This window comes from Cryptomeria japonica, chromosome 3 (genome assembly GCF_030272615.1).
Source record: "Cryptomeria japonica chromosome 3, Sugi_1.0, whole genome shotgun sequence".
NCBI lineage: Eukaryota > Viridiplantae > Streptophyta > Pinopsida > Cupressales > Cupressaceae > Cryptomeria > Cryptomeria japonica.
In genome coordinates this window covers 493250619-493322707 of record NC_081407.1, presented here as the reverse complement: position 1 = coordinate 493322707, position 72089 = coordinate 493250619, and the positions used below count along the sequence as shown (strand labels likewise).

Here is a 72089-nt window from a genome sequence, read left to right as displayed (position 1 = left end):
AATTTGACATATCTTTTATTTGGTTTGAAATTCACAAACGGTTGTTGAGCACTATCACCCTTATCACTTAGAGCCATGGAAGGAATGATTGTTCCAATTGACTCACAATCAGTTGATAATTGTGAAGTACTGCGCACAACTATGGAAAGGAAGTAAAATATGTTAAGAGAAGTTTAGCCCTAATGTCTTTTTGTAAATTAGCTATAAAAATCTTTTGAATACCTTGATCAGGCACATGAAAATAAATATGAGAATACAAATGCTTATATCTACCAATAAAATCAGTCACTTTTTCTTTAACTCCTTGTTTACAATGCATCAAATCAATCAAAGTAAGTTTAGGACCAATGTTATTGTGAAATTGTTGAATAAAATCATTAGTCAGTTGTTGAAAAGAAGTGATAGAATAAGGAGACAAAGAACAATACCATTGCTAAGCTCTATCCTTTAATGTTCTAGTAAACAATTTCACTAAAAATATTTGATCATGAGCAAAATCACTACACAAAGTTTGGAATATTTTAACATGATTTAAGGGATCACCTTTTCCATTATAAAGTTCCAATTGAGGGACTTCTACATGTTTAGGAGGGACGACTCTAACAATGTCAGTGGATAATGGGCACGCTACATCAAATGTGGGCACATTATACTTGGATTGATTCATAGAAGCTATTTGTTGTTGTGAGGAAGACATTGTTTGGGCTAGACTATTGATTGTAGCTTTGGTAGAAGGATTGAAATTAGACATGTTGGATTGAGAGGGAGGAGTAACATTGTTGAATGAAGGAAGAGATTGGGAATAAGGAGGTGGGACATTATGATAAGTAGGTAATGGAGAAGGTTGGGTAACACATGGAAGACTCATAGGAGGAATGAAGGAACTCTGATTAAAGGAGTTGCCCCCTTGACTAACATTTATAGGTGATGAGTGTGGTTGGGTAACAAGGGGAACACTCATGGTAGGAGGAATGAAAGAAGAGGTATTGCCCCCATGACTAACATTTGTAGGTATGACATTTTGTGTAGAGGTAGCCATGATGTTTGATGTGAATGTAGGAACACTAGTCATAAGAGTTGTCAAATGAATGAAATGGTTAACTTGACTAGGAGGTTGTGTATAACCTAGGTTTTCAACACAACTCTTCATAGGCATGATATTAGAATCAACAATATGAGCAATATCACACAATATAGATCAACACCATGTTTATCACTTTGAGTCATTCTTTTTAATCCTTAAATCAATGGGAGAGCTTCACTTTCTGAGTATTCTTGACTCATCCATTGTTGAAGATTGTCAAATTGATTGTCCATCTTCGCCAATTGGTCAACATATACCCTAGTTAGTGACTCCTCATAATGAGAATTATCAAGAGGATAAACAAGAATATCTATAGGATTGGAAGAACCACCAATATGCTCACTGAAAAATCTAGCCAAATTAGGCTCCATCTCCTCGGTAATTAAACCTTGGGCAGCCTTAATTCTACAACTTCTCCTAACGAGGATATTATAGGTAGGACTAATAGTAGTAAAACTCATGCACTAAGGGAGGGAAATTGGAAATTTGAATTTTAGAATGCAAAATGATTGAAAGAATAATGCAATCTCCTAGGAATTAAAAATTAAAAATTAGGGCTTTGCCAAAATAACCTCTTAATTTAAATTTGAAATTATCCCTTAGAAGATAGAAAGTGAAATTTAAAATTAGGGCAAAAAATGACCTCTTAATTTTTTTAAAAAATTGAAAATTGAAAGGAGGGAAGATTAAATTTAAAATTAGGGTTGTCCAAATCTAACCTCTTAATTTTAAAATTTGAAATTTTGGAATGTTGAAAAATTGGAGAAATCAATATAATTTTAAAAATTAGGGTATATGTAATTAACCACTTAATTTTAAAATTTAAATTAAAAATTGAAATGTTGAAATTCAGATTTGTTTTCGACCTTAGGGCAGCCTAAAATCAATAAAATTTCACAAATCTTTGGAATTGAGCAATAAAATACAGTCAAAACAGGCTCCCAAAATTTGAGGAGAAAAAGTCGAGACCAAGTAGGTACTTATTTGGTCCGACCAACTTTTTACCAAATTTTTAGGGAAGCAAGATATTGTGATTCTAATGCAAATTCTAGAAAGATATGGGAATTGGAGATGTCTAGATATGCAAAAATAAGCCTTGAAGGTCGAAATAGGACACACTTAGGATGCTCGAGAAGATGATTAATTGAAATAATTAAAAAAAGGGCACACTTAAGGGCCAAATTTTATGATGTTTAGAATTAAAACAAGAGGCTTTAGATCTACTTGAGTCAATAAAATGCTTAAAGAAATTTTTTAAAATGCACAAGCTTAATTTAATTTTAAAAATTAGGGTTTGTTGCATAAACCACTTAATTTTAAAAATTTAAATTTGAAAATTTGAATGTTGTAAGGAGGGAAAGTGAATTTTGAAATTGAAGCAAGGACCTAAATTTGAAAATTAATTCAAGATCTACACAATCCAACAAGTTCAATTTTAAAATTAAAAATTAGGGTTTTTTTTATTTAACCACTTAATTTTGATTTTTTTTGGAAAATTGAACATATAAATGAAAACTTGAATTGTAAAATTGAAGAGTTCTTAGATCTGAAACAAATAATCCAATTTAGACAAATCACAACCTCAATTTTGAATCTAAAAATTAGGGATTTTTGTAAATTTAACCTCTAAATTATTAAAAATTGCAAGGAAATTAAACTTGTAATTGAAAGTTGCATACAGTCAAATCTAAAAACAAAAAATCAGAATTAAGGGTGTTCACGTCGGGTTCACCAAAATGTAAAGTGGAAAATTGAGAGCTTAGTAAATTCACCATGGGGAAAGGAGAATCCACTAATCTCAATTTTCACTTGGGGAAACTTCACATTCAAAAGAGGGGGATGAATCCACTAGATCCAATCATAAATCATGAAAGGACTGAATATTAAGTAGATTGGTTCTGTTTGGAATGTAATTTACCATCTTTTGTAAGTTGACAAGTTGTATTAAGACTAAGTGATGGAAATAAAGACAAAGTATGAGAAAACAATGAGCTACAGATTCAGGATTCAGTCGTGCACATGGATTTGAGAAGTTTGAGATGATTTAGAGCTGCTATGCAAAATCTGCCAAAAGTTGCAGGGACCGTGTGTCCGGACTAGTTCGCCCTCCTATCAATCCTTTGAACCTTTTGTGCGTCGAAAAGGGTTTTTCCGTCTTTGCAAATAAAGCTTAACTCCAGAAGAACAGTTGCGCACTTGCTTTTTGCACACAAAAGGAAAGGAAAAAGTGTTAGGAATAGGGGTTTGCCTTTAGGTCAAACCCCGATTTTGGAATTAACCAAGTGGTTGAAATAATGTAATTGAAATGACTGAAAATAGAAATCCTCCTCTTTGAGGGGATCTTGAATTGATTGAAAATGAAATACTTATACCTCCTTGTGAAGTTTTTCTCGCCTCCACATAGAATTATGATTTCATGGATTAGAATGATGATATCCTCTTCAATGCTTGAAATATTGACTCTATTGCTGCTCCAAAGCTTGAAGGAAGACTAAAAATGCTCAATTGCTCTTGAATGCTTGATCTCTTGAATGCTCAGATGCTTGATTGAGTTTCATGATATATGATCAAATGAGAGGGGAAATCCCTCTTATATACTTGCTTGTAGGATTAATTGATTGGTTTTCCAACATGAGTCGACATAAGGGGGATTTTCCTTCTTCAAATTTGAGTTAGGTTAGGGAGAGGGGTCCAAGATAGGTCCCCATTAAGGGGGACTAGGGCGCCACACCCTGGCCCTACCCTAATTTGTGGCAGGATCAAGGTGCAGGAAGGGTGCATCATTAAGTTGCATGGAGTTTTTGATATGTGTGAGCATAATCAGGTCTCCGATTAGGTCGAGGGGCGCAAACACTAAGGCGAAGACCCAAATGCAGTCGAAAATTGCAAGGGGTGCAATTTTAGGACGTTACAGTTGTATATGGTGAAAATGGATAACAATAATAACAACATTGAAAGGCTAAATGAATTCAACCACAAAATCCTAGCCTAACAATCAACAAAGATCCACCATAACATATGAAGATTACCTAAGACAATGCAAATCACATGAAATCACAAAGATTATACCATCACATGTCCAATAGGGTTTTGATCTCCATTCTTCCTATCTCCATTGATCTTGCTTGATATATTTGCTCTCAGATTTTATATGCACAAGAGCTCAACAAAGAACGGAATGTGGTTGCAAGTAGGATTGTAGTGTAGTCAATTGATCAAGTAGTTAGCTCATTAGGTCATTAGGGTTTGATAATGAAGGAAGCATCTCCTTATATATAAGACACAATATGAAATGGAGGGATAAGATTGAGAGGTGTAAAAGGAGGTCGGCTATGATTAGAGGGTAGGTAAAAGAAATAATAAAATAATGAAAGGGGTAGGTAGTGTATGAATTAAAAGATGAATGACATGTGTCATGGGTAGAAAAGGTTAATGAATTAATTAAATAAATAAAGATTTATTTAATTAATATAAGAAGTGGGATAATTAAATAAATAAGAATATTTATTTAATTTAGGAAAAGGATAATTTAAATAAATAAATGTATTTATTTAAATGAGAAATAAGGCTAGAAGAGGATAAATGAATTAATTAAATAAATAAAGATTTATTTAATTAATAGAAGAATTAAGCTTAGATAATTAAATAAATAATATTTATTTAATTAGACTGGACAATTTTAGGTGTCTACATTTTGCCCCTCTTTGAGACAATGCGGCTTGTCGCGTTGTTTCAAAGAAGATAAGATGAACTGATACAGAGTTGCCCCAGAATGGGAATGATTGCCCCAGAATGGGAATGATATGCCCCCTCGAGAGATTAGATGAAAATGTCTGAAAAGATTGCAGACAATCTCTCGATAAGAAAGAAAGGCTAGAATGGATTGACCGGATAAAGTGACAAAGTCACGGGATAACGAAGACTGACTCGGGAAATGAAGGCGAGGGCTAGGGTAGGCTATAAGATAAACCACGGGGGAAAATACATCCTCATTGTCATCTACACATCCACGAGAGCAGATTGTAGAGCGAAAATAGAGCAGTAGCAGTCAGCAGCGATGACTTTCACTCACAGATTCGACCGCGTTCGCCGATTTCAGAGGCCAGCAGAGGCAGGAGAGCCAGTAAGTACCACCAAACCTCCTCGTACTTTGACGCATTTAATTTTGTCATTAATGCATGTCGAATAGGGTAATAAATGCGCTTAGACTAGGGTCCAAAAAAATGTCAAAAAATGTTTAGGCGCGTCTGCATTGGTGCCAGGGGCGTCTGTGTTCGCTAGGCGCGTCTGTGTTTGTGCCAGGCGCGTCTATGTCTGGACCCGCGTTTGCATCAATTGTGGCCGCGTCTGTGCTGTTCAGGCGCGTTTGTGCCAAGAAGGCACGTTTATGTCAAATAAGCGCGTCTATGCAGAGCATAGGCACGTCTGTGTCGAGAAGGCGTGTCTGTGTTTTTCAGGCGCGTCTATGCAGTCTTTGAGCGCGTTTTTGTCATGTAAGCGCGTTTGCGTTTGAAAAGTATGAATTTGCATCTTCTAGGTCAAATCGGCAGTTCTGTGATGAACATACGCTGTCGATTGGATAAGCTGCTGAGAGGATACACTCAAGCAGGTCCTCTAGGAAGACTAGGATAGATCAAGGCACTTTGTGATGAATAGTGAGTACCAAGATAAAGTACTTTGTGATGAACAGGGAGTACTAGAGTATGAGTAGCACTTTGTGATGAACAGGGAGTGCAAATGTGAGTAACACTTTGTGATGAACAGAGAATGTCACACACGTAGTACTTTGTGACGAACAGGGAGTACTACTAGGATAAATAGCAACACTTTGTGATGAACAGTGAGTGTCACTAGGGTAGATAGCCATATGCATTTAGATAGCGAGTAGCATTTTGTGATAAACAGTGAATGCCACTATAACTGACATGATTGAGTTGTTTGACTATAGGAGTATTTGTCAATGCTAGAGTCACGGGAGAGATTCCCGTCGACGCAGAGGTTGCGACCTGAGTTGTCGCTCGAGGACAGAGCTGCGATTGAGGAGATGGGTTTGAGACATGTGCTGTATGTGCCTGAGTTTTGGGCAAACATGGGTTTGCTGACTGTGCTGGCTGAGAGATGGCACTCTGAGACGTGCACGTTTCATCTGTCGATGGGTGAGATGACAGTCACCCTGGAGGATGTACATAGGATTATGCAGATACCGATTGATGGGGAGCTGCTCCCATACGATCGAGATGGCGACAGAGAGGCCCTGAGACGAGTATTCCAGGACCCTGGATTGGAGATGAGGGCAGGACACGTGGCATGGGACACCATGACAACCACTGGGTTAGCATTGCTGACAGTGATCGGAGGAGCTATCAGTGGTTTCCTGTGTCCAGACAGGGCGACACGAGGTTTGGCTGTGGGCTGGGGAGGAGCACTGGAGACGCTGGTGACACAGCATACCAGATATGCCTGGGGACCATGTGTGTTGGCCCACTTGTATTATGAGCTTCATCAGTTTGTTTATCATGGGTCAGTGGGATTGGGTTGCGGAGTTACCTTGCTGCAGGTATGGGCTTACGAGCATCTGTCGGTTACTCGACCGATACACTTCAAGGGCAGAGGTTATGGATGCAGCTTCGTGCATTTATATGATATGATCACATCGCAGCCACGGATTGGCAGGCTAGAGCATTGGCGGCGGGTGATTGATGACATTGATGAGGTCATATGGCGACCCTATCTAGGCTGCGAGCAGTGGGAGGATGACGCAGTTGAGCTTCCTTACACCTTCCGGAGCAGGTATTTGATTGGGCGGACGCCCTATGTGCTGGAGAGGCAGCTGGTAGACAGGATTGGCCGACAATTTGGCCAGATTCAGAGGATGCCGCGGGGCTCAAGCATGTATGCCCGCACAGTGAGAGATCAGGCACAGTTTGGGCCATTGCTGTCGTATGATCGGGCAGTGACACAGCTGGTGGAGATGATACCTCTACCCTGGGACATGTGGCCAGAGATCGAGGACGCCGGCATGGATGCCGAGTATACAGCTTATTGGGCAGAGCATCCGTTCCCACGGTTGACAGATCCAGGAGAGGCACTGGAGGGAGATGGTGGGGGAGATGATGATGATGGTGGAGGTGATGGGGGCCGAGGCCGACGAAGGAGGAGGGGAGTAGTTGGAGAGAGGAGGGTTGCACCTCAGAGGGAGGGTGGTGAGGAGAGGCCGACTTGGGTGGTGAGAGGTCGCGGTGGATTGCCGCTACAGGTACCAGCAGCACAGGGTCTTGGATAGGTACAGGCACAGGGACAGGGACAAAGACAGGGACCAGTATAGGTACCAGTACAGGTACAGGTATAGGTACAGGCACAAGGGGAGCCACAAGCAGAGGTAGAGGGGGATGACTTGGTGGAGGCCGAGTTGCTAGATCTGAGGGAGATCTGTCAGGGCCAGGCAGATGAGATCTAGGAGTTGGAGAGGGAGAGGGATCGGCTCAGGACGAGGCTCAGGGATACTGAGCAAGAGCGGGATCAGGCTATCCAGCGCTACACAGAGGCTGAGGCAGCACTGAGGGCAGGGAGACAGGTAGCTGAGGACACAGGGGCAGGATATGCTTATGTGCTGCGGGCAGGAGAGGAGATAGCCTACTGGAGAGACCTCTACTATGGTGCAGTGCTAGCAGATCAGCGGGCGAGGAGCTTCCATAGACCGTCACGTACAACGACAGCTACGGGAGGAAGCCGGAGGAGACAGGCATTGAGTGGTGGGGCTATGGGTCCTCCACCACCACCAGATAGAGGAGACAGGAGGGACGATCCTGGGGCAGGTCCTTCAGGGGCTCAGATTCCACCGAGGCCAGGCAGCTCCGAGGGAGGGAGTTCATCATAGCCTTAGAGGGCTCCCTATGTATCAGTTTTGTACCATTTTTGTATTGTAGACACCTGTGGGTGCTTTTGTAGCCATATGATTTTGACATCATTGTATCATGACACTTTTGATTATATATATGAGATTATTCATCTTTGCGGCAGCTATATGCATGTGTACCTATGTGATGAGATGTTCTTATAATGTATGTTTTATGCTATGGATGCAAATATGTATGTAATGCAATATCTTTGTTCTTTTATGTTTTAAAATGTTATGCCAATGCAAATGTAAATGTATGAAGTGCAGATGAATATGATAATGCAAATGTAAATTGTGCTAACAGGTGTTGTGTGCAGGATGTGATGCAGTTGTGATATCTATATGTATGTATGAAATGCTTATATGTGGTAATGTAGGTGCAACTACATGAAATGCAAATGTTTTTGGTGTGTCATTATACTCAGTCATGTGATAGCAGGCTATGCGGATTCGAGAAGGATGATGGAAGTCAATCAAGAAAGGGGGATGGAAGACAGAAGATATGAAAGTGAAAGAGCTTCTTGTGCGTTATCATCATTGAGCTTTATTATGGCAAGTAGGTTATGACAATCGAGGCATATGTTCGACCCAGAAAGTCATTGTACCTGTTTGCATGGAGATAAGACAGTCACAAACAAGGAATGCCCTAGTTCACACTAGACTCACAGTGTCCTCATATCCTTGGACAAGTCATAGCATTACTAAGAGACAATCCACAGACAACAAATACAAATAGGTGACGATACCCCATCATCGCCTTTCTAGTCAAAGACATCTTGGATATAGAATCTCTAGTCAAAGACATCCCGGAAAAGCTAAAAGACATGTCACCAAAAAAGATGAAATCAAAAAAAAACCAAGACTCGACACCAACATCTACTGTAGTCCTCAAGTTTAGTGTCTCTTGTCACTTGTATTTGTTGAAGCCCATTGTTTTTGCTGTCTCATCTGAAATTGACTGAATCCATGAAACTGATACTTTATTGCGGAGAAGATGAAACTTTATTGTGGATCTGCGATGCAAATGTTGCTTTATTGCGGATTGTGCGCGGATAGACTGAAGGAAGCTGGAAGAAACTGTACTCCTCGAAACATGTGATGTTCTCAGTTCCACACCCATTACTAGACGTAGGATTTGCCTTAGCCACAGATAGGATCTGATTTATTATGGATGAAAAGGGATGAAAAGGGAGGTTTATTATGAATGGCTAACCAATCTTAGGGAGATCAATAACAAGCCATGATGGGAATGGGTAAGTTTATTATGGACGAATAGGTTGTGAGTGTGTGCAAAGTGAAAAGATGAAAGAGAATCCTGAAGGAGGGAGGAGCAATGTCTCTACGCATGGCGCTGGTGACCCAGTTTTCACCATGGTACTTGCCCAGGGCGCCACCGAAGTGGTTTTCACCGTTAGACGAAATTATTTCTCTTTACTTTTTTCGATTTTTCAATGTTTTTTTTGTGTCACAAGGCGCCTGTTTGCCAGGTTTTCACCAAGTAACGATTTTTTTGTTTTATAATTTTTTTTTTTTTGTATTTTTGAAATTTTTGATTTTTTTGTATTTTTGAAATTTTTAATTTTTTTTGTATTTTTGAAATTTTTGATTTTTTTTGTATTTTTTGAATTAGGATATTCCGAAGAGCTATGTGTAAAACCTGCGAAGGTGAATGTTGTTGATAGGATCCTCCAAAGGTTCACCTTCTGTAGTTGAGAGCTGATATGCACCAGATCTATATGCTGCTGTAATAATGTAGGGACCAAGCCAGTTTGGTTCGAACTTGCCCTTCTCTTTGTCTTGCTGATTTTTAGGATTTTCTCTGAGAACCAAGTCACCTACCTCAAATGTGCGAGGCTTGACCTTGTGATTGTAACTGCATTGTTCCTTGATTGAATGATGTGTAGCTTGAGTGTCTGTCTTCTTTGATGAAGGAACTGAGATAGAATTATTGGTGTGTGGACTACACAAGCCCGTATGCGTGTCACCTAAAGAAGTTTGGGCATCCCTAATAACAAAGTCCTTCAAGGAAGCTCCATTAAAGGTCCATGATGTATCGCCAAAAGGGGATGGATGTGTGGAACAAGTGGATGAGTTATGAAGGCTTATGACTGTGAAAAGAAGTGAAAGTAGGATAGCATGATGGAGACTTAGGATCAACAAGTATGCTTTTTGACTTGAAATTTTATAACTTTTGCCCCCAGTTATTTTGATATTAGGGGAGATCAACTCTTGCTCTTTTTCTTTTATAGGATTTTTATCCTTGAATTTGATTTTTGTAGAGTCCAATAGCTTTTGATTTTGATTTGGACTAAAGGAATTTTCTTTAGTTTTGACTTTTAGATTTTTCTTTTCAAAGCTTGATTTGTGATCCTCAATGAGTAAGGGCTTTTGTAATTCTTGTTGATCCAAGTTTGGAAGTGGAGTGAAAATGGAATGAGTGGATGAAATGGTAAAGCTATGTGAGTTCTCAAGAGGGATGGCAATACGCTCAATAGATTCTTCGCTGGAACCACTCTTAGGACTATTGATATCAAGAGATGCTTGCACCACTAGAGGAGATTTGCATTCAGACTTAGTAGCCACAACACTAGGTGGTTCACACCCAATTCCTTGGCATTGCAAATTGTTTGTAGATTGTTCTTGTCGACTAAATGTCTTAGGAGATAGTGGGAGTTGATCAACATGAAAGATATACTCACCACATCCCATGTCTTTAATCTTGAATTTTTCTTTTAGCTCTGTTTGTTTTGACGTAGAAGCTTTTAATGATTCTGGATCCACATATGCTGAAGATGGAACAACTTCTCGATTGGCTGGAATTGTTATTTCTGATCTAGGTCGCAGATTATTGCAATTTATAAATGGATTTGGATCCGCTTTGACGGTCACTTCAACTCCATTGTGTGGAAACTTGATACATCGATGATATGTAGATGGTATTGTGCTCATCTCATGAATCCAAGGATGTCCTAGCAATATGTTGTATGTGAGATCCAGATCAAGTACTTGACAAACCACATCCTTTGTAACTGGCCCAACTCTGAGAGGTAAGGTGACTGTGCCCTTGGATGAACGCTCTTCATCGTCATATGCCTTGATGGTGATTTTGTTTGTAGAATTTACAACTTTATCAGAATATCCCAATTGTGTGATAGTGCTTAATGTGCAAATGTTTAGACCTGCTCCTCCATCTATCAGGACTCATTTTATTCGATGTTTGTGTATGAAGGCTTCAATGTGTAATGGTGCATTATGTGGCTGACTTACAGAGGCGTCATCAGCTTCCGTGAAAGTAAGTGAATGTGGAATGGAAAGGTATCCCACCATGGCTTGAAACTGGTCCACGTTTAGATCAGTAGGAACAACAGTATCTCTCAAGATTTTGTCAAGAATGGCTTTATGTGCGGGAGATATGCGTAATAGTTCAAGGATTGAAATGAGTGCGGGTGTCTTCCCTAACTGTTCTACAAGGTCATACTCAGGTTTGGTTGATGAGGAGGCTGTGCTTTTAGTTGGAGCACCTTGCAAAGTGATTTTGCCTCGACGAGTTGTAACATGACATTCAGAGGTAGGTTCGGAAGAAGATCCAACACCTTTTAGGACAATCCTGGGTCTCTGAGTAGAATTCTCGGACGCTTTGTCCTTAATGATAATGGTAGAGACATAATTGTCCATTGAAATGTGATTAATAGTTGAATCATAATTGTAAGATGCTCTGGTATAGTTGGTTTGATCCTCTGTGACTTTAGCTTTTCCCTTGTCATGTTTTGGGAATGGTTCCTTAAACATCTCATGTTCTTGATTAGACGAATGTCCCTCAATCTCAATGTCACCTCTATCAATGAGATCCTGTATGATGTTCTTCAGTCTATGACAATTTCCTGTCTTATGACCCTTGCTCTTATGAAATTCACAATATTCATCATCATTCCACCAATTTGGTTTGACCTTTGGTTCATATGGCGAGAAATCTGGAATTGTGATCACCTTGTTTGCCACTAACTTCTTGAAAACTGACTCAAGTGGTTCTCCCAAAGGGGTATACTTCCTTCGTGATCTAGAAGTTGTTTGAGTATTCACTTGATTGTTTGTAGAACTTGATCCTGAAAAGATGACTTTGGGTCGCACTGTGTTGGCATTGACAACACCATCATTGACCGTGTTCTTATTTTTATTCCAAAATCTTGGCTTGTCTTTTCCTTTAAAGTCATCTTTGTTTTCCTTGAATATTTTAATGACTCCTTGTTCAATTAGGACCTTTTTTGTTGCTAAGCCTTTTTCAATGACGTCCTTGAAGGTGGACAAACAAGCTTTCCTTAAGTCATAACCAATCTCTTTGTTAACATTTTGGGTGAACATTTCTACCATTTGTTTTTGTGGAATTTCGCAAGAGCATCTGCTGGCTAGATTTCTCCATCTTTGTAAAAATGATGCAAAAGATTCTCCCTCTTTTTTCTTAGTATTGCACAAAGTAGTGACTGATATGTCTGTCTCTATGTTGTAGGAGAAATGTTGAATAAATGCCTCTGCTAAGTCACCCCATGACTTAATTCCAGGTGGAAGTTGGGAGAACCATTCCATAGCTTGATCAACTAAGCTTTGTGGGAATAATCTCATCAAATATGTCTCTTCTGCTGCTACCTCAATGCAAGCTATGAAAAACTGTCTTATGTGTGCCTTAGGATCCCCTTTTCCTCTATACTTATCAAATTTAGGCGTCACAAAGTGTGTAGGAAAAGGAGGCATTGGAATGCTCTTGTTAAATGGATAAGGACATATGTCTCTCATTGTGTATGTTGGCTTCGGTGTATTTATGTCCTCCATTTTCTTTTGTAAGCCCCTGATTTGTTGCTCCAAATTGCTCTTAGGTGGAGATCGACTTCTTGGACCATATCCTATGTTTGAGGTACCCATTGGAGGAAGAGCATGTTGCATATATGGATGGTATTGATCATACACATGTTCATATGGAGGAGCTCTGTAATGATGCTGCATATGTGGACCACTTGGTAGAGATTCATGTTGAGGAACACCATATCTATTTTGTGCATGTATACCATATTCTACAGGCATGTCATGTTCCATTGTGTTGCCCCCAAATTTGACATGAGGTTTCCTTGTGTCCAAATTTTGAGCATGCCTTTGAAGATCCCATTGCTTTGTTGGTTGATCCTTAGCATTGATATGTGATTGAGCATATTTTTCTCCATAAGATTTCCATAATGGTCTACAAAGGTGAGTATCATATGTTTGACCATGTGTATGTGGGACCTCTGGTTTTTGAAGCAAAGCTGATGGTGATTCAGGTACCATATGTGGTCCTCTATTTCCTCCACTATTAGGTCTCCTTTGATCCATATTGGAGTGAGGTTGTTGAAAAGGTCTATGTTCCATTATTTGAGACATGTCAAAATCATGAGGTATCTTGGCTCCACTTTGTGCCATCATTTGTAAGAAGTTGTAAAGCGGAAAAATCGAACCCTAGTTGTTCTCCCCTCCCCAACTCCAAGGAGAGAGAAGGGAGGTCACTAGGGTTGATGGTTTTCACTTAGGAGGGACTTTACATTCAAAAGAGGGGTTGAAACCCACAAGATCCAATCCCACACAATGCAGGATTGGATTCTAAATGAGTTTCAAGGGTTGTGACATCAAGGATACCCTCTTTTGTAAAGAATGTAGATAGAATGATTGAACTAGGAATGCATGTAAAGTAAGAAAGATTCACTTATAAACAGAGATAGGGATACGGGACGAAGCTGCAGACCTGGAATTAACAGTAAAATGTCAAGACAGTGCTGCTCTGCAAATTTGAGCGAAAGTCGACGGGATGATGGCGCCTGACGTGCACACGGTCTTCCGAAAAATCCGAGAAATGAAGGTGGATCTGTTTGTCTCTGCACAAGGATTCCAGATCTTCAATTACAGCCGCGTACCTGCAACCTTGTTGTAAGAATGTTTGTATTCTTACATGCGAAGGTGTAATGTATGTGGTATGTTGTATGTTGTATGTGATCTCCTCTTCAATGGTTGAATCCTTGTCTTGAATGCAACACTTAGCCTTGAATGGAGACTTAGAATGCTCAATTGCTTGAAGGAATGCTTGAATGCTTGAATGTTTGAATGTTTGAATGTTTGAATATTGCTTCTGCGTCTTTGCACACATATGTCCTCCTCCTTTTTGAGAGGGGAAATGTAGTTTATATACTTGTCAATTAGGGTTGATAGATTGATTTTTCCGACCTTAGGCCGACCAGGAAACATTATTTCCTGAATTGCAAACTTAAAGACCCGATGCCCAAAAGAGACCGGGCCCAAAATAGGGCCAGGGACCAGGGCGCTGGGTGCCATGGTCCCACCTCCTGGGACAGCAGGGTGCAAGGAGGGATCATGCCAAGGTGCAAAAAAATGCAGTTTTTGGTGTCACAAGCAGGTTTCGGGGTCTCCATTCAGGTTCAATGTTGCGCCGCCATCGTGAAGACCCAAATGCAGTCGAAATTGCAAGTGTCGCAATTTTAGGACGCTACAGAAGTATTGTCTATCCCTCCTCATTATTTCTTCAACCAATCGATTGAAATGGGGATTCATAATGGATTCTTCCACATCTGCTGAATGTACTGAAAAGTTGTCCACATTGTCATTGTGTGTAGCATTGTTGTTTATAGTGTCCATGTTCTCAACATTTGGAATGTTTCTATAGGCATCCATGTCAGGTAATGTGGTATGATCAGAATTGAAAAAGATATCATTGTCATACTCATAAGAACTCATGTTTGCGGACTCTTGAGCCTCTTTAGTTTCTCTCCTAGATTTTTGAAGACGGGTTTCAACCATGAACTAGGTATTGACCAAGATGTGAGAGACTAGATGAAAAATGGAAAGAGTATGGAAGACCAAGAGTTGAATGGAATGTAAATGAATCTAAAGTGTACTTGCAATGTCCAAAGTGTAAGACCAAGTATGTATGTAGTAGAGTAGGTGTGACTTCCAAAGAGAGGATAGTTTCTCTTGATGAGGTAAGTTGACCTTGACTCTAAGTAAAACCAAATGAGACCCAAAGGTAAGAAACCTTGATGAGGGACCACTTAGCAAAGTGTTGTTGTATGTAGTGTGTTGATAAAGTATGATGAGGACAAGCAAGTGACCTTTTGACTCAAGTTTAGACAATTGTGAATGTAATGTAAGGTGTAAAGCAATGATGGACTTTGTGAGACCCAAAGACAGGTTGAATGCTAAATGAAACCCTGGAGAAATGACCTAGGAAGCTCAAGAATTCTGAAACTGACTGTGTTTGTTTGCTGGATTGTAACAGTTTTTCAATTCTGGACACAGACGTGCCTGTATACTTCACAGACGCGGTTTCCCGACACAGACGCTGCTCTGTTTAACACAGACGCACTTCCGAGATTTTTTATTTATGTTTGCTGGACTATAACAGTTTTTCAATTCTGGACACAGACGTGCCTGTATACTTCACAGACGCGGTTTCCCGACACAGGCGCTGCTCTATTTAACACAGACGCGCTTCTGAGATTTTTTTTGTTTGCCAAATGCAATGTTGACTGTTGGAACACAGATGCGATTCTGTCCTTCATAGACGTGGCTAGACAACACAGACGCTATTATGCCCGACACAGACGCGTTTCTGCAAATTTTGTGCAATTTTTCCAATCTGTGAAGTTGTTTTGTTGTGACCAAATCTGACTGCTTGATTGTTTTTCGTGACAAGAGGACACAGTGTTGATGAAGACCCAATGTTTGCAAGTGTTTAGACTCAAAATGACTCCAAGAAAAGTGTGTTGTTTGATGTAAAAATGTTTTGCATACACTTGAAGACACAAAAGACACAATGTTTTGCTGTTTGGTCTTGAATGTTTTGAATGTTTAACATAAGTCAAGCACAATTCTTATGGCTGGCCAAGACAATAGTTGTTGATCCCACATGGGGTTTTACCCCCGAGGCTATGCTATTCAGAGCGGATACTTAGATGCTTGACCTCACTGGCTCCACCCTCGGCACTCACTTCTCGGGTCAGCCAAGCATCAGTCCCCATGAAAACTCCCCATGGCGAACTTTGTATCTCTACTAAGAACCGTATGTATGTGGGCCGCTACCAGAGGTCCGACCTCCTGCCCCAACAACTAGAAGGATTTGGACTTCTAAAACAAAAAGGTGCTAGTAAAGGCATCCGCTCGTGTGGTCATACATGCGACACTTTCAGCTCTGTAAATACAGAAGGCTCCCAACCGGTAGGGGTTATGCCCTACAAATGATCAAATAAATTTGATCAAACGGGTTTATGGGGAGACATAGTGTCGGTATGAACTAATCAGCACACGTTATTCATAGTTTTCACCATGAATACATTTATTTATAGTGGTTCGGAAGAAGATGGCTTTTCTTTTGCTACCACTTGGGTCGTTCTCTTCTCACTAGTAGTCCTAATGACCACACGGGAAGACAGGCCCTCTAAAGATTAAACAAAAAGAGCCTATTGCTCAAGACACAAAAGACAATGATTCAATTTTAGTGCACCAATGGAAGTGTTTGCTAGTCTATGAAAACAAGGCACACAATAAAAATAAAAATAAAAACCTTGCCAAGGACCTGCACCAAAGATTTGTTAGTAGTTTGGGTTGTTTTCAAATGATCACCCCTTCTTGCAAGCACACAAGTTAGGTAAATTTTTAAAACCCAAAAGACTTTGTGAAAATAGGGGCCTTCAACCAAACGATTTTGCTTCCAAGACAAGCTGCACTAATTTTGTTAGCTAGATCTGAAAATGTTAGTCCAAAAATAAACCAGATCTGAAACCCTAAATGCAAAATCCGAAAACTGAATCAATAAAACTTCCAAAATTTTGAAACAGATGATACACAGACGTGATTACCCTCGACACAGACGTGACTCTGTGACACAAACGCGGTTCTGTGAGGCATAGACGCGGATAAAAACCACAGACGCGTTTCCCAGACATAGACGCGGATAAAAATGACACAGACGCGTTTCCTTAACACAGACGCGCCTTTCGGAAACCTGCAAAATAAAAATTTGTCAAAAACACGGACGCGATTACCGATGTCGCAGACGCGCCATAAAATCAAAAACACGATCCGAAAGTATGCAGACGCGAAAATGTCGAAAATGTTGTCGGAAATGCCAGATCTGCAACTTCAAACACAAAATCTGCAACAAAAGGTTAAATGCAAAAGGGACAAGAGTCCCACCGGGCGTGCCAAAATGTATATGGTGAAAATGGATAACAATAATAACAACATTGAAAGGCTAAATGAATTCAACCACAAAACCCTAGCCTAACAATCAACAAAGATCCACCATAACATATGAAGATTACCTAAGACAATGCAAATCACATGAAATCACAAAGATTATACCATCACATGTCCAATAGGGTTTTGATCTCCATTCTTCCTATCTCCATTGATCTTGCTTGATATATTTGCTCTCAGATTTTATATGCACAAGAGCTCAACAAAGAACGGAATGTGGTTGCAAGTAGGATCATAGTGTAGTCAATTGATCAAGTAGTTAGCTCATTAGGTCATTAGGGTTTGATAATGAAGGAAGCATCTCCTTATATAGAAGACACAATATGAAATGGAGGGATAAGATTGAGAGGTGTAAAAGGAGGTCGGCTATGATTAGAGGGTAGGTAAAAGAAATAATAAAATAATGAAAGGGGTAGGTAGTGTATGAATTAAGAGATGAATGACATGTGTCATGGGTAGAAAAGGTTAATGAATTAATTAAATAAATAAAGATTTATTTAATTAATAGAAGAAGTGGGATAATTAAATAAATAAGAATATTTATTTAATTTAGGAAAAGGATAATTTAAATAAATAAATGTATTTATTTAAATGAGAAATAAGGCTAGAAGAGGATAAATGAATTAATTAAATAAATAAGGATTTATTTAATTAATAGAAGAATTAAGCTTAGATAATTAAATAAATAAAATATTTATTTAATTAGACTGGACAATTTTAGGTGTTTACAACAGTAATAAAAATTATCCTTCCCTAATATATGTGTGGGTAGTATTTATGTTGTGAGGAAATAGGTGATGAGTTTATGGATGTTCCTACTCCAACTAGGAAAATAAAATGTGTGAAACATATGAAGGTGAGTGAGAACAAAGTGGGGCCTACATAATTTTTGGTACCCGTTACCATCATTTATGCAATTTACAATGATGAACTAATAAGTCTTTATATATAAGCTACTCAAACTTTAGAGATGGGTTGATTTAATTTTCCCTTCCATCCTTTAGGATTTAGATTGTGATAAAGCATGGTCAATAAGAGATCACTCATGTAATGGTTAAAGAAAATTTATTTTTTCTATATGTGAATAAACACATGTAGGAATACAAATACATGATATGGTTTTAGTGTATGCTTATCCTATTATATTTTCAAGGGTATTCAAAAAGGTATAGGGTCATTGCCTATAGTGTAGATTTTTATGCTTTTATTTGTGAATTTCTCAAATGTGTTATATGGATGGGCATCATTGTCTTGATTTTGTGAAGATTATTTGGTCTAAATTGCTCTCTATGTTAGTGGGTTGAAAGTTTTTGGTGAGAAATATTTTATTTTAGCTCGAGATAGTGTATCAATGAATGGCCTATTTTTAAGGCTTACACATGAACTTGGAAAATATTATGTCACAAATTTATTAGAGCATAAGTGAAGAATAGTTGAAGGGTAAGAGGGAATGTTGATTACCATAATACATTTGGAATGTGATTTAAAAAGTTGACGGATCTTGAATATGGAAGATGTTTTTTTTAATCAATAAAGTTATATATTTGTATTAATAGTGATAAAAGGTACATACTTCAGATACCAAAATTTTGGAATTAATGTCAATACAATTCATGAAATTAAAAACTATCAACTGTCAACTATACTCTAGCTACCCATCCTATAAAAACTACTATTTCATCCCTAAAACCATGACATGTAACTGTCCCTCACTAAGCCTAAATATAAACATTACAAAAAATAGATAAACATTTCAACTTTCAAAGTTTCATTTTTTCTTGCTCGGGCCATTGATCCAGTAGTCCTCGGGAACAAATTTCATCCTCTTGGCGGCATCCTTTTTCTTGGCTTCCTTGGCTACCCACAACTCCACCTATTTCTCCCAGATTTAATATTTTAAGTTCTCCCAACCTAGTCGGGCTTCCTTAGTCCTCACCTCTCTTTCTACACCATCCCACCACAACATAAAAGGCCTAAATTCCACATCATTTCCGTCTGGCATTATCCCTTCACCAAAAGGGCATTGTAAGCCACAACCCACCATATCTTGAGCTATCAAAGAAGTTAAACCACATAGAGAATGGTCAGGTTCACATGCCTTAGCAACCACACCACCTCCTCCTTCGTCCCAAACGTCAATCCCCACGCCACCAACATTGAGATGATTTCCATGTTGGTGTAATATCAAAACTCAGAGAATAGATATTCTTCTCCCAACAAGGTTTCAATAATCTGATGGAACAAGTCATCATCAAACTTAAAAATTCCTCCAAGTCTCTTCTTAGAGACCTTCCCCAAAAATGCCAACTGTTGCTTTATTCAATGAAGCAAAAAGTTCACTTCCATGAGTACCACTTGTAATATAAAACTCTTGCCTTAAGGTCACTCTCTAGATTCTTCCTCTCAAATTTTATGATTAAATTCTAGCTTTCCCTCCATCTTGATTTAAAAATCCACGTCTTGTAGTCCCATCAAAGGTTGCTGTTAATGCACCCTCATTTCAAGGACATCCACTTCAGCCCTTGTAATAACCATGAATGCAAATCTCGTGTCACCTTCTGAACATCCCATGACCATGTGCCATGCCAATGAGAGGACAAAGAATGGTGACGTACAAAGTATAACGCATTAAACACATGAAGGAAGCCAACCCAACATCGTCCCAAGGTAAAGCAAATTACATGTCATCTCACGTACCAAATTTTAAAAAATAATCTTTAGCCTCAAACGGTACAATCCATGTGTACCCCATCTCCCTCCCACCACTTCACTGCTTGGGAATCCAACTCACATCCCACATTGGACAACACATTAGCCTTTGTGTTTCCCTCTCCATGTACATGTGATACTTTAAAGTCTTGAATATTTTTTATTTTGTCACCAATTATTTGAATTATTTTGTTAATTCTTTAACATTGCAAGGCCTTTTTCGCAATGACATCTGCGACAATTTTCAAATCCCCTTCCAACTATAATCTTGTCACCAAAAGATTTTCTGCTAATGTGATGGCCAATAATGCCACTCTTGCCTCTGCTACATTGTCTATTCCATCTAGAAGTTGTTGTGCGCCTCTAGCCAAGACTTTGCCATCCTCATTCCTTGCAATACACCCTGCTCTTGAAATCCCTGGATTCCCTCTTGATGCCCCATAAAAGTTAATCTTTATCCATCCTGGCTCTAGTTTACTCCACTTTGTCCCTTGCTGCAGAACGCTTATAGGATTTACCCTACCAAGCCCATTATCGAGCCTTGATTATGGAAGATGTTAGCTAGGAGACTTCTTTTTAATATGGTAAATTAGGAATATGTTTAAATAAATAAATAAGGGTGGTATTTTTTTGTTTGAGTATGGTAGGATTTGGTTTGATAAATACAATAATATGGATATGGTGAACTCATTATCACTAGAGTTTGAGCATCAATAGATTTTGTGGCAATTAGGTATTTAATATTTATTTATTAACAAATAAGTCTCCAAAAGAATTATGAATGACATCAACCATACTTTAAAAGGTATCCGCTTCTTGTAAATTCCATAGAAAAAATATTCAAACAAATATTTATTCAATAATAAATTATATTTATACTATTAAGATTACAAAATATGATAGATCAAAATTTAATGCATGTTTGTAAGTCTAAATCTAAATTAATATGCCCTTCTATCATGTAATCCATCTCGTTAAATGGTCTACTAAATTGAATACGAAGTATTCTATAAAATATAGAGCTAAATATAGATACTTATATCTCTCAAGAAATACATTTACACAATAGCTTCATTAGGTTTTCATGAAATGACCTCCATGGTTCATAGTTGTGTCTCATGAGGCTTTCTCCTAGTTGTTGGCTTGATATGAATTTATTTATTATGATTAATACTTTTTTTCTACTATTAGTTTTTAGCTCTAAAGAAATATCAAGTTCCATTAAATAAAAATATCTACCAATATGAGAAAATAAGATGAATTGTGTAAGTTGATGATAAACCTATTAAATAGATCAAGAGGACGAATTTAAGTTGGACAAGAGAGTTTTACTTGGGACAAGGTTGTTTGATGTCTTTTGAAAATAATGATAGTAAAGAGACCAAATTTCAATATATATATATAAGCATTCAAAAGTGATGAGAGAAGGTTGTCTCAAGAGGCAAGGTAGGATGGGTAGGCATATACATATATTTCTTTAAAAAAATGATATGTAAAAGAAAACATGTCTTATTTTATCACCTTTAATAAATTAAGAAAATAAAAATAAATAAACATCTTATTTAATTTTGGATAAAAATATTTTAAAAACCATTTTATTAATAAACATTAATTGCAAGAAGACACGAAGCTAATATATGTGAGGGTAGCCGAAAAATCGACAAAGTTTCACCAATGAAAGAAATGAAAATAAGTTTCACCAATGGAAGGAACAAAAATAAGTAAAGGAAGTGAGAATACAAAAAATTCAACAAAAGAAATGATTCAACTAAAAGACTAGAGATAGGAACTAGAGCAAAAAAAGGTAAATTCTTGGAACAAAGATTAAGTGGAGTTGAAAAGCGAGATCAAAAGTGATTTTGTGGAGGAACAAATGAAATATGTTGAAGCTGATAGAGCACTGGTTGAGGGATCTAGAGAAGAATTCGATCCCTGAGGATGCATTAATAGCAACAAGAGCAAACAAAATCCACTTACTATCAAAATTACAGGCAAGTTGTAAATCTCTTTTTTGAATTCAAATGAATTATCTAAATTGGTAAATAAATATAAGGAATGTGCTTTCTTCATGAAGTGGGTAAGAAAATGGCTTGCTAAGAACTAAAATACAAAAATGGTGAATCTAATAATGGAAATGAAGTGAAGATCAAAGCACTTCTTGTGGAATTTTTCATCCTACGATGTTCATCTAATGACAAATAAAAGATTTTTTTAATCAAAGAAATTTGATAATGAATGATTTGGGCTTCTACAATATAGATTGAGTTCCTAATTTTAATCCAATAACTCGCAAAATTATAGACACCTCAATGTGGTTTCATCTCTACAACCTCTCAATGAAATATTAGAATGTAGAAACCCTACAAATGATAAGGGAGAAAATCACATCTTTCATTAAAATCGATGATACGACAAGGAATGGATATTTTAGAATGTACACAAGAATTTGTTTCAATAAACTTGGAGATGCTCCTAATGGAAGAATTGGAGATGCCCGTAATGGAAGTATTATTTCATTTATGACATTATTGATTTTCTATCAACTTTGCAAATTCCCATGTGTCAATTATAATTACCGAATCTCAAGATACGACGAGGAATGGATATTTTAGAATGTACACAAGAATTTATGTTTCAATAAACTTGGAGATGCTCCTAATGGAAGAATTGGAGATGCCGTAATGGAAGTATTATTTCATTTATGACATTATTGATTTTCTATCAACTTTGCAAATTCCCATGTGTCAATTATAATTATCGAATCTCAAGTTCCAATCTTTCGTACCCCCTTATCACCCTTCAATTAATTTAAGGACAAATTATAGGTTTAAGTTGGGGGGAAGGTAGTCGTCATGATTAATTTTGTCTTTTAATTTTCCATTATTTTCATGATTATTTGGTGAGTCTAAATCATCCTGGTTAAGTTGTATTACACAAGCAACTAATTACATACATCATAATCATATGATTGCCTCACGATCCGCAAGTAGTGAAGAAGTTGAAATAGTAATGGAAAAATAATCTAGATATATTAGTTGCAAAATTTGGTAATTTGGAACAACTGAGCTAAGAACAGACTATAGCTAAGTTAAATAATTTTATCTCAATTGCAGTTAGACGAGAAGAAAGAACATAAGAAAAGAGTAAAGAAAAAAAATGGGAACCCATAGATCATACTTTTTTCTTTTAGATGGATACATTATTGACGAAGTATGATGATGAAATGGAAACAATTTGCAGAAACCTTTCATCAAGGGATTACGAGTAGATCCATTTCAGAGGTTTTTGGTTTTCCATGCATCGAAGAGGAATACCCAACATCTTTAGATGAACATAATGTGCTAGACCATGTGAAAGACTCGACTTGTCTCCTTATGCCATGGAAATTGGAAGGATGTAACATCTTTGAATAATAAGGTACATGGATGCCACTCTTGCCTTTTATACTCTTCATTTTAAGCTCATCATAATAGTTTAGTGAATGTTCCCAATTCTTTTCATCACATGTTCACAATAATGGTTGAAGAAATATGGCATCATTGTTTAGTTGTTATTCTTGTTAAAATAATTCCAATTTTCCAATTTCCAAATATTAGATGAGAAGAATTTAAGGAATGGGACAATATCTAGAATAGGCTCCTAAGAAATATTCTAGAAAACACTAATGGTAGGGCTAAAGAAGAACCTAGTAGGGTTGAGGCATAAATGGAGAAAATAATAGATGTTAAAGAAGTTGAAACCCTTGCAAAAAATATGCCAATAAATAATGAGGGCAACTTGTCACCACCTACTTTGCCTACCCTAAGCCCTAAGGAGCTTGAAAAGGAAGAATTGTAATGAGAAAATAATAGTGAAAATGTGCCACAAATCTCATTGGCAACATCAAAGAGATTGTAGCTTCTAACAAAACCCTTGTTTCATCTTCGCCATAAAGCCCTACATCACCAACTCTACCAAAAACAAGAAAAAGGAAAGATTCTGCCTCCTCCTCTTCATTGAAAAAACATAAGAAATATAGGACTAGAGAAAAGACTAAAAAACATGTATGAAAGAGGGAATTAAAAAAAATAAAAATTTGTGAAGAAATCTAGGAGAACACCAGGGAGTCCGAAAAATAAAAACCTAGATGAAAATCTGAGACCCCCAGGGCTGAATAAAAATCCTAACAAAAAAAGAAAAAGAAAAGGAGCATCAAAATCCAGAGAGGTGCTCTCACTACCTTTCAGGAAAGAGGATTGCAAGCAAACAAGATAATGTTTAAATTATTGAGACTAACTTTGAGAGAGAATATCTGTTTAGGAGACGAGAAAGTACAACAAAAGGGGCAAATTTGTCAAAAGAAGAAACCATTGAAGAAAACATATAAGGGGGCCATGAATAATACAATTCAAATCATTCAATATAGATGATAATGACCCCTTTGTGGCTAAGAAAAGGGTTGATGAAACATTGAGCCTAGAGAAGCAAGAGATACTTGTTAGAATTTAAAGTAGAATAGAGCAATAAATAATATTAAATATAATTTCGAATAAGAGACAAAAATAACAAAGCATAATAACACAAAGATTTAATGTGGTTCACGCAATGTAGGCTACATCCACTAGGGAAATAGTTGTCCACTTCTTTTCTATTATCTGACAAAGAGAAAATTACAATATGATGATATTTCACATTACACAACCACTTATTTATCAAGCCTTTTGGTAGTTTACAAAGGTTAATTTATATGCCAAAATAATAGTCGACTCCTTTATTAAATAATAGGCAATTTTTGCTTTGGCGGTGCTACCCTTGAAGCCCTAGGCTGGGGGCACTGCCCCTAGTAGCCTACAAGGGGCATTACTCCTAGACTCATATCATGAGCTCCACCCCCGAGCCTCGTAGGAGGGGATCTGCCCCCTACGTTCCCTCGTTAATTGATTTGGGGGAAAAACGCGGCTATCAAAGTCATCAAATTTAAGCCCAACAACATGATCAATCACCACATACGAACAATAATACCTCCAATGGGGAACTACAATGATAGTGATGAGATTGACATAGGGGCTAACATTTTCATTGGGTCAAAATATGTCCCTGAAGGGAAAGAAAAAGATGATGAGTTGCATGTAGTTCTTAATAAAATCAAGGACTTGGAAGAACAATTGGTAGGTTATAAAGAAAGAGAAAGCGGGTTGAAGGGCAGAGTAAAGGAGTTGGAAACACAATTAATACTTCACTAGAAGAAAGGGAAATATTTAGAAAATTTGGCCAACTTGGCTATAATGAAATTTGAAAAGAAGGAAACCCAAGTTGCTGAGGAGATGAATACTCTAGCACCTCTTGCCACACTTACCCTTGGAATTTCTTAAGGAGGGCACATTTAAAATTTCAATGGCACAAGAAATAGTGGGAAAGTGACAAGAAAACACTCAGGGCTAGATATGAGGCCAAGTATAAGAAGGTCAAGAAGTTGACAATCAATCTTGAAAAGATGGTTGACTTAGCCAACTAGCTCAAAAGTTGTTAACCTCCTACCATGGTGTATGCATTATATTTGTAGGAAAAATTCCTATGTTTCCAGATCAATCAACTACTAAGCAACACACTGATTTCCATCTTCACATTTAGTTCATTTGTAATTACATACCCAAGAGCAACACTCGAGACACAAGACCAGATGTTTGAATTCTATCTCTATAACTTGGTTGTACCCTTTAACACAAATTGGAATCCTTTAATGTATGTAGGAAACATTCAGTTAAAAGCACTGACATCTTACCTAAGAAATGCCCAAGAAAGAAGGGAATTATACCAAGGATATTGGGAGAGCATAAAGAAACATCCTTTGTGGATCAAAGTTGAGTCAGCTGAACTTGAGAAAATTGTAATTGAATGGGTTAGGTTAATCAATAAACTAGAGGTGGATGCAAAGGTTCATGAGTGTAGAGATCATGACTATAATAGATGTAAAATTTTAATGGCTGAATCAGGTAAGGGAACACAAATGGTGCACTGTCAGAATTGATGGGCAGAGTTGACCCCAAAGCTTAAGAGAAGGGAACCACACTCCATTTACAACTATTTATCCTTGGAGTTGGGAGAAAACAGTTACATCAAATCCTCATAAGACACTGAAGGATCTTGACTTCCACTTATATTTCATTCTCCTCTCCTCCTTTACCCAGTTCCACACTGTCAGGGAAGAAGGTGATAAACTTGGTTAAGGAAAGAGAGTGATATGAGCGAATTATAGAAGATTAAAGTTTTTATCTGCACCAGGTTGCAGATGTTACTGAGTCAATATATTATAGGCTTGATGTCTTAGGGTGAAATATTAGGCCCTAGTGATGAGAGTTCATCATGACATTCTAAATCATACTATGTTTTAAAACTTTTAATTATCTGTGAACTAATATGCTTGACGACGTCCTTATTACTTGCATATTTATCCATTTTTGCTATTATACTCTGCATATAAGAAGTAATATTAGAAATAGTATCTTATGGTTAAATATTTCACTTTTTGATTAAAATTGCAAATATGGATGCCATGTTAATCATAAATATGTTGCTTTGTTATGTTTTGTTGTCATAAATATATTTTTGAATATATTTTGTGGGGCAAGCAAGCCAAATCAGTTAACTCCAGTTCAACGACCACCTGTTTGATTATGTATTTTGGAATGCTTTAGATTGAAGATCCTCTTGATCTTCCTTGCGTTTATTCCATCAACTGTCTTTGAGGCATTAACTTCATTCTGAAGTTTATTTGTAGTTGTTACTCTGTTTTAAGCGGATAACATGATTTGAATTTGAATAAATGGATATCTATAAATATCCTGTCGAGTCCTATAATAGGTAATAGGAAAATCAGTTAGTAAGTTATTCAGGTAGTAGAGCTTCACATTGTAACCAACAAGTTTGTTTCCACTTCCTGTTGGAAGTAAATTTCAATGAAAATCAACAAGTTGATCTAAGAATTTGTGTATTAAGGATACCACCAAAGGGAGAGAAGGGTCCGCTCAATCGAATAGAGGTGATCCTTGTGTTGTTTCTCTTTTATGTTTGATTTCGTTCATTGGAATTTATTTCACGTTATTCAAAATCTTTGTTAAATTGTCTTGATTAGAATAAAGTGTTAAGTCATAGTCGTTTCATTTTCACTAAGATCTCAACTTGATAAATGCATATAGATTTTAATCTTTAGTTGTTAGTTAGTTTGTTTACAGTAAGTGAATGCAATTTCTCATTTTTAGTAAGATGAAGAATTTGGTACTAACAAAAGAACAAAAACATTGTTGGGACTAAATCATGGAATTAGTTACTTTCTTGTTGTTTAAATTAGATTTCAATTCTGCACTATAATTTAGGTTTATTTTCCGCAAACATAAATTAGATTTCCTTTTCAGCAAACGTACATTAGGCTTATTTTTAAGCACTTAATGATAGATTCGATTTTGTAGAAAGATAAAAGATTTTTAAGCTTAAGATTAGGAAATTCCAAGGTTAAGATCTTTAATTTTGTGATGTTCAGATCATTGGTATCAGACTCGTATTCTTTTAAGATCCATTAAATTTGTAGTTTCATTCGTAGAAAAGTCTTTAAGTTCTCCACTCGTAGTCTCAAGAATACCTCTAGATAGATCCTGAGCATGATCCAACCTCAGTCACTGTTCTATAGTGCACAACCCCCACAATTGAGACTATCCTTATCGCAGACAGCTTCCAGACACACCCCGAGTTGATGATAAGAGAATTAAAATGATGCAAGTGGTGAAATCAATGACCTTTCCCATCACCTAGGTTGCTTGAAGTCAAGCATAGGCGTAGTTGGGGGTGGGTGGGTGGGGGGGGTTATTGAGTCCTAGAATTGTCACTATTTCACTTGTTTTATTGCTACTTTTATCAGACTATTATATGCTTTAAACTATATCTTGAACTATACAAGTCTATCCAATTAATGATATATTTATGACATGTGAATATATGCATATTCTATGAGAATTTATATGGTTGATATATCGTCAATGTGTTATAAATGATGATTAATTAGAATATATGCTTGTTTTAAGAAACTAACATGCAACTTTTAAGGAATTGCAACTAGCCAACCAAAAGAGATCTTGCCTTGCTACTCGCAAGGAATAATTCAAAGGGTCATCAACCCAAATGTGGTTGTAATGAAGTTGTGATGACTTTGTCTTGCCAAATAAATGCAAAGAATGATTGTAGGAGTCTGCGAAATGATGGAGTTATGATTCATAAATCCACATGAATGATTCTTGCACATTCTTGATTTGATGTTGTCATTTGAATAAAGAGTCCAATTTAGATTGAGACTCAAGTTAGAGTTAGTTGTTATTTTAGTTTCTCTTTGGAATAAATTGTTCTTAGTATTTGTGAGGTTCAACACATGTTTTAGTTGGTTTGGAGGAGTAATTGCTCCACTCTCACAAATTGTTTATAAAAGTACAATTATGCTTGAGTTAATTCTTCTTCAATTTTGCATTTTGTCGTTGAACATACATATGTAACACAAATTAGATTCTTACTTCAAGTTTTTAGTAGTTAAGAATATTATTGTTATTTTTGTTATGCATTTATCAATATGAAAAAATAAAATAATTAGTAGTACATTCTAAGTTAAAAGATTGTTGTAATACGAGGTTACATCTCTTCAAGCAAGGGCCACTTGAGGCAGTGTAACTCTCTCTTTCTTAGTTATTTACATTTAAATGTAAAGCATTAATTAGATTGTTGTTACTTTGATAGAATTGTTGTTATGGTTTATTCAATTCATGCAATCTTTTAACATAGTTGATAGTTAGAGTCTAGGTTGTAGCCGAGTTGTTAAGTTGTTTATGAGCAACCACTATTGAGTCATTAGGTTGTTTATTAGCAATAAAGTATCAATTCATGGATAAGTCAGTTTCAAATGAGACACAAGCAACACTGAGATTTCAACAAATCAATCTTTTGGAAAACTTTGACTACAATAGGTTCTTCAACATTATCTGTCCTTTATCAGGATGACAACATTGTGATCAGATCAAACATGTTAACACATGTGGCAAGATACACTAAAAAACTTGAGGATTTCATTGTATGTTGGTGTCAAGTCTTTGATTTTAACTTTTATGGTGACATGTCTTTTAGCTTTTCTAGGATGTCTCTGACTAGAGATTTTATCTCTAGGATGTCTTTGACTAGAAAGGTGGGGATGTGATATGTTCACCTATTTGTTGTTTTTGGATTTTCTCTTACTAATACTATGGCTCATCCAAGCATATGAGGATATTACGAGTCTAGTGTGAACTAGGGCATTCCTTGTTTGTGACTGTCTGATCTCCATGCAAAGGGTACAATGACTATCTAGTTCGAACCTATATCTAAATGGTCATAACCTATTTGCCAAAATAAAGCTCAATGATAATAATAGCACAAGAAGCTCATTCACCTCCATATCTTCTACTTTCCATCCCCCTTTCTTGTTTGTCCTTCGTAATTCCTTCTTGAGTCCTTGTAGTCCATGATCACTTGACCGAGTATAATGACACACCAAAAATATCTTCTTCTCATGTAGTATTCATCTGCATTCATCACATGTTAGTATGCATTATCCATAGTATACATGACAAGTTGCATCCATCTTGCATATAGCATGGACATGTATATAACATATCACATCTTACACACACCACTTAATACATGACAAGTTGCATCCATCTTGCATATATCATGGACATGTATATAACATATCACATCTTACACACACCACTTATTAATACATCATTATCATACATATGCATCCATCATACATCACTATAAGCATAAAACATTATATATATATATATATATATATATATATATACGCACGCACACACACACACAGATATATATATATATATATATATATATATATATATATATATATATATATATATATATATATATATATATATATATATATATATATATATATATATATATATCTGGGGGATATAGTTCTCCCACCCACCCCAAGTGGCCCTACTATTTCTGGGCGATCTGTAGAATAGAAGCGACAGTGACAATCAATCAATTAATACACCATAGAATGTCGAGGGCTTGATTGAACAATAGAATAGCCCACTACATAGATCGAATGGAAATGCATTTCAATGGGCCAGATCTTTGGGTAGCACAGTGCCGGTCATTGATATGAAATCAGATGAGTTGGGTATAAAGATGCAGTTACTTATGTATATACATATACATATATATATGTATACATATATATGTATACATATATATGTATACATATATATGTATACATATATATGTATATATATATATACATATATATGCATATATACATATATATGCATATATACATATATATGCATATATACATATATATACATATATATATATATGTATATATGCATATATATGTATACATATATATGCATATATATATATACATATATATATATATGTATACCTATATATATGTACACACACACACACACACACATATATATGTATACATATATATATACATATGTATACATACATATGTATATATACATATACATATATATATATATATATATATATATATATGTGTGTGTGTGTGTGTGTGTGTGTGTGTGTGTGTGTGTGTGTGTGTGTGTGTGTGTGTGTGTGTGTGTGTGACATATAAACGTATCACATATCATTACGCATAGCATAGATCATCACATATACATGTTAGGGTTTAGGTAGATCCAGAGAAAATACAAATTAACAATTATATGCAGATTCAAATACACAAAAATAACACATAAATTTAACGTGGTTCACCCAAGATGGACAACATCCACAAAATATGGTTGTCCAATCTTTTCTTATTATCCAGTAAATCAGTGCAACACCATTAAAATGCCTTTTACATTCGAGCCTCTTATAACATGCAATTTTTAGGGCAACATACAAAGTCAGTTAACAAAATTAACCTAGGTAACCCTAAAAGAATATTCTCGTAATATTTTCCTCGTACTTGTATTCTTGTATTATCGTACACGTATACTCTTATTCTCATACACATAAGAGAAAATTTTGGGGGTAGCCTTGAGTTTCCCATTACGATGGCACTTCAAGATGACACGTCTTCCCAATGAGTGTACAATACTTGCATGACCAGTCACCACATACCAACAATACATTTCATCATAAGCATCATAGAACCATCCTGCATACATAATAGCACATATCATAGACATTATGAAAACATTGCATCATAAGCATAAGCATAACATCATCATAGAAAATGCATCACATGAAACATATGTATAACTACCGCCAGGATAGGTCATCTCTCATATATATAAAAAATAACGTGTCATGATACAATGATGTCAAAAATTATATGACTGCAAAATCACTCGAAGGTGTCTATATTATCATACAAAAATTGATACAAAATGAACTAGAGAGAGCTATGATGAACTCCCTCCCTCAGAGCCAATAGGCCTCGACAAAATCTAAGCTCGCGAAGGCCCAATGCCTGGATCATCTCGTCGGCCCCATCACTCCATCGCTCGACGCCCTCTGCCTATCTCTTCCTGTGGTAGTCGATTGGGAGGCTCATTTGTAACTACTTGCACTCATAGGTGAGGTGGTACTGTTGCCTGCCATAATCTCCACCAGTAGCTGATCTCCTCCTTGATCCTAATGTAGTAGGCATATCTTGACGACAAGTCACCCAGCCCTTGCTACTCAGATAGTCTCCTCAACTGCAACATATCGCTCAAGCTTTGTCCCACTCGTCTCAAGTCTCTCGTAACTCCTGACTCAACCGAGTCACCTCTCTCTCATGATCCTTGATCTCATCGGCCTAGCCTTGTGTGAGTTCTCTAAGCATAATCCTCCTCCTCACTCCCCTCTCCCTCTAGGTGGCCTTGGTGGTCTGCCTTGTAGCCTCTCTCCTCGGTCCTCCTCATCCCCTCCTCTCCTACCTCTACCTCTCACTATCCTCCTCGGTCCCCCTCTCCTCCATCTTTGATGTCTCCCCCTCCATCATCATCATCGTCATCTAATCCTGGTGTTGGCTCTCCTGGCCCTGTCAATCGTGGAAATGGATGTGCAAGAAAGTAAGATGCATAATCTAGTGTCATGCTTGCATCTACTACATCCCTTAGTAAATCCCATGGCATAGCTACCATCACTTGAAATGTAGTCATTGTAGCATCATATGACAGTATGGGTCCCCAGTGTACCTATTATCTGATAGTGCGAGCAAACTCACCTGAACCCCGAGGCATCTGTTGTACCCTACCAAACTGTCGCGACACCTTGTCAACTAGCTATTTATACAAAATGTATGGTGTCCGCCCAATCAGATACCTAGTCCTGAAACAAAATGGCAACTCTATGTCATCCTCTGCTCAAGCCTCACAATCCAAGTAAGGCCTCCATATAACACTATTAATATCATCAATGACCCTTTGCCAGTACTCCAACTTCCCAATCCATGGTTGGGAAGTAATCATGCCATATGTATGTACATAAGCCTGTCTGTGACCTTTGAATCGTCCTAGTCACTGCTATGTGCTCATATGCCCACACCTGTAGTAATGCCACCCCACATCTTGACCCGCCAACAATGAGGTATACAAACTGATGCAACTCATGATATAAATGTGTTGAAACTCATGGCCCCCAAGAAAACTTGGTCCTCTGTGTCAGGAGCATCTCTAATGCCCTCCCCCATCCTATAGCTAATCTGCAAGTTGCCTTGACACAAGAACCTGCTGATCACTCCTCCAACTACTATAGCTAGTACATGTTCATTGGTGTACATAATCTCCCAGCTCAGATGACCTCCCTTAAGCTGCAACTCCGGGTCTCCAAAGATTCATTGTAGTGCATCCACATCTCCCTCTCGGTCATATACCACTAACTCCCCGATGATAGGAATCCTAAAATCTTGTAAAAATCCTCTAAAGTGACAGACATGTCACCTATCGACAAATGAAACGAGCATGTCTCTCTCTGCGACTCTGCGAGAGCAGTCAACAATCCTATGTTCGACCAAATCTCAAGCATTAACATGATGTGTCTCAAACCCATGACCTCTATCACCGCGCGATCCTCAACAGTCGGGTTCGGTTGTAGCCGCTGAGTCATAGAGAATCTCTCCCGTGACTCTATTTTTCCTATATACTCTTGCAATCAACTAAGCCAATCGTGTCAGTCTTAGTAGTACTCATATATATCACATAGTATTGCTTATCTTATCCTAGCCTAGTGGTGCTTATGTCTATCACATGGTGCTGCTCATCAGGCTTTATCCTAGTGCTTATGTCTATCACATGACACTCATCTATCCTAATGCTTATGTCTATCATATGACATTAAATCCTAGTGTATATGTTTATCACATTGCACTTGATCCTATTTTTCTTGAGCACTTGCTGGATTTTATTTCAACGACTTATTCGCTATCAGCTTAGTGCATCTTATCTGCATAGGGGCACCTATTTGAGTGTATCCTCTCAACAATTTATCCAATTGGCTATGCATGTCTATCACATGGTTTCTGATTCCAGCCCTAATCCTATCTTGTCCTAGCTGGGGCACTTGTCTAAGTGTATCCTCTTGACAACTTATTCAATTGACAACGTATGTCTATCACAAAACTGTCAATTTTAGCCTTTTTGGACACAAACACGATTAAATCTATCATATACTCGTTTTTACTACATATAAACAATTTTACCTTGCACATATGTGTTTTCATACGCAAAGGCAACACTGTTATGCATAAACGTGACATCTTAACCTAAATGTCACCAAAAATCACATACATGCCTATCCATGACCTAAACGCGATTACATTTATAGATGCACACATACCTGACACATACAAGTTTGCACATACATGCCCTAAAGCGACCTAGATGCATTTTTAACCCTATCTACCGATTCCGTATTTTTGTCTAAGCTACCTATCTAGCATAATAAATTCAAAATCACTGAGAAGGTTTGAGGTCCATATCGGCTCACCCATGTCTGCAGGCCACTCGAACCGTCGAATGCGATCAAATCGATGCAATCTGACTGCCATGATCTCTCGACTATTAACTACTCTCCTAGGCTCTCTGAGTGCTCTACGCTATGCTCTCTCAACTATTGTGGATGCAAATGAGGATGTTTGCCCTCGTGGCCTCTATATATAGGTTGTGGAACCCTAATTGGTCGCGTTTGTCTTCTGTCGCCATTTTCTTGCCCATCAATCCCTTTTTGAGTCTAGTTTTCACTAGCGTAACCCTGTTGTCCTATCCTTATCCTTTTTAGCCTTGAACTTTCTTTTTGAGAGATTGTCTGCAATTTTTTTAAGAATTTTTCATCCAATCTCTCAAGGGGGCATAATACTCTTGTCCTGGGGCAAACTTTGTATTAGTTTATTTTATCTTCTTTGAGCCAACGCGACAAATTGCATTGTCTCAAAGATGGACAAAATTTAGACACTTAAAATTGTCCTATCCTAATTAAATAAATATTTTATTTATTTAATTATTTTATCTTGAGCCTTCTATTAATTAAATAGATTTTTATTTATTTAATTAATCCACTTATCCTCTTCTAACATTTTCCCATTTAAATAAATAATTTTATTTTTTAAAATTATTCGTTCCCAAAATTAAATAAATATTCTATTTATTTAATTGGTCCCACTTCATCTATTAATTAAATAGATCTTTATTTATTTAATTGATTCATTACCTTTTTTCCCTCCATGACACTTTTCATTTATCTCTTGATTATATCCTAACTACCCCCTTCATATTTTTTCTTTTTCTCTACCTACCCTTTAATCTTAGCCGACCATTCATCTTTTCACTTTTTAATCCTATCCCTCAATTTTCTAAGGTGTCTTATATATAAGAGGATCCTTTCATCCTTATCAACCCTAATCATTCAAGCAACTAATACTTTCAAGCAATCAAACGGCTTCACAACCACGACCCGTTCTTTGTTGAACTCTTGTACACATACAAAATTTGAGAGCAATCATATCAAACAAGATCAATGGAGATAGGAAACAATGGAGATCAAAGCCTACCAAGCATGTGAATGGTATAATCTTTCTATTTTGTTGTGATTTGTATGTTTTAGGTTCTTCATTGGTGTATGGTGGATTCTTGATTATAGAACTAGGGTTTATGTGGTTGGATCTTTTATAGTTTTGCAATAGTTTAATCTTTGAAATTTCACCGTATACACTTCCGAAACCTAGAATCTACATTATGACTTCTAGAAATCTAAAACTATTCTAAAAAATCCTAACACTTTATACATGAAATATAGCTTAAAGTACTTAAATATGTATTTCATGTATATAGCCTTGGGAGGAGGTAGAACGTGAGCTATATACGGAGGTAGAGAGATAAGAAGAGAAAAGAACTATTTTTTGCTTATTAAATACAAAAACATGTTATAGCATGCTCGCGTTATGTCTTGTCCCATCTTTGTGCACTTATTGCTGGTTGATGCACTTTTGTGGCTGCAACTCACTAAATTAAACTGCCAAAATGAATGGACAAGAAAGTTTTAAAGTTGCTCAAATTTTTAGAAGTTTCGACATATAAGACCTATGTGGTCGTGATTAGAAATGACATGAACTAAATTGTGTGTTATTGTTTTTCAACATTGCTATCTAGTCCTCCCATCTAATCCTATGTCATCTTGGGAATGGGGCATGCTATGTTATGATGTAGACATGTCATTTTGTAGGGTGAATAGGTCTTGCCCACTTATTGCATTTCCTTGTATGTGGTTCACATTAAGTCATCTATCCTTCATGCTTCGTACGATGTTATACTACGTTCCAAAGCTTGCATTCGGGCGCAAAGAAGGAAGGATGGTGACAAAGTTTGTGGAAATTGGCTTTACTCTTTACTCTTTACTCTTTACTCCACCCAATTACGTGCACGATAGAGTTGAGCATTTCAATGTACTGGTTATGTTCCATGTGACGCCATTTATCTCTCAAACAGCTCGCGCACTTTGTCTATGCTTCCACACTTCCATATGCATTGCATACATGTAAATGGAGTATTCAAACAATAAATATCACATTAAAACCTCCTTTCCAAGGCACAATCAGGGAAAATGCCGGTGAAGGTTGCAGGATTAGGTTTTACACCTGCATACCGTATTTGCTCGAAAAAATCTGTAAAACCTATTCAACAAATCCATTTTGAGCATAGCTAGCAATAATGGCGTTCCACGAGCTATTTTGGCATATGGAGGGAAATTCTTAAGCCTAACTTTTATCCGCAGTCTGCAATAATTGCAGTTTTGCTTTGAGACTTTTCTTTCCCGCAAGATTAAAAATACTATTTTTAACTTTCCCTTCATAAATTGGCAACGATTATCAGAGATGGAGAGCAATCGTCAATTTTTTTGCATCGTGAGTATGAAGTTTTCACGTTTAAAGGTAACTTCAAACTTTTTACTTTTAAACCTTTCACTTCCGCCTTTAAACTTTTTCTTCGTAAAGTAACGGGATTTCAGAGGTCAACGACCTTTAAAATTCCCTACTATAAAAATTTCAGCAATGCAAGTTGGAATGCGATTTACAAAATTGCAGCATGTTAAACGAAAATGCCTGTTTTATACAATTGTAAATTTGTAGAAAGCATATATTTGCTGGATTAAAATTAACTTGTATGTTCTACAACCTTCCAAATTTTTGTGGATGATTATATCCTGAACTCGTTAATCTTTATGATAATTATAAATAAGTATCATGACTTAGATAATTTAATTGATAGAGTTTTTTTCTATGAATTCAATCATTTTAGGTGATTTAATTGATCACAGTTTGAAATTTTTGTTGAATTTAAAAAAGTTGTACTTGTAAAATTTGATTTATAAATTATTTCCATCTACTTATTAATCAACATAGATTCATGCATGCATTATGTGACTTCCAATCAGCAATTATAAGTTGAAATATCACCATTGTTTGAGCTTTTCAAGGAGCATGTGCATTGTGCAAAAACTTGTTCTTTCGAACTTTTAGTATTATTCTAAGTCTAGCATGTCTTAACCTCAAAAGAGTTTGTTTAATACATGTTGTCAAACTTTTGAAGTACTGCCAATGATAGAAGAACAAAATTGCCAAAATGTATCCCAAGATTGCATACTTGTCAAATTACATTGAATATTTAATCTTTCACACAAATTACTAGGTTGATAGGGAAGTTGAGTATTTAATCTTTCACACAAATTACTAGGTTGATAAGGAAGTTCAACTCAATTTAGACAGCTTGTGATTCTTTTAGGTGAACCAAGGAGATGGCTTGCATCTATGATCAATAGTTAACGTTTTTATTTATTTGATAAACAATTGAACAATTCAGGATGATTGAGAACATTTGCAACCAAGACTACTTGACATGGACGCTAGTGTTTTAACTCAATCAAGCCAGAGGACAAAGAACCCTTACATATAATTTGGAATAACAACAAAACTTTTGATGAAATGATTTAATGACATATGTCAATTTAAGAGCATGAAGATTCTTAAAATTTCCAAAGTCAATAACGAAGACAACATGTAGTTGGGCTTCAATCATGCATCATTTATTGTTGTGGTAAAACGATTCAATTTAAAATTAGAAAAATATATGCTCAAATGATCTAAGCAACATTAAACAAAATTTTAGTAATATTGTGATGATTTAATGTCTATTATGACTTTAGGTTGTCCTATTCACCATAAATTGAGGTCCTAGCTTGTACTATTTTTCAATTCTTGAAGATTGATTAACCACTAAAAAATCTCTTAGTAGGATTATATAGTGATGGATTATACACTTTTGTGCTAAATTTGGGTCCTCGATCCTTATTTATTCTCCTGTTCACATACTCTTATACATTCAGACTTATCCCTACCTTAGTTGTACTTATTCACACATATGTCTTGTTTTTAACCTACATTTTCACATATCCTTTATTGATCCCAAGTACCAACACATCCTATCTTAGTTCATTTCAGTATTTTTTTTTTATCATGAAATTGTTGACTCTCCTTTTCCACTAATTGTTGAGAGCCAACTTGATACATGTTTCTATGGGGATTCATTGTGTCTTGATATTAAAGACATTTGTTTGAACACAAATGGATACTTGAAAAACATATACAACAATAGTCCAAATATTGTAAGTTTTATGTAGCATTCTTCGAAATATTTGAATTTGGAGCACTGAAAAAAATAGTGCTTGCATCAAAATTTACATCTAGATCACTTTTAGGTTTGTTTGTTTGCCAATACTTGCCCAAGGCCATACAGTTAGTATTTGAAAAGGATTTGACTTATTAGAACTTGACCCTCACAATTCAACAATTTTCCAATTTATTTCTAGATAGCACTTGTCCTTACACACCGATAAAGAGTAGAGAGTAACAATTACATTGAACCAAAACAAGGAAATTTACATATAGCCAAACCAAAAATAGTCGTCAAAAGGTTAGATCCACATTAGGTGGAATTAACCCACAAAGACTTAGGTCTACACAGAGTTAAAAGTTAGGCGACACTCCAAGATCATTATTTTGTCATACTATGCAAAAAAATATTCTACAAGTCATCAACATCTACTTTCTATTATCAATTTAAGAATTAAGTACACCTTTCATTGAGTTTTATTTTCCTATAATAATATTTATTATTCTTATATTTACCCAACTTTACTATCTAATTCTTAATAATTTTGATTAATTAACCTACGTAATCCATTAAGAAAAATAGGTTTCCTTTACCTGCTTTCCTTTATATATTTATATTTATATTTATTCACATCGTTGAAAATTATATAATCAATTATATTCTTAAACATTGTTGCAACTAATTAAATATTGTTTGCGTATAAGTTTTGTTTTTGATCTTTCGATAGTCTCTTAACATTCTTGGCTGAAATTGTGGCCGAAATCTATCAATGCGTTGGTTCCACTTGTGCATCATTACTCCATATCCATGCATCTTTGATTGGTTTAGCAAAAGTTGGTAATAATTACAGCAGACAATGGCAGAGTATTTTCCTCCATAAAAGTTTGTACGTGCAGATCTTGTGCCAAATCTAACAAAATTCTTGATATGGTTATAGACATGGAAAACTAGCTCCAAGTGCCATTGTATTTGCATAAACAAAATCTATTGATGGCTAGTCCTCTCATGGAACTTATATATCTATCCTCAACCTGGCTACTTGCCATGGCTTACTCTGAACACTGGCTAAGTTTTAACATTTGGCTGTGTGATGCATGCCACTTGAAATGTACATAAAAATACAAAGAATAGTCACCATGATCAGACTAAGTTGTTCTGATTTGTGCAGCATTTTCTTGGGATTTCATTGTATTTGATGGGGAGGATTTTATGTCCAGGCTACAAGATCCCAAATAATGTCCATGTTCATGGCAAGGCCATGCAACTTCTTCTCTTGGACAAGGAAGTGGAACTGGATGAGCAATGAATGTTGGCATTTCTTGCCCTGGCATAACCACTGACACTCCTATTGTATAGGAAGACATCTGCATTTAAAGCTTCCAAGGTTAGTAAAAGGACAAAAAGCAAGAACACAATTCCTACATACAGAAAACAGAGATTGATTTGCTAAATAAAGCATTAAATAGTAATTGAAAGATCTCATTAAGATGCACATCATAGACAAAATGTCATCTGCAACTGCTTAGGTCTATGGCTACATTATGAAAAGAAAAGATGCTATGTATTAGGGGTTTCTCTTAACTACTGTATTAATATGGTAAGATAGTTTTTTGCAATTTCATTTTGGTCTTTGTAACAGTTCATTCAAGTTGTAAAGTATATCTGCTTAAATACCTCTCAGCATTTCACTTCGTTATTGAGAACTTCTCAAAAGTTTAAAAAGGGATCTGATACATTCCACTTGAAACATCTTGCACTTAAAATATTATCTTAGCTCTTGGGGGTAGATCTAATGGTCAAGTCATTGGAAAACATGGATGATGGTTGCAGGTTCAATTTCCTGAATTTATCCCCACATGAGTGGAGGGCAGCTCATGCAGATGGAAGTTATAATGGGTTTTAAGAGTTCGCTTCATGGGTCCCACCAGGTATTGCTTCACTATTTATTTATTTTTCCAGATAATGTACAGCTAACAGCATTACAATCTGGAAAACATGCATACAGATGCAGCTGTGTTCAACCCAATTTAATATGATTACATTTGGGGTCTTACTTCTAGAACTACATGAACTTAAGTTATTGGCAGTTTGCTTATGATTAATTTTAACGGCTACTAAAGCTGAACAGGTTCTGCAGCAGGTGATCAGATATGATATGGTTTGATTCCATTCTATTTCACAGACTGAAGTCATTTCTTTCCAACTCTAAGTCAAAGTAGATATTTTGAATCACATTTGGCTCATACTAATTTTAACAATAATCAAATCAGGCAAGGGTGAATGTCATGGCATCTGAATTAACTGGAATTAGTTTCATGACAAAACCTGAATTTAGGATAGCTAAAACAAATTTCAGTTAGGATTATAACAAAGGTTTTAGTGCCAATATTAGTTTTCTACAGAATAACACGAGGACTCATCAAACAATACACAAACCCAGATAATCTGAATAGTGTAAAAAAATTGTTTAACACAGACATCAAGTTGTAATCTTTACAACTTTTTCTCTATTTTATTATTACTAATGTAGCAATGAGAAAGAGAGAGAAAAAGAAGAAATGATATTCACCCGAATATCATACCGACAGTGTGTTTATGAAAAGATCAATTGTCCTGCATTAGTGGTATATACTCATGGATGCATAAAAACTCAATTTACTCTGTGCTGACAACTTTTTTTGGATTTAGAATCAAATTTAATTCAATCTTTGAAGATAACAATATATCCATGCAGCATCCTTAAAGTTGTTTTTTGTGGTTTTGACTAGAACTCAGTGACTTATATTTCAATCAAAATATAAAGGGAAAAATGAAAAGATTGGGAAGCATAATACTTACAGCAGATGAATGGTCAAGTTTATCCAGTAACTGCATCTGGGCTCGAACTAAAGCTCTGTCACCGGTGTTTTGAACTGATGAAAAAGAGGGCCTTGGTCTTAAAAAACGTTCAAATATTGCCATCACCAGAAACATTGAAATGAGGATGGCAGTGGCTACAAAACCAAAAGACACTGCATTCACAGAGGCATCAAAATGCTTCCAGTGAGCCTCTCTATCAACATCTTGAGGCACTTCTTCAGGCGGGGGGAAATTCCATGTGTGATGACTCCCTGGGAACTTGGGGCTTTCTGAATTATAATCATTCATGGTGTAAAATGGTTTCTCTTCTCTGATAATTGCTTAATGCCCAATACAAACCGAAACAAGAAAAATACTAGGCTGAAATAAAAAGTTAAGGTTGTGAAATGGAATTATGAGAGATAATACAGTCATCAGGTCCAGAAGTATTTTTTGTCCTCTGAATTTCAGTAAAAATGACTGCTTTCTTGAGTAGATGAAAACCAGATCCGATGTAGCATCCAATCCATTGACCGCAAATCTAAGCAGTGGCTCACAAGCAATGCACTAGATGAAGATTTCATTGGAAAGGAGAAAAAGATTTCCAAGAATCAATAGGTAACTGTGGTTGGTCTCTAGCTATACCTGCAATGCACCCTCATGAAAGTTAGGAGGAGCCATAATTTGCAAACCACAAGTAAAAGTACCAAAAACCATGCAAATGCACAAAAAATCCCCAAACCCATATAGATACAGAAATTCAGATATGCATTGATGAAGAGAAATTAATATATATATCTATTGACTGGCAAAAGGAGGCATAATCAATACTAGAATCCTCAACCCTAGAAGATGCACACTTATATAAGCATTAGGAATCCAAATCACAATTCATAGTGTACCACAAGAAAATTAAACAAAATCAAATTCAGAAGAGGCTGCCTTGAGAAGCCAAATTGAGAATACAGAGGCAACACATTGAACTATGGATATGAAAAAATATAAGCACAATTCCATAGCCACCCTAGGCGCCCAAATTCATGAGATAGAGACCCATACACCCACAATGTGAAACAAATGTAAAATTTTTCAACAGTGAGACATTTACATGACAATCCAGGAATGTAATGCAGAAGTTGCAGAAAAACTCCCACAAATTGAGATGATTATAGGTGGATAGCTGTTAGGGCATCCGGGTGGTCAAAACCAAGACAGAGAATTCATAAATCACTGGATACAAAATGGAAAAACTTCCCAAATAGCTGCAGGCACACAGGCATAGGATGAACAACAAAAGCAAAAGGTGCAGAAAAAACTAACTAAATTCTAAAACCTTACACATTCATATTCAGTTAACAGCAGCAACACAAATTGCACCAGTATTTGCCTTGTCTGCTTGAAGACCTAAACAATTTTCCAAACTCTACATACCCACAATACATTTTCAGTAGAATCCTTACGGGATATATTGAACCACACAATGAACACAAGTTGAAAACCATATAATTCCTCAAACCCTGACATACATTTCATGCACATCAAATCATTAACTTTTATACTAGAACCAAAGTTGAAAAGAAACAAACAAGCAGATGCCTCTTTGCCAGTTCACATGCTTTAAATAAAATCAAAGTGCCAAAATTCTTCCAACACCCAAAAAGATGAATAAATTCCATTACCACAAACAAACCTCTAAAGCCAAAAAAATATTGAAATTCTTTAAGACACCATGACCTTAACGATGCATAAATTGACATGCCCAACCATTAAAAAATGACAGAAATTAGCACACCACAATAAGGAAAAGCATAATTCGACACACCACCGAATAGAAAAGGGAAAAAGAAAAAAAAAAAAATTGGCCCAAAATTCTCCAAACCTTCCAAATGTTCTACTTTCTTTGCAAAAGTTGATGCATACACTAATCTTTCATGAACAGCCAAAAGAAAATGCTAGTCTTCTCTGCCTCCTGACAAATATCTAATCCATCAACCTGACATTACATTTTAATATACATATCCTTTCTTCAAAGACTTACTGATTAGACGAGTTGACATTGAAGCACAATGAGGAAATCACAGAAAATTTCTCTATCAAATGATGAACCATTGTCGTTTACTGGGAATTTAGTAACAAATATGAGCTATCCTTTTCTGGCACTTGAAGGGGAGAAGAAAAAAATTGCAGCAGAGTGTAAATAGAATGAGTATATTGTACCTGGAAGGGAAAATGATGGCACCCACAATATGATCATGATAGTCTGTGCAGGTGAGAGTGGGCATAGTCTAAGCTTGCTAACTTATTATTATTGTTATTGTGTCTGCAAATGTACCCTATAAAAAGGTGGTCCCTTCCTTTAGCTATATATATTTCATTATGAGTATCAAACGCGCATGCATTGCAATGCCCGAGGCATTTTCTTATATTTTACTTGGGAAATTTGTTCCTAAGCAGACTTTAGCATGGAAAACTGTGGAAGAAGAGAAATTAGGTGGAGAAGGGATAAAGAGGACAAATTAGAGGGAGGAGGGGGGAATAAAGTAGTATGTTTGATTCTTCTTCCTCTCTAAAACTTCAAACTTGTGCCCTGGTCCCAAGATAATAGTATTTTAAGGTGTCTCCTTGAGAGCCGACCATGGGGGATTAAGTATCACGTGCATGGGGAGGCGGAGGAGCCATAGCACATGCACTTGCACTCATTTTTGTGGACCTTTCCGACATTTATGTGTCCTTTATTCCAAATAATATAGGGTTTTGTTTGTGGACCTTCCTCGGTAGATTTGGGTTTTCAAAGTTTGTTTGGCTATAAGTGAAACTTGTTGGATGATGTTATTTTGGTTGTCCTTTGTTTAGTTTGATTTTGGGTTGGGAGGTTTACGTTTTATATAGAAGTTATGGGTCTTGTTTGGGTTTGAGTTTGTTGTTTGTTTTTTGTAAAGATGGTTGAGTTAAGTTTGTATGGGTGGTGTAGTTGGTTAAGGGTTTGGGTTCTTTTCATATAGGTCTTGAAGTCAATTTTCGTTGGTCGGTCTACCTTGATGTGTGTGGCTTGGGGTGTTGTGCACATCCTAAGGGATTAGTATCGTCTCTTCTCGTTCCATTGGACCGCAACTTGGCAATCAAAAAGTAAGCCCAAGGTAACGTCTAGGGGAATAGTCTCGTCTCTTCTCACCCCATTGGGCCCCAACTTGGCAATCAAAAAGTAAGCCCAAGGCAAGGTCTGGTGGGAATCACTCGGAAAAGACACGGGGATACCCTTGGTGCAACAAAAAGGAAAAAGAAAAAGATTGTCGAGTTAAGATGTAGAGATGAGTATGTGTTTGTGTTTGATTGCCAATTCTTTAGTTAAGATGGTTGGTTAAGATGTAAAGGTGAATATTTTAGGTAGAAGATCAATGTTTAAATTTTAGTGGAATGAGAGTTTCAAATATTTGATATTTGGTTAGGTTTTTACTATGTAGATAAACTAAACAAAAAGTAAAATTTAGTCTAATCACACTTGAGACTTCTTTTAGTTAAGATGTTGATTATGACCATTAAAATTTCCTCTTTATGATTGAAAAGTTGTGTCTCATTACTTAAACATTTGTTGAAACTTGTATCTTTTGATTAAAAAACTAAAATTGAGGGCTTAATTTTATCAAAATTATGCTGTACTTTTATGATTGTACCTCTTGATTGAGAGCTAAATTCAAAGATTTAATCAAGCCTAAGTCTTCTTTTAAAGATATTGGTTATGTCCATAAAAAAATTCTCTTTTTGGTTGAGAAGATGTACCTAATTACCTAAACACCTATTAAAACTTGCATCTTTTGATTCATAAACTAAAACCAAGGATTTGATTTTGTCAAACTTTCTTTGATTCGCATGACTGTACCTTTTGATTTAGAAGTTAAAATTGAAGGCTAAAGTGTAAGAAATTATTGAACTTATTTTGGGGCTTGCATGATTATATCCTTTTTTGTTCAATCAATCTAAACTTTTAGCCTTTTTCACTTCATTCATAAACGTTTAAAAAATATCTCTTAAATAAAAAGCATACACAACATTATTAAACTTAGATTATCATTAAGATATTTATTCGACCTTACTATCTTCTTATTAAAATATATTTTTTAATGTGAATAGGGGAACCCTCTTTGCAATTATTTTTTTGACATTTCTTAAGGGTTTTCAATAGCCACTCTAAACTGAGTAAAGACCCTCTTACCTTTTACCTCTAGTGCATTATATTTAATGTTCCACCTTAGTATTAGATAGTAATTAGACTTGGTTTAATAATTGGTGAGATAAATGTTGCCTTAAATTTTGAAAATGTCTTCTTATTATACTTCAAATTAATATCCAACATGGTAGGATAAACCTTCTTATCTAGTATGTAAACATAATATTATTATATTTTACTAATAATCTAGCTAACACAATATTTTTGATGATAAGATGTAGAATTTAGTTTTCTAGAGCTACTTGTTGTATGTCTTTTTTTTAAAGTTTAAACTTAAATATACTTAAATTTAATAATTGACTTTTCTAATTATTAATTTATATTAAAATAAAAACATGTATATTAGACAACCTTAAATCAAAAGTTTGTTTAAAGGTTGTTTAGTAATGTATATACAAGAAATTATAATAATTTTAGAAAAATGATAAAAGTACATATTAATAAAACTATGCATCAAAGGTAGAAACACTTCTAAGGAAACATAGTCATTGGAGTAAATACAAAGCTAAGATGACAAAAAAACATAATAACATATGTATTGTAGCCAATTTCAAGCAAACACATCCTAAAGAGATATGGTACAATAATTCTAGGTTAGTTGATGATTTTTAGGTTAGTTAAAGATTATTGTTCATTTGAAAAAGAGGCAAAAAAATAAAATAAAAATAAAAATCTTATACCACTCAATCTATGACATCTTTGTCAACATAGTGTGCACTTAAGATATCCCAATTATATAGCAACCTCATTAATGAAATTGTTATTGCTCCTCATGCATTTAGTGTGTGAACTTGTAGATTCATACATTATTTAGTTAATATTATAAGTGTTAACCATTTAAAAAAAAATTCTTATTACACTCTACATAATGAAACTTATACCTATTTTAAAGGTGACACATAGATATTATCTAACGGATATGATTAAATCATTTCAATTGATCAATGAAATTATTATTAACAAAGTGGCAATGATATCTTGATTCAAAGTAAGCATGATTCACATAGGCAATGGAAGAATATTTTAGAGGTGTATGATGAAGAAGATTTTAGCTTCATTGACTCACCAATAGAACTTCACAAGAGCAACATGCCAATAAAAATACGATTGATGAACTAGATGCAAGATAATGCTAGAATGATTGTTCTTGTATGATTCTAAGGTTCTCTTTCATAATGTTAGATGACAACTACTATTACTATATTTATTAATTTTAAGCCTCTAATATCAAAGAGCGAAAATTGATAAGAGTTATAATGACACTACAAATATGAGATGTAGATAAGGAGGGATATGATACTTAAATTTATTCTGAAGTTTCCTCAATGTTGTTATTAATTTACTCCATCAAAATGGTTTCCCTTTCTTTGTCTTTTTCTTTCATTTCTCCATTTTCTCTACCTCTATCCTTTAACACACTCTAGTTAAAAGTAATAAATATTCTAAAATACATGATCATACAAGGGATTTACCCCTTTGAAACATATAGGAAGATCATCCTTTCAATGTTGATCTATCTAGTTAATAAGGCTTTGAAATTTCCTATTAAGTTAATTGACAAAGAAACTATAATGATAAAATTTCTTGCTAATAGTTTTGGGTGACTATATTGGGAATGGAATGGTGCACTTAATTACTAAATTATAAATTAAATCTTTCACTTTCAAAATAAGATTGTAAAATCTATTGATTTGAAGCTTAAATATGATGAATATAACTCATCATATTAAAATTAAAATTTGTATTATCATTGACCAAGGTCTACTTTATGATTGAAAAAAAATAGTAGCATGGATAGCTAGTGGCAAAGAGAAGAAATAAAAAAATCATAGAGTAGTATAAATTAAGGGTTGATTGGGTTCTTAAAAGTGATGGTGTTTAGACAATTTTTTTCTCTCTATGTCTAATTTAAAAAAAAATATATAATTGAGGTTGCTAATGATCTAAAAAAAGTATCTAATTTTTGAAGAGTTTTGTGGAGTTGTGCATGCCAATACGAGAGAAAAGTTCCCACTTCAAAAATTGCACAAGGTAAAGCAAGTAAAAGAAGATGGAGATATAGGTTTTGACATTAAACACAAGAATGCAAAACCTTTCACAGAAAAATCAAATAGTTCAACTAGAAAGAATACTATCCTTATGATTTTCAACATCTTGAAATTATAATCCCATTTACCCAAGATTGCCTTTGGAGGCATATAAAAAAGAATTAGTTTAGTAGGTCCTAAATGAGAAACCAAAATTGTAGTCATAGACACAAGATATTGGAGGTGTTATTGACATTCAAATTATATTTGTGAAGAAAAAATATGTATATCATACTTTTTATGAATGCAGACAATGTTTGTGTTCTAATTATTCATAATAATGTGTGCGAATTCATATTTATCTTCTTATACATGCTCCATATTGTTCTCAAAGATGCAATCAAGATCATGTTACAATTGTTGCTCATAAATTTGCATATTTATCTTTGTCTTCTCCAAAATTATATCATATAGGTTAATACTTTTCCAAACCTATAAATGATTGTGTGTAATTACGTTGTTTCTATTCTTCCCTTATAAATTTTTTCACATTGAATTTTAGTGTGTCTTTACTTTCCATATTTGTGTGTGTGTTTGTTTCTCTAAGTTACAACCACATGTTTTTGGAGTTCTTGCCTTAGTGGTATCTCTAGCAGATTTATATTCTTCCATAAAATGTCCCTAAAATATATAAATGAATATTCTCAAGCACATAAAGCTTGGGAGTTCACCATCTCTTAATTTGATTATTTGTAGCAAGTAGAATTAAGGGTAATGGAAGAGTCAATGACCATTATTCTCAAATACTTATGGATGTACAAACTCTATTCTATCATGTGCAAGGTGAAATCTTCCAAAAATCTTAATAGTAGTACCTACTTGGATCTTGGGTCAATATCCATGAGCAAGTTGCCACCTAGTGGACGAACATAAGGATGCCTTCAAATTCCTTCCTTATTTAAAAATACGTAAGTTAAAGTTCATCACTTTAATATTAGCATAAAATCTTACTATAATATTTTTAAATGATTTTAATTATTTGTAATAAACCGTATTAAGTAATTCTTAGAGGATGAGAAGGTAAAAAAGATGGAATATGATGTGTATTCACATTTATTGTCAATCTATATTTTGTCTTGACATCTACATGTGATAGTATTTATGAAGGTAATAAGAATACAAAACCCATTATCATCTCTTTCAAAGAAAGTATTCTAGAGTTGGTCCAAGACTAAAATAGTTTTCATGTGTATAGCCACACTACAAAAGTAGAGCTACCATCATTGAGAAGGTATTGGAATATTATGAAATAACATACTCTACATAGAACACTTAAAGGCCTTTAAAACTTGAAGTAAATACAATGGGTAGGTATCAAACTAAATTCCACAACCTTTATTAGCGTTTTCCCATCCTATGTCAATATTGGAACTCCAGTATAGGTTACAAGCATATTTCAAAGACTAATTGATTGTGAATATTTGCCAAATATAATTGTTACAAAACCCATGGAAGGCACAAAAATTAATTGATAAAATGTTTCACATAATGTGCATCTCTAGTAAAGGCACACAATATTTTTGATAAAATTCCTCACATAATGTGCATCTATGTCAAAGAAACACCATTTGTTTGAAAAAAACGTGTCAAATAAATTCAAGTATAAAAAATGAATGTAAGTTGTTTAACAAAACATCTCAAAGAATTATGACACCATGAAATGCAATGATTACACAATATGTTAAAAAATATTTGGAGAATTTAATAATTGATAACATTAAAGCTAATTCCAATGAATTTTACTAGCATTTCCATAACTTAGGATAAAATGAAAACTTTTAAAATGGTATAGATGTACAACAAAGTATAAAGGAGAGATAAATTTCATCTATCAATACATATATTTCTATAGAAAATATGAAATTATAGATAACGCGCATAAATTATTGGACAAAATGCATCACATAATGTTTATCTACAAGAAAAGAAGTGCTCAAATTGTATGGTAAGGAACTCTTAATGGCGAGCTATATTTTAAATGTTGATAAGGAGTCTCCATTTTTAAAAATATGTGTCATTGGTGAGGATTAATACACATCATTCCTAAAGTTTGAAGCCATTCTAAGAATTGAATTGTTAATGGATAAAATAAATTATCAAATAATTATTCGACATGGCAGGAGGTTCCTCTCTACAAAAACTGTTACCTGTTAATGGAGATTGGGAGAATGGGGAGTGTGAAATCGACTTGACCAACAATATTGAGGAGGACAAATCTTTGTGGGTAGATTTAGCAATTATTGGTAGAATCGTAGGACACAAACTGTCAAGAGCCACAATCAAAGAATGGATCACCAAGCGATGGGGAACGAGATTGGTGATAAAATTCATACCTAGAGGATTCTTTGTGGTGGTTTTCGCAGACAATTCAAAACGGAATAAAATACTGTGCAAAGAAAAATGGTTTGTAGGCGAACATCCAGTTTACATTCAGCCATGGTCATTGAATTTTAATCATCTTCCGCTGGCTGTATATGATAAATTGGTTTCGATTAGACTGTACAATATTCCAATTGAATATTGGGGGGATCATAGTCTGGAGAAAATAGGCAGGTCATTGGGGACTCTGCTTGAAATTGATGAGGATATTGTGGAAAAGGATCTGTATACTTATGCCTGGTTAAAGATCGTTGCAGTTAAGGAAATCCCAACTTATATCTTTTTAATCTCTTCGGAAGGAAAATGGAAGCAACAGGTAGAGATTGAAAAAGACATAATGATTTGTAATCGTTATGGAAGTAGATTTCATTCAGAAAGGGATTGCAAGATTATTTGTCAAGAGAGCCTGGAGAAGATCTTCTCAAAGGACAAATCCAAAGCAACACTGGGTGGAGAAGAACAAACCCAATAAGGAGATCCTCTGCCTTCCCTCCATTGTGGGCTCGGGAAAAGAATCTGGTGGGACGATATTAGGACAAAACATGAATCCTAGGAAGGAGGAACCTGAGGCCCAAATGTTGGAGGATTCAATATCTAGTTGTCATAATCCTCTTTTTGGACCTTGATATGACTTTTTAGTATTATTATTATTATTATTATTATTATTACTATTATAATATTAATTTTATGAGTAATGTTAGAAAGAAAATATAAATTGAAATGAGGTTGAAGTTTTTAAATAAAAGAAAGAATTTAAATGGTGACACACACATGAGGTCATAATTTATTTGAAAATTGCTTATTTTCTCAATATCCTAATTGAGCACATGGTGTAGGAGAAATAAGAAGATTCTAGAAAAGAAAGTTAAAATTTAAAATATTAAAGAATAAATATTATATTTAGCAAATATATGACATGGGAGTTACAAAATTATTCTATGACAAGAATAATTCTATTCATGGCATTTTTATGACAAAGGAGTTACAAAATGCATTTTTGGAGGAGAATTCAAATTTAAATTTTGAATGCATGGTCAAATGTAACCCCCACTATGACAACAATCATTTTTGCATGAAATTAATTTAGAAATTGTTTATTTTCTCAATATACTATTTAGCACATGTTGTAGGAGGAAATGAGAAGGTTCTAGAAGAGAATCTCAATTCAATTTTTGCATGTAACCCCCACTATGTCAATTAATCATTTTGCATAAAATTATTTTGGGAAAAGAATATGGAAATCAATTAATTTCTTTTGTAGTGGGAAATAGACTCTATTTTCTATATATTGAGTTCTAAATTTTTGAAAAAGGGAGTTCACTGTTTTTGGATGATAAAGTAGTCTTGAAATTCTTATTTTCAATACCATGTTAGTTGTAGGAGAAATTTTGTAGATGTGTTGCAGGATTTTGGAGAAGATCATTACCAAGCTTCAAGGAGGAATTGAAGGAGGTCAACAAGGTTCTTCATTCAAATCCAGGTTCCCCTCTTGCACATGCATTGCTTGCTTTTTCTTTTCAAAGAAAATCTTCTTCTCGTCTCTTTCAGAATTTTACACATAAGAAAGTTTATATTTTAATTTTATTTTTTTAAAAGAAATCTCTTTTATCCATTTCAGATTTTTTTGCAAGGAAATCTTTCTCAGTTTTTGTTAATTGATTTAATCAAATACATGTAATAAATTGCTTTTATATCCAAAAAAATAAAAGAAAAAAAAAATCTTCTTCTTTTTTATTCTGCATGTAGGAAATAAATTGGTTAACAGATCTCTGTCAAAATATGCATATACAAATTTGAATATTGTTTAATTCTAAAATCTTTTCCTCAATCAACTTTCTTTATTTTACAAAAAATCAGATTTTTTTTAGAATGGAATAACTTGAACAAAAATAAATCTATTGCCAAAGTAATATAAAATCAGAATAAAGAAAACACAAATAGAAATATATTCATCTTTGTGTATGATAGATAAATACCCATCTTTGTGGATTTTAGGAAAATATTCATGTGTGGATTTTAGGAAAACATTCATCCTTGTGCATTACAAAAAAAAAAAATCATCTCTGTACTTTTTAGAAACATATTCATCTCTTTGGATTTTTAGGAAAAAAAAAAAATTATTCCCTATGCATGTATGGATTTTTTAAATTGAATTATACTTTAGAGTTTGTAATTAAATTTTATGTGTTTAATTTCAAATTAAAAATGTTTTAGAATATTGAAAGTTATTTTGAATGATTAAAATTAATAAGCTTATAGTTCTTTGAAATTTAATTATGCACTTGGTGATTAAAAAATCATTTAGGATTAGTTTATAATTATAAATTTTAATAATTGAAAATTAATCAAATTTAGTGATGGATTTATTTATTGAGGTCCATTTAATGAAAAATGGTTTTATTTATTGATATCTGTTTAAAACGGATTAATGAGACCTATTTATAATCTAACCTTATTAAAATTAATAGAAATGTGTTTAAAATATCATCTCTAGATTTAGGAATTAGATTATTAATATATTAAAGGAAAATTTAAGCGAAAAGGGTATAACCCATATTAATGGATACCTTATTGGAGTTTTAATTATGGAAAATTAAGTTGCAAATTTGAACTCTTTTTAAATCCTAAAGAGTTAGTATCTCCTCAATGATGGGAAAAGAGTCTCTTGGGTTTTGAAAAGATAAATATTGCATAAGGCAAAAGGGTCAATTAACACTTGAGAATTTCAATAGATAATCGAGCATTAAGAGATCTATCATCTTGAATTAATCATTCTTAGGATGTAGATATAATAGTTAAATCTCCTCATTAAACAAATTAGTTTGGCTTAGGAAAAACAAAGCAAAGGAAAATGTTATTGCGCCAATGATACACTTATTCCATAGTTTTGGATCTTTTCATCAAATAAATAAATCATAATAGTAAGTGGGTTCCCTCAAGACATTCAATACATTTCAAATATTTAAGTTCTTTAATTATTGGATTTAAAAACTAACTTTTGTATATTTCAATTTGTACAAGTATCAAATGTTAAAGGAATTTACCTAACAAGTAAATGTGTCTAGATTCATAGTAACCCTTTTAGGTATTTCAGGTATATGAGTTAATGTTAGACAAAGTTTTGCGTCAATTCGAAAGGTTGATTATTTGATTTGTTCTTTATTAGATTCCAAGATATGAGTATATAAGGCATTGAGAATAGTCACTTCTTTTAATAGTTAAAATCATTTACCTTCTAGCTAAAAGAAACATAAGACTAGTAAAAAAGAAAAGTTACACTTAATAATACAAGTAATTAGTAAGGATAAATTTAATTAAAATTAGAGGTAAATTGCATAGTTAAATATTCATATGGTAATAGTATTAATTAGGATGCAAAGAGAGTTTATTCAAAACTGAAATTGTTTTAGCAAATGAGTTTCAAGAAACCTATTCTGTGATCACTTAGAAAATTAAATAACAATTCTAATTGAGGGTAATTTAAGGAGCAAACATTAGCTCCATTTGAAGTATTTGAAATTGATAAAGTTATTATTTGTAGAATGTATCCAACAATAAAGTTAACGTTACTTCAAGTGGAAGGGGTAATTAGTTATCACTTTATAATCTTGCAAAGGTATTAGTTCAAAAGCAACTAGAATTTTATTGATTAGAATTGTTTATTAGGAGACTTAATATTATTTACTTGGTTAACTAGCAAGTGTTTATACTCTTGTCTAATCTCTTTTTCAAACATTATTAACTAAGAATAATGTGGTTAGTTTGAAGCTTATTGTTGAATAGTTGTTTCATTTTCCCTTCAACAAGTGAGTATTAATTCATTTCCAAAGTATAATTTTTTGATAATTTAAATTCTATTTCAAGCAATTTAGTACCTTTCAAGTATTAGGATTCAAATTTAAAGTAGTGTTATCATTTGTAGATGAAATTTGTATTACTTCATATGGAAGAATTAGTTGGGATTATTATTAAGTACTTTTCACTTCAAACAAGTAGGTGTTAAAATTCATTTCCAAATTCTTGCTATTCAATCATTTTCTTTCAAGCAAATCGGTACTAGGATTCATACTTATTGTGTAATGGTTTGTCCAAAATAATTATATCTTGCAAGTGATTCAAATGATTTTCATAAGTTATCTTTGAAAGTATCATGGTTTCCAAGCAATTACTAATTTCATGTATTTAGTTCAAGTTTTTGAATTTTTAATTATCATAACTTTCCTTCGGAGAAAATACTATTCCAAGTAGTCGATTTGTTTATGTTCCTTTCAATTACGTAAAATTCATACTTTATTTTTTAAATTCAAGCGATAATTCCTTGTATATAATAGTTTCTTTTTTCATAATTGTATTGGTATATTGCTTCATTTAAGATTCATGAATTCAAAGTTAAATTCCTAGTTAGATAACTAAACAAGAGGAGTTGACACCAAAAATTAGTGGCGTTCGGTATCTATGGTGCCTCTGGGTCACACTTACGGGTAATGCCGTTGTGTTGAACTACTGCACTTAACGCCTAATAAAGCTGCAATAACGGCGTCTGTGGCATCGTCCCTCTAAATCATCGAGGAGAAATAAGGGTCATTTGGAAGTTAAAATCCAAGGGGCGGGTAATCCCCCTTAGATCGATAATCTAAAAAGATTAATTTTTAAATGAATTTACATCCAATCAGTTGAACTTTAGATAACCCCATTAGGGTTTGGATGTGTGTGAAGATCTTGAAAATTTATTTTATCTTGATGATTTCAACGGATGATAACGGATTAAGGGTGACGTATTTAATAGAAAATAGGACTTAGTTGTTTTAGGACACAAGTAGAAGGCCACCTTAAGCCTTTTTCTATAGAGCTACCATCGTGGGTAGCAACCACAGAGAAACTGTCTGGGACATTGACCCTAGAAAGGGTTGCGTACCCACCAAACAGTTTACATTAAACCATAGTTAGAAACCAGAACTACATACTTTACGCCTTGATCCCGTGCCGAAACGGGTATGTAGGGAGTCTAGGGATGGAGTTGTCCCTTGTACTTAGGCGTTCGAGGATGGGGATTAGGATTTGGTTTTGGGTGATTAGTTGGTTCTTGAAGTTCCTTGGTCTTTTAATCAAATGGTTCAAATAATAATTGAAATGTTAAAATTAATTCAATGCATACTCAGAAGGAATCCCGTATGGATTCGCTTGACTTCCCAAGGCTTTAGGTCGAATTCCGAGGCGGAACTCAAGCTTGTTTATGTAATTATTTTTATACTCCTAAGGACGGCGACCTCGGTGCACTCCTAGTAGGGGAGTGTAGTCTTTAGAGAGTGGCCCAGGACCCAGATGGTCCTGATGAGTCTAAAGTCTCTGGCCAGAGCATATCCTATTCTTATGAATAGATGCCTACCCTGTTTGGGTAGATGCCTATCCCGGATTGGATAGATGAAACCTCTTGTCCTGTATGGACAGATGCCTAACCCGTATGGTTAGATGCCTAGTCCTGTATGGATAGATGCCTAACCTGTATGGTTAGATGCCCATCCCGGTTGGATGGATGCCTATCTCATTTGGATAGATGTACCTGAGTATTTGATTGAATAAAAAAAAGTAAATAAGAATAAGTAAGAATAAGAAATCAATATTTTTATATATTAAAAAAAAAAAAATCAGTTGAGTTTTTGGATTAAGTAAGTGGTTTATTACACTAGTGGTCAACAAGCAATGGAGAAGAAGACCAGAGTGGAAAATGTTGAGACTATTTCTTCCTCTTGTTCAGAGAGTGAGTATGAAAGAGGTTCTGAGGAAGGTGGAGAACAGAGTGACGGATTGGATAGCCTTGATCCTAGATGTATCAGTCAATCTGCTAATGTCCTCTTGGGAAGAGCTAAGGGGAGAAGGGGCAGGAGAAGTCACAAACAAGTAAGAGAAGATAGAGCATTTGAAAAAGGTATTGTTAGTGTGGTGGAATTCATGAGAAGAACCAAGGGAGGATGCCCCTCCCTTGGAGGGAAATGAAGATTCTTACATAGAATGTCAGGGGATTAACAACCCCTGACAAAAAATACTTGGTCAAGAGGACAATCAGTAAATTAAACATAGATGTGGCCTTGTTTCAGGAGACCAAGCTAAGTGATGAAAAAACGATGGGGTTTCTGAAAGCTATGTTTAATGTTTATGGTCCTACTAAAACATAAGAGAAGCTTCGGGTTTGGAAATAGATTTCTCCGTTTGTGGGTACTTTAGTAGTTAACAATGTCATTGTAGCCAGAGATTTTAATGCATTGCTAGAGATGGAAGAAAACTGGAGGACTGAGAAAAAGCTCTAAAGTTATGGATGACTTTAGGGATTTCATTGAGACCATTAAGATGGTGGTCATTATCGCTAATAATGGCAGGTTCACTTGGATAAACAGAAGGCTCAACTTCTCAAATATATCAGAGAGATTGGATAGATTTTTTGTTGGAGACTTTTGGATTTCAGGTCAGTTTGATCTTTCCACAACAATTATCCCTCATTCCGGATCTGATCATTTTCCACTAGTATTGGAGTTGGAGCAAGAAAAGATCAAACAAAGAAGCTACTTCAAGTTTCTTAGCATGTGATGGAGGGATAATGACTTCTTCGATAAAATGAGGGAGTGGTGGTCAAAGGCAGACATTTTTTTTAGGCTCCCCAAGCTATTGTTTTGTTAGGAAATTGCAATTTCTCAAATACAAGATCAAAATTTGGAACAAATTATCTTTCAAGAACATCTTCTATGAAAAATTGAGATTAGAAGAGGAATTAGAATTGCTCAACTCTAGAGTGATGGCAGTTGGTATGACCAATGTTGAATATGAAAGGGAAAAGAGACTGAAAGAGCAATATCAAGAAATCTTAAAGAGGGAGGAAATATATTGGAGGGACAAATCAAGGGAGATGTGGATTGCAGATGGTGATACTAATACTAAATTTTTTCATGCCTCAGTCAAGGTGAAGAGATCTCTCAATAAGATATCCGCAATAAAAAATGGTGATGATAGGTGGTGTGTGTCCTCAGAGGATATTGAACATGTGTCCATTGAACACTTTGTAGAGGCCTTGGGCATAAACGTATCTCTGGTTATTGATAAATTTCTGTTGGTGGAGGATTCCATAGCAAATTTGGTGTCTGAGGAAGATAACAATTTGTTGTTGGCCCCGTATTCTCTTGAAGAGGTGAAAGAAGCTACTTTTTCCCTCCATCCTCACAAAGCTCTCGGACCAGATGGTTTTATGGTAGAAGTCTTTCTGAAATGTTGAAATTTTATGAGGGATGATATTTGGAGGGTGGTTGAGGAATTCAAGAAGAGGAGGAAGTTTGTTAAGGCTATCAATCATACGATGTTAGCTTCATTCCCAAGAAGCAATGTTGTGAAACAGTGGCAGACTTCCGCCCTATTTCTCTATGCAACTCTAGATATAAGATTCTAGCTAAGGCGATGTCTAGTGGATTGAAGAAGATTCTCTCGAAGTTGATATCAAAAAATCAGAATGGTTTCACTCTAGGAAAAGAGACCATGGACAACATTGTTCTCGTGATGGAAGTGCTTCATTCAATGGTCAAGGAAAAAGTGAAAGGTATGTCCATCAAATTAGACGTATCCAAAGCCTATGATAAGGTTATTTGGAACTTTCTAATTCATGTCTTAAGGAAATTTGGTTTTGACTATAAGTGGATAGATTGCGTCAAATTTTGTATTTCTATTGTAAGCTTTTCTCTATTGATGAATGGTTCGATTTGTGGATTTTTTGAGGCTACTAATGGTTTGAGACAAGGCGATTCGCTGTTTCCTTTTCTTTTTGTGCTGGTACCTGAAGTGTTGAGTAACAACATCAAAAATCGCAACAGGATGGGTCTGTGGAGGGGCATTAGAGTCCATCCTCAAATTGAGCCTATCACTCACTCTCAATTTGCAGATGATACACTCTTCTTTGGAGTGGCCTCTATGGAGGAGGCGATAGCCATTAAGGACACACTAGATGAATATGTGGCCACCTCTGGTCAATTTATGAATAAGGAGAAATCACATATTTACTTCCTAAACACAAGCAGGTAGCTTCAAGCCAAGATTGCAAATAAATTGGAATTTTAGATTAGATTATTTTCTCTCAAGTATCTAGGTATTCCCATTAATGCGGGAGCAAGGCAAACTAAATTTTGGGAGGAAGTGATCAATAAGTGCAAAGCTAAATCTATTTTGTGGAAGAACATATGGCTTTCCTAAGCAGGTAGGATTCAGATGATTAGGTCAGTTCTATCGATAGTACCAGTTTACAACATGACTTGTTTCAAGATGACGAGAAATGCCTGCAACAAGCTTGATGGATTTCTTAAGAAATTCCTATGGGAGGGAGCGAAGGATGAGAGAAAAATACCTCTTAGAAATTGGGATATTGCTTGTCTCTCAAAGGAGGAAGGAGGAGCGGGGCTCAGGAAAATGGGACTTCAAAATATGGCTCTAGGAGCCAAATTATCCTGGACAATGTACAATCACCCGGAGAGACTGTGGTGTAGAGTTATGAGATGTAAATACTTGGATTCTAAGGATGCAAACAAAATCTTTACAATCGCTAATGTTGAGAAAGGCTTAGCAGTATGGAATTTTCTATGGGAATGTAGAAATCTTATCACTGACCACTTATCCTAGCAGATTGCGAATGGAAGAAAAGCCAATTATTGGTACAATTCAGGGGGGGGGGTGAAAGACCCTTGATAGACTTCTTCGAAGATCATAATTGGGTATTGCAAGTCCAAGAGAGTGTAGGGGAAAAGGTAACCAATTACATGGATGGGTCTGGTCAGGAAGGAGATAGAGTTAGGTGGAAGAATATAAATATAGGAAGTATAGAGCTTTGTGCCAAACTGGATTCCTTATTGAAACAAAGGCCAGTTTTCTGCATAGTGGTAGAGGACTCACTTTCATTGTGTGCCTCTAAATCAGGAGACTACAAAGTTAAATGGGGATATGAAGTTCACAGGAGAAGATCGAGAAGCCCATGTTGGTCGTACAGATTGTGTTGGCATAGGAGAAGTTTACCCAAAGCAGGTGCTTACTTATGGATTGCTTTACACGACAGAGTTCTAACGGGGAATAGGTTAAAAACTATAGGTATCGTGAGACCAATTTGGTTTGTCATGTGTAGGCGGGATGAGGAATCAGTTAACCATCTGTTGTACTCTTGCCCAGTGGCGAGTTCATGTTGGGAATGGTTGTTCGATATGGTTGAACTGAAAACTATCAAGAATGAAGAGATGAAGGACCTCCTCAGTTCATGGCCTAATTGGTTTAATTCCAAGTGGGGGGATGTTTGGGTATTAGGCCCGACTTTGCTAGTCTGGCATTTGTGGAAAGAAAGGAATAGAAGAATTTTCAAGGAATGCAGTCTACCCAATGACAAATTAATACTCAAGATTAAAGAAGCCATAGAGGAAGTAGTTAGCTGCAATTTAAAAAAAAAACAAGTTAGAAGATATACAAATTGGGACAAGGCGATGGAAACCAAATGGTCATTCAAAGAGATAGGGTAGGTGCAGATGAAGGTCAATAAGGTGGACAGGCAGAAGGTTAGATGGAAGGCGCTCGAAAAGGGATGGATCAAACTCAATTTTGACGGCACTAGTAAAGGCAATCCTGGAAAGGTTGGGTATAGGGCTGTCCTAAGGAATGAGGAAGGGTGCTTCTTACAAGGAGTCTATGGTAATCTCAGAGAGAGTACCAACAATAAAGAAAAAAATAGAGCGTTGGAAGTAGGATTGGAATTATGTGCAGACTAAGGTCTTTCGAAAGTAATCATAGAAGGGGATTCACAAATTTTCATTAATGGGGTGATAAAGTGGAAGTTTATCAATTGGAAGCTATATAGGTGGCTTCCCAGAATTAATTGTGTGTTAGAAAAAAATAGGGAATATGGCCTAGTTCACACCCTCAGAGAAGGCAATAAGGTGGCGGATCTTTTGGCCAAGATGGGAGTCGAAACCGAGGAGACCTTTAAGATGATTAGCCCTCAAGATATTTCAAAGGCGCTTGAAAAGACTATCTAGTGTGATAGGTTTGCTCCTCCTCATGAAGGAATAGGGTGAAGTACTCTCCTCATCTCATCAAGTAGTAGGATTAGGTGTTCGTTTCACAAGCTTTATTCATAGAAGGAGGGAATGAGTCCTTAAGCCACGTTTTATGAGAGTAATCTATCTTTTTAGATGATATACGGAGGTGTAGGAGGAATTTGTCATGTAACTGACTGCAAGAGGAGATTGTAATCAAGTAGTAAAGATTGACACCAGAATCGCAATGCATTGGACAAAGAGTTTGGAAGATTTGTTTGATAACCAATTTGATTTTAAGACTTTCATCTTGATCTGAGGAAAAACATTGTGGGCAGATTCAATAGTGAGAGGGTAACGAAGAAATAAGAGAGGCAGGGTTTTCAGGTATTACATCAGGATGGCGCCGTTTGCTACTATGAACTGTATGAATTGTGAAGAACTAATTGAGAGACAATGCTTGGATTTTTTCAACACAGAGGAGGACATTTATATGGTAATCTTGGAGATGGTAGACATATCACTCAACTTGGAGAGGCATTGGTGTGATGGCTTCATTTATGAGGTGATGCTAGCTCCTGTGGTGGATGTTTTGGAGTCGAAGGAGAGATGCTTAGAATTAATTGGGGGATTTGTGAAAGCAGTGAATGGGGATGCAATAGCCAATGCCCTTTTTGAATTTCAGGATGGTTTGAAGGAAAGCATACCACGAGTTTATTTTAATCCATCAACATATTACTCCTCAGACTTGGAAGAAGAATTGAATATGGAAGACGATCAGGATGAAACATATGAGCAGGGAGGGGAGGAATCAAACGACCCCGATTCAAAAGACAAGGAGGAAAAGGAGAGAAAGGAAAAGAAGAGGAGAAAGAGAAGGTTTGTCATAGATGCTTGGCCAATATTCATATAAGGGGTGATGAAAAGCGATCTAACATAGTTCAGACAACTCAATAACTTAGATGAATGGTGGCTAACAGAGGAATCCTCAAACTCCTTGTTCAGGCTAGGAGAATTGGTGTCACAGCTCCTACATTATCTCATGTAAATGATCATCGTATTTTCTGTGTCGGTGTGTTGGTCATAGGTAAGTAGATTTTTTCGGTCATAAGGAAATAAGTGTGCTTGGTTATAGGGTAGTTGGGTGTTTGGTGTATGTGGTCTGGAGAGGCATAGTTTGTAATGTTTTCCATGTAACCTTTTTTGAAAGCAATATAGGGAGCTATCCCCATCAAGAATAGCACTTATCCTTAAAAATAAATAAATAAATTATTAAATAATTGTCTCCTAATACATAATATGCAAAAATTCCTCTTGTTTCCATTAGGAAACATTGCCAACACAAGAGATTTTCCTAGAATTTGTATTGACAAGTTAAGAAAAGATTGTAGGATGCTAATTCCTTAACTTTGTTTCATTGGAATGATGACGAGTCAAAAGGATTTTGGATAGAATAGAGATTTAATACAGTTTCCAAGGTAGATGTAAGGGGAAAGCTTGAAATATACTAATAAAAAATGTTGTACATAAGACATTATCCAAGCTAGTAGGTAATGTAAGTTTTCACTATCTAGTTCTAACAATTTAAATGCTAATACAAAAATATTGGAAATTTCACATATAACTACTCTAATAGCAATTGAAGAAAAATAAAGTATTGTTAAGATTTCAAATAAGAATTTTATTTTGAGGAAAGTATGGTTTTACGTTAGTAAGGTTTTTTCAACCCTTCTCCTAATGTTAAGAAGAAAAAAAATGCAATTTTTAGAGTATGAAACAAAAAATAAAAATAGAAAAAAAATCAATTTGTGGGCTATAAAGTTTATTTTTAGCCATAACTTCTAGGGATGCCTAGTACATAGATCTCTTTGAGCTATATAATTTAAAAAAATATCACTAGCAACCTCCTAGATCAAAAGTTATGACCTTCAAAAGTTGGGATTCTCGTATTGGAAATGTAGAAACATCTATGACACATAAAATAGTTGTAATAGGGAGTTACAATTATTTACTACATTATAACATGTGTTACAACACATCATAAGGCATATTTGAAAGGATATAATGAAGCCAAAATGAAAATTCCCAATTTGGTGAATGAATTATGATGATTATATGATAGATGGAAGGAATATGCAATTTTACTCATGGTGGATTTTGATGCCACATTTTAGGTGGTTTTAGCTTATGGCTTTTTATATCCCTTTTTATAGTTTTGTGTACTATTTATCATATTCATTGGGGTTTTGAGATTGAGGTTTTGATTGGGATTTTTTAGGTAATTTTATGTTGCTAAAACTACTCCAAATATTTTGCTAGCAATACTCATGTAAGGCATTCAAATATACAAATGTATTGTAACCTTTAAATATCTAATAATACTTTGTTTTTTTTTGGATCATGAGGTTTTCTCCTAAATTGGTTTTCCCCATGCAAGTCATTGTGTTATCGTATATTATTTTATTGTGTTTATTCCTTGTAACAACAAAGAGTTTATTTGCACATACCTCCTCACATAGATTAGCTTGTAGGAAGTGTATTCCACACCTTTGTTTCCTTTTAGTTTATACCATAAAAACATTATTCTCATAGATACTAGCTAGTCATTCCCTCATGAGGATGTATACATTATGAACGTAGGATGTAGAGAGAACTTGTATGAAGAGTGTATATATGCATGTTAGTCATTTCCCCATAATGTTTAAATCCTCATGAGGATATGACTAACTACATCCTACAAGTTTTCTCTATATCCTCAATGTACTCATTTATATTAATTACATTATCTATTAATATGTAATTCTTCCATCATCCTAATGAATTATGACACTTCAATTGATGCACTAAAGGGAATCTAGATTCAAATGAGCATTCTAAGAGTATATATGTGTGTATGAAGAGTGTTATTTTTTAATTTTTTTAACATATATTTATGTCAGTTGATCTAGGAGAATGTGCTCCTAGCAATGTTCACAATGAAAAACCTACCAAGGTATTCTCAAATACCACTATCCTATAGATATCAAAAAGGCAAAAGAAACATAAGAAAATCAAGTAAATTGAAAGCAATTTTTTTATATATTAATAGATCAAGTCTACAAGTATAATACATTTCCATGATTGTGAACTTGATCATAATCCAAAGACTCAAAATACAGAAATAAGGTTTTAAATATTCCAATCTAAAAGTATATGGTAGAGTAATATATCTTGCTCCTAATTTCAAGACATTCTAAATTTTTGAATCTTCATATGGATCATTCACTCTTTTCCATTGAGATTAGTATCCTCATTTATTGTATTTACACTTAAATATTTGTTGTAGTTAATGCAATTTATCAGTCCCACATTGTCATTATTTAATTTAGTATGATATGTGCTTATTGATTATATTTACTTTAATTACCCTGGGCTAACATTTAAAGAAATTTTATTTTCCTTTATATTTGTTATGAGCCTAATGAATCCTACACAACCCATCCTTCCTCTATGATTTCTAGATAATATTTTTAAATATTATATCTTTGATCTATCATCTAGAGTTATCTAGCATTTTATCTTAATTTGCTTATATATCTTGTGCTTAGAGTTTGAATATACATTATAATGTACATCCTTTAATTCACCCTCTTTACCTATACTTAAATGATCACTTTTTAGTTGATCTACATTTATTTATTTAAATATTTAACATACTTTTTTTTTTATTACTTATGACACATATATCCTTAATATAATTATGAGTTTTATGTTATGGGTATTTATGCCTCTTTTAGAGAGGTGTTATTCTATTGTGTTATATCTTTCCCCTCTCATTCAAGTGGATAATGCAAATCATATATTTTAAGATATGTATAGCTCACTTTTTCATACATTTTATGACAATCGCATGTCTTGTGATGATGATCAACATATACATTAAGCAAGGATTTAACATGTGATTCACTTATAAATGGGATTCAAGTACCTATTGATTATATGTCTCTTTCATGTCATGATTATGTTATCCCCATAGATTCATGTGTTATAAATGAATTACCTTATTGTATACATGGTGTTGAGTATAACAATTACCATTCTTCTGCATCTCAATACGAGTTTATGAATACTTGTCCTTCACATGGCCTCCATTTACTTCATGAAAGGATATGCCTTGTTGATTTTTGAATGGTTTCCCATGTATAATTTATTGATGGATCATTTTATTATTATACATTACTTGATGACATTATAACACTTATCAACGAGCTCTTCCATGACGATTGATGTGAGTTTACTAATGCATATTTATATGTGAACTCATTCTTACAATCTAATTATCAACACATAAATGTGACATTATTTTGATCAACAATTAAAGACTATGCTTGAATTGTAGAGCCCTGTAATGATTTGATTCATCTTATTTGATCCACACTTATTTTACCACTTTGAATAAAGTTTTCATCATGTATTTTTAGACTCGATTAACATGAGGATAGAATGGACTTAAATATGACCTATTATGATCTATCTTTTGATCCTTAACAATCTATTAATATGTTATATATTGTGGATTTTACAACTTACTTTTATGTCATGATAGATTCACATAATAATATTGTTGCATGGGTAACACACATCATTTAAGGTTAGGAAAGGGAAAAGATGTCAATAAACCACCATCCATCTTTCCCACCAATGGACTTAATCAACATCATATTCATCAAGATACATATAAAAGGAATAAGTATGTCATCATTCAAAAAATCCATTTAGAACCCAAGTCAATCTATCTCTTTGGTACCTTGTATGTACAACACTATACATATTGAGATATAATACAACACACCTTAGAGAAAATTCAAGGTCCAATGCTATTCAATAATTAGTAACATCTTTGATAGATTCTATTTGTCACATAGAAAGTCATGATATGTCATTTTATGATAAAAAAATTTCCACCTAAGAAAGTGATTAAGGAAGTTACGTATGATGGTGGGATGTGGTGACTATATCATTAAAAGATCTTTATTTTAAAATGGATCTAGGATTAACATATGCACTGAGGATCAAAGACTCAAATATAAAATCATCATTTATCTTACCATAAAAGTATTTGATAATATGCCTAGATCTAGTTTGGGTACTATTTCTCTTTCAGTCGAAGCTATTCCGCACAAAATAAACATATATTTCATTGATATCCAAAAAATAAAATTCTAATATCTTTCTTTGGGGTCTATGGTTGTATCCTAAGCAATTGGTTCCATCCAAATTACACTAGAGTGTTAAATGTCAGCATAAGAAGAAGCTATGACATACCTATAGATCCTTATCCATGTGATAAATGTTCTATAATTGATACATCTTACTATTGTATTACATGAATTGATCCCTTAGCACATAATATAGAGAATTGCATAATAATGATAGTGGCTCATTAGACTATATGCCTTTATGGTGTTGGTGCATACCATATGGGTCTTGAATCTTATAGTATTTATTTTTTATATATTAATAATATTTTGAGGCTGACAATGATGCAAAGAAGGTGTATATATGTTTAATAAATCCCAAAGATGATATATCTTCTATATTATTATCACTTCCATCTACATCATCATTTGAATAGAATTATAGCATTGGATATAACCTTGTAAAGAAGCTTGGATAAAAAGTTATTAGGTTAGAAAAATGAATAGAATTATAAATGATTTGTTGAATCGATAAAGACTAGAAAATATTGTGGAATAGTCTACCAACTTGAGGCCATGAATTGATGGTTAGAAGAGTGAAATTGAAAAGGAAAGAACCTCACACAAAAAATTGCATTTATCATAATGAGTCTCCTTGTTCATTTATTTGATGTATTAATGTTCATGGGACACCTTTTGGGCTATTGATTTCTTCTCCTTTTTAGGATTCAATATCACTATTATGTTTACCTGATTGCATTTGATACAAAATCTCACACAATCTAATCTAGAAGCTTAGCATTGATTAAAATTATGGACTATAGAAATCTGATAGCATTGAACATTTAGGGTATTATTCAAGATTGACACATTTTGCCATGTGGAGTCATCTAGACATCATTTGAGAAATTTGATAATTAAACACAATATAATATCTTCAAATGTGTCATGCTATGAATTTAAAAAATAAATTGATACATCAAAAGTTTTTATATGTATACATGAACAAACATAATTAGACTCTCTTAAGGGGGTTTGACATGATGATCCCTCTCCCACACTAGTCATCCCGCTATTAGATTTCCTTGTTTGACAACAACACCAAGATATTGATATATCTTACAAAACGAGGGCCATCTTATGAAGCCAAATGTACTAATATTTTTCTACTAACCCCAAATGGTCACATGTAAACTAATTTAAATGATGAGTCAAGTATGCAACAAAAGAAACATTCAAAATTTTAGTCATGTTCTTTAAGCTTTAAAATATACAATCTCCTAGCTAACCCTACCTTTCTCTACATGAATGACATCAAGGTCTAAAATTAATAGTTTATTGATTAAAAATTAATTATTAAGGTGATAAATTTAATTAATAAGCAATGAATTATATAGTATAAATAAATCTAAAAAAATAGTTGATATTTGGGTATAGGTCTCATCTTGATGATTGGACCTCTATTCTACCATATAGTAAACCTTGATGAGAGTGATCCTAGAATGGCCTTCTCTTGAGGGTATATTGTGTAATACACCTAACCCTTTTTGGTGTAAATTATGTCTCAAAATTACACTTTACTTAAGTTGACTTAGGGTAATTCATTTCATAGTAGTTTGGATATGAGACACTTAGGGAAGTGTGCACATAGGGATGATGCATGTAGGAGAATTTCCGCCTTTTGTGGTCTTATCTTGTTGTTACATTCCACCTTCGGTGGGTGATCCACCTCTTGTGGAATATTTTATTATTTCTCCTACCTACCCTACCTACCCTTGTATCTCATTGAGCCACATGTCATGATTGTGTGCTCTCATGTCTTGTATTTATAAGCAAGCTCATTTACATTGTATGTAATCCAATCAATCAACAATTTCAAACAATTAACTCGGTGAGTTGGGTATTTTGCATCATTGATAGAAATACAATTTATTCTTGTCACCTATTTTATTCTCTTTTGTGCTATCAACTGGACTCTAGATCTTGGAAAATTCTCACAACCCTACTAGGTTCCCTCATTATAGGGTGCATGGAATGGGTTTTGTTGCACCCTTAAGTACATTATCCCCTTCCCTCACCTTTGGGTGATCAATATACTTAATGCTGGGTGAAAATTTTGTAAACTGGGGAAGTTCACAAAATTGTGATTTCAACCACAGTGTGTGAGATTGAGTCTCTCCTAATTGTAAGGGAAGGCTCCCCCTTTTGCTTACTACTCTCTCTACTTGAAACACAAATTTAACCATGAATCCTATTCTAAATTTGGGCTGTACATCATCTTATTATCTCTTTAGAATAGATGTTATTCTTTCATCTTTTTTCAGAATTGAATTTACAATCTCGAATAGTAATGATCAATATAACTTCAAAGTTACAAAGAAATAACTTAGAGTGCGAATGAAAAATACAAATAAAGAATCAAAGTTTTCATAAATGCACAAAGTCCTCTATTGCTCGTCTGGGATGAGAAATTAGTGTTCAAGCTCAAAGTCTTGTAATCACTATAATCCTATCAACCTTTTACAAATAACTTCTATAACCCACGATATCTACTAAGATAACAAAGTAAAGAACAAAGTCTTTATCTTGATATCCAATGACAATTTTGATAATATTTTCACAAAGATAATGAAAAGGATCTCAGAGTCTTCAAACCATTACCTCTTGTACTAATTACTAATTCTATTTAACAAGAGCTGAAATGTAAGACAAAGTTTACAAACCAACACTTGTTCTACTCTTTAATATTATTTCAACACAATGCTTTCATTTGATCAAAACAAAATTTTATGACAAGAATGACATAAGAACACCGTCACCATAAACCACAATGTATTAAAACACAAAATTTGAATGCCGAAGATGTCTTCTTATTTGATCAAATTTGTAAAATAACAATATGAACTCAAAGTTTTACTTTTGTCTTCACTTTGGCAGAGTTTCGTTGCATAAAATTAAAGATAGAAATCATAATGAGCAACCTCATATACATAGGTGAGGTGCAATGAGCTAATCTAGAAAAACTATGACTAAATCAAAGAAGAGTCCTATTTGACTTAGAACTCATGCATGTTCTAGATGCAAAAAATTGAATACAAAATGACACTTAAGGTGTCGAAGTCTTATTGCAAAAATGCACCTACAACTTTAAGAAATATAAAAATACTAAGTGGCACCAGACACTCCATTATGTTCTTGTTTCATGAATTCCTTGAATTTCAGCAAAATTGTCTTCATTTGTTCTTCATTAGGTCCCTTGGTATGGCTTGTGATAACTTTGACCCGAGTAATGGAATCTCTGAAGCTCATGTAGAATTTCTTTTGCTTCTTTAGAAGAGAAGCCAAATCATCCAGATTGACTTGAATCTCTATCAACTTATCAATGGAAGATAATGAGAAAACTTCATTGTTCACCTCTTCTCCAATAAGCAAACTAAATTCTTTGATAATAACATCTTCATGAAGAGGCTTTTGATTCTCATCAAGGAATGTACAAGAAAGTTTTGACATCTTTTCAATGATATAATTTCCTTTGTCATTACATTCCCTTTGGGCTTTTCTCATATCTATGACAAGCATTTCTAGGGTGTTCATTTGATGTTCTAATACCTCCCTTTGTTCAATATACACATCCCTTGAAGGAAATACTCAATTATTAACTAGAACATCTAATTGAAAATATTCTAACTTCAACCATGAGTTGAATTTCTTCTCATGTGTCTCTAGCTCATTTGAGAAAAAATCCAAAGTTTTTCATCTATCTTAGACTTTACATCTTCTAGATTATTTACCAAGGTAACTGCAAGACATATGAGATGTGTACCTTGGCTCAATATCTTATCCATCTGTTCATCAACTGATCTTCCTTGTGAATTGACATGTTCTGCTTGCTCGATGATCTGTTCATCAATTGATGAGGTGACTAGCTCAATTATTTTTGATGACTTTGTTATCTTGATCAAGACGTTGGTGAGTTTCTCCACTTGTTTCTTCAATTTATCAGAATTCTTGATATTTTTCTCATTGCACCTTGTCACAAGGTTATCAAAAGATGCTTGAGCATCTTCCACTGTTCCTTCATGAGTTTGCTTTCCTAGATCAATCTTGTCGATAACATAATCTATGGGCTGAAATTTATCTAAATCTGTATCTGGGGGAGGAATTACCATTTCTACATACTTGTTCTTTGACTTATCTACCTCTACCCTAGATAATGTCTTGGCCTTCTTCGTAGCCTTGGGTTTGACAGGATCCAACTAGCTAAAGTCGAAGTCATATAGAGATGGCTTGCTTTTTTCTCTTAGGGGTATTGGAGACTAGCCGGGGTGGTAAAGGTGTATCATCTTCTACTTGAGTGGACATTACTTGAGATGCAAGTTCTTGATTTTGTATACTTAGAGTCACAATAGGAGTAGAAGTCACAATGGTAGGTGGATTTTCAACAGCTGAAATATTAGGGGGAAGTTCAATTCGTGAAATAAAATTATCAAAATCATCCAACATAGAAGAGGACACTTCAGACAAGTTAGGAAGAAACACATTCTCAATGCTGTCATGCGGGGTGTCAAGAGCTAACTCACTAGTTGTTGTTGAGGGAATGATGTGGACTACTACACTAGGAGCATCATATATATAGGAAAAGGTGTAACCAAAAGGAATGGGGTTAGTTACTGATATTGAAGGAGGAATTGTACCTATAGCATCATGTGAGGAAGGACGCGGAATTTATTGTGTCCCTTCTGACTGGGAAGTACTAGGAATTTATGGTAATCCCCCCTCATCATATTGTTCCTCCTGTTCTTTTTCTAACTCTTCTTCTCCTTCTTGTTAAATCTCTTCCTCAAGCAACTCTTCTTTAGCTTCATCCTATGTTTGAGCACCTTTAACTGAGGATTCCCCTTGAATCTCATCCTTACCTTTTCCAACTGTGAATTTGAATTTTGGAGCCTTTGGAGTTGTCAGATCTTGTCTATTCTTAGTTAAATTATACACGTTCAATTAAGTAATTGTTTTCAAGTATGATGTTTTCATAGCTCTTAGTTAGAAAACTAAATAAAGGAAGATGGAAACCAAAACCTAGCAGCGTTCGGTATATACAGTGCCTATGGGTCACGCTTATGGGTAATGCCATTGTGTTGAACTACTACACTTAACGCCTAATAAAGCTGCATCAATGACGTCTGTGGCATCGTCCCTATAAATCATCGGGGAGTAATAAGGGACAATTGGAAGTTAAAATTCAAGGGGCGGGTAATCCCTCTTGGATCGATAATCTAACAAGATAATCCTTAAATGATTTTACATCCGTTGAGTTAAACCATAGTAAACCCCCTTTAGGGTTGATTAAGTAAAATGCTTTTATGAAATTGATTTAATCTTGAAGAGATATTGGTGATTGACAGTTCGTTCAAGGGTGACACTTATGATAGGTGTTAGGATGTAGTTGTTTTAGGCCACAAACAATAGGCCATCTTGAGCCTTTGTTTAAGTGCTACCACTGTGGGTAGCAACCGCAGAGAAACTGTCTGGGACATTGACCCTAGAAAGGGTTGCGTACCCACTAATCAATTTACATCAAACCATAGAGTAGAAAATATAACTACATACTTTACGCCTTGATCTTGTGCCGAAACGAGTATGTAGGCAGTCTTGGGACGGAGTTGTCCCTAGTACTCAGGCGTTCGTGGGTGGGGTCTAGGCTTGGTAAGAAGAAGGATTGAGTAAGAATCCTAATTTGAAGGATAAGTATAATAAAAAGGAAAAAAAAATTCAATGCATACTCGAAAGGAATCCCGTATGGATTCGCTTGACTTCCCGAGGCTTTAAGCCAAATTTCGAGGCAGAATTCAAGCTTGTAATATGTTATTTAATTACTCCTAAGGACGGCGAACTCAGTGCACTTCTATTAGAAGAGTGTAGTAATTAGTGAGTGGCTCAGGACCCAAATGGTCCCGATGAGTCTAAGTCTCTGGCCAAAGCACCTCCTATCCCGATTGGATAGATGCCTACCCCGTATGGGTAGATGCTTATCCCGTATTGGATAGATGGAATCTTATGTCTCGTATGGACAGATGCCTAACCCGTATGGTTAGATGCTCATCCCAGATGGATGAATGCCTAATCCAAATGGATGGATGCCCAAAGTATGCGATTGAATCAAACACAATGATTAAATTAAAAAAAAAAAAAAAAAGAAAGGTCAATTTTGTTGGGTTAATCAAGGTGGGTTATTACATGTGGTATTAGAGTAAAGGTTCAAATCTAGGCCTTGTGCTCACTTCAATTTACACAACTAAGGGAATGTTTTGCAATGGTAGAAATTAAATTTTAAAAAAATCTTAAATCAAGAAGTAACTAAGTGTTTGTCGAGGGCAAGGGTACAATTGCCTGAGTTTGAAACAAGGGTAGATCTCTATGTCGCACCCCTAGGATTATATGATATAATTATTGGAATGAGTTGGTTAACAGATCATCAAGCTAATGTAGATTGCTATAACAAAGTTGTTGAATGTTTGGATGATGGGGGGAAAAAGGTCAAAATCCAAGAAAAGTTTAAACCCATTAATATAGAAACCATATCAGCCTTGCAATTGAAGAAGGAAAGAAGAAGAGGAGGCCTAATCTATATGGTCGAAATTGATGAAGGGAAGGAGGAAAATGCCCCGACCTTTGAAAATACCCCTTTCTTAAAAGAATTCAAGGATGTTTTTCCAAAAGAATTACCCGGCTTACCCCCTAAAAGAAAGTTTGACTTTTCTATCGAAGTACTACCGGGAGCTAAACCAGTATCAAGGGCACCTTACCGAATGAACACAACTGAATTACAAGAGCTTAAAATGCAATTAGAGGAACTCTTAGCTAAGGGAATAATAAGGCCAAGTGTATCACCATGGGGAGCGCCAGTCTTATTCGTGAAGAAGAAGGATGGAACCTTAAGACTATGCATCGATTATAGGATGTTGAACAAAGTCACAATAAAGAACAGGTATTCCTTACCTCGAATAGAGGATCTTTTTGACCAAATGAAAGGAGCAGCCATTTTCTCAAAGATAGACCTCCGGTCAGAATACCATCAACTTAGAATTAAGGAGGAGGACATTCCAAAGACAGCTTTCAGGACTAGATATGGGCATTATGAATTCACAACAGTTCGTTTTGGTGTAACCAATGCCCCAG

The 72089-nt window shown here is 35.0% G+C and overlaps 1 protein-coding gene across 6 annotated transcripts; it reads right to left on the bottom strand.

The window, feature by feature from the left end:
• Positions 1 to 39061: 39061 nt before the first annotated feature.
• On the bottom strand, positions 39062 to 43445 carry LOC131044594 (uncharacterized). Of its 6 annotated transcripts, none has more exons than XM_057977954.2 (3): positions 43220 to 43445; positions 41003 to 41647; positions 39062 to 39528 (listed from the first exon to the last, which is right to left on the bottom strand). In XM_057977954.2, the coding sequence occupies exons 2-3, from the start codon at positions 41309 to 41311 to the stop codon at positions 39310 to 39312; spliced, it is 528 nt and encodes a 175-aa protein (XP_057833937.1). In that variant the 5' UTR covers positions 41312 to 41647; positions 43220 to 43445; the 3' UTR covers positions 39062 to 39309. The 6 variants fall into 6 exon arrangements, with proteins under 6 accessions (XP_057833937.1, XP_057833948.1, XP_057833954.1 ...); XM_057977965.2 differs by having other exon boundaries at positions 43041 to 43223; XM_057977971.2 differs by lacking the exon at positions 43220 to 43445 and adding an exon at positions 42882 to 43016.
• Between the last annotated feature and the right edge of the window lie 28644 nt (positions 43446 to 72089).

Excerpts from the sequence above, each read along its gene's own strand:
- LOC131044594 (XM_057977954.2), bottom strand. The coding sequence starts at position 41,311 with ATGAATGATTATAATTCAGAAAGCCCCAAGTTCCCAGGGAGTCATCAC. Across the intron at positions 39,529-41,002 it reads AACTTGACCATTCATCTGCT|ATGTCTTCCTATACAATAGG; the intron begins GTAAGTATTATG and ends CTTTAAATGCAG.